Source organism: Hyaena hyaena, unplaced genomic scaffold, assembly GCF_003009895.1.
Source record: "Hyaena hyaena isolate Hyena2069 unplaced genomic scaffold, ASM300989v1 scaffold_256, whole genome shotgun sequence".
Lineage (NCBI taxonomy): Eukaryota > Metazoa > Chordata > Mammalia > Carnivora > Hyaenidae > Hyaena > Hyaena hyaena.
Window position 1 is genome coordinate 536,691 of NW_024080885.1, and position 72,089 is coordinate 608,779.

The 72,089-nt window shown below is 40.8% G+C and overlaps 3 protein-coding genes across 4 annotated transcripts in view; all 3 read right to left on the minus strand.

Moving 5' to 3' along the window:
• Window positions 1-7,979: 7,979 nt before the first annotated feature.
• Window positions 7,980-8,957, minus strand: LOC120240418 (olfactory receptor 49-like). The gene has a single exon (XM_039245150.1). It carries the CDS (start codon window positions 8,955-8,957, stop codon window positions 7,980-7,982), a length of 978 nt encoding a protein of 325 aa, XP_039101081.1.
• Window positions 8,958-21,395: 12,438 nt separating this feature from the next.
• Window positions 21,396-22,373, minus strand: LOC120240419 (olfactory receptor 49). The gene has a single exon (XM_039245151.1). It carries the CDS (start codon window positions 22,371-22,373, stop codon window positions 21,396-21,398), a length of 978 nt encoding a protein of 325 aa, XP_039101082.1.
• Window positions 22,374-70,615: 48,242 nt separating this feature from the next.
• Window positions 70,616-72,089, minus strand: part of ABHD4 (abhydrolase domain containing 4, N-acyl phospholipase B) — a 12,867-nt gene continuing 11,393 nt past the window's right edge. For both annotated transcript variants that reach the window (XM_039245208.1, XM_039245209.1), the window contains exon 7: window positions 70,616-72,089. This exon is cut by the window's right edge and continues 47 nt beyond it. In XM_039245208.1, the coding sequence (XP_039101139.1) occupies window positions 72,047-72,089 (43 nt within the window). In that variant the 3' untranslated portion in view covers window positions 70,616-72,046.

Genomic DNA, 72,089 nt, shown 5'->3' on the forward strand with positions numbered 1-72,089 from the left:
ATTCTTTTATCTGGGACTATTTTTCCATTTAAATAATTTATTTTAGAGAGGCTCTGTTGATGGCCTTTTCTCTCAGGTCTTAGGTCTGACTTAAATGTCTTTAGTTTGCTGTTGTTCATGAGAGAGTTTTGCTGAGTTGCTAGGTTGATAATTATTTTTATTTTATTTTATTTCATATATTCCACTATCTTCTGTTTTTTTATTGCTACCTTTGGTTAGCAGATAGTCTAATTATTCTTTTACAGTTGATTTAGTTTCCTCTTTTTCGTTGCTTTATTTTAAATTTTGTTTTATTTCATTTTTAAAGTGTTTATTTTTGGGGGAGGGAGAGAGCGTGAGCATGCACTTGAATGAAGGGAGGGACAGAGAAAGAAAAGAGAGAATCCCAAGCAGGCTCTGCTCGGATAGCTTCCCTTACATTTTATTTTACATTGAAGTATAGTTGGCATATATATATTAGTTTCCGGTGTACAACATAGTGATTTGATAATTATATACATCACAAAATGTTTACTATGATAAGTGTAGTTGCCGTCTGGCACTATACAAAGTTATATAATATTATTGACTATATTCCTTATGCTGTACTTTTCATCCCTGTGACTTATTTAATTTTTCAATGGAAGTTTGTGCCTCTTACTCCCCTTCACCTACTTCACCTATCACATCCCCTCGGGCAACCACCAGGTTCTTCTCTGTATTTATAAGTTTGTTTCTGTTTCTTGTTTGTTTTGTTTGAAGATTTCACATATAAGTGTGGGACGCCGGAGTGGCTCAGGCGGTTAAACGTTCGACTCTTGATTTTGGCTCAGGTCATGATTTCATGGTTGTGGGATTGTGTCAGGCTCTGAGCTGGGTGTGAAGCCTGCTTAGGGCTCTCTCTCCCTCTCTCTGGCCCTCCCCTGCTCTCACTCTCTCTCTCAAAAATAAATAAATAAATAAATAGATAGATAGATAAGATTTCATATAGAAGTGAAATCATATAGTATTCATCTTTTTCTGACTTTTTCTACTTAGTATTATACACTCTAAATCTATTCATACTGATGTGAATGGCAAGATCTCATTCTTTTTAGGGCTGAATATTATTCTACTGTGTATACATACCATATTTTAAAAATAGATGGACACTTGGGCTGCTTTCATAATCTTGACTATTGTATATCATGCTGCAGTAAGCATAAGGGTGCATATATCTTCCTGAATTAGTCTTTTTGGACTTATTGGGTTGTATGTATCGTGTTTCTATTTTTAATTTTTTGAGGAATCTCCACCGTGTTTTCCATAGTGGCTGCACCAACTTATATTCCCAACACAGTGCCTGAGGAATACCTTTTCTCCACCCCCATGCCAACATTTGTTATTTCTTGTCTTTTTGATACTACCCGTTCTGACTGGAGTGATGTGATATATCACTGTGGTTTTGATGTACGTTTCCCTGATGATAAGTGATGTTGAACACCTTTTCCTGTGTCTTTTGGCCATCTGTATGGCTAATTTGGAAAAATGTTTATTCAGGTTCTCTGTCTATTTTTTAATTGGCTTATTTTGGGTCTTTTTGGCATTGAGTTGTAGGAGTTTTTATGTATATTAACCCCTTATCACAAATTTCAATATATCCTTTGCAAATATCTTCTCCCATTTGGTAGGTTGCCTTCTTGTTTTGTTGATGGTTTCCTTTGCTGTGAAAATGCTTTTTGGTTTGATGCAGTTCCAATGGTTTATTTTTGTTTTTGTTTCCCTTGCCTGGGGAAACATCCAGAAAAATATTGTTAAGACTGATGTTCAAGAGTTTACCACCTATGTTCTTTTGGGAGTTTTGTGGTTTCAGTTCTTACTTTGAGGTCTTTAATCCATTTGCTTATTTTTACGTATGGTATAAGAAAGTGGTCCAAATTCATTTTGCAAATAACTGTCCAGTTTTCCCAATACCATTTATTGAAGATACTATCTTTTCCCCATTGTATATTCTTGCCTCCTTTGTCCTAGATTGACTATATAAACATGGGTTTATTTCTGGGCTCTCTATTATGTACTATTGATCTATGTGTCTGTTTTTGTGCCAGTACCATATTGTTTTGATCACTATAGTTGAAATCCGATATTATGATACCTCCAGCTTTGTTGTTCTTTCTTAAGATTTCTTGGGCTATTCAGGGTCTTTTGAGGTTCCATACAAATTTTAGGATTATTTGTTCTAGTTCTGTGAAAAATGCCATTGATATTTCTATAGGAATTGAACTGACTCTGTAGATTACCTTGGGTAAAATAGACATTTTAAGCCATGCCTGGGTTGCTCAATTGGTTGGACATCTGACTTCGGCTCAGGTCATGATCATGCTGCTTGTGAGTTTGAGCCCTGTGTCAGGCTCTGTGACGGCACAGAGCCTGGAGCCTGCTTTGGATTTTGTGTCTCCCCTTCTCTCTGCCCCTCCCCTGCTCTCTCTCTCTCTTTCTCTCTCTCTCTTTCAAAAAAAAAAAGACATTTTAACAATATAAAATCTTCTGATCCATGAGCACAGTATATCTTTCTCTTTATTTGTGTCATATTTAATTTCTTTTATCAATGTCTTATGGTTTTCAAATTATAAATCTTTCTCCTCCTTGGTTAAATTCACCCCTAAGTACTTTATTTTTTTTAAGTGTTTATTTGTTTATTTTGAGAGAAAGAGAGGAGGAAAGGGGCAGAGAGAGAGGGAGAGAGAGAATTCCAATCAGACTCCATACTGTCAGTGCAGAGCCTGACATGGGGCTCAATTCACAAATGGTGAGATCATGACCACGCCAAAACCAAGAGTCTATGCTTAACCAACTGAGCCGCCCAGGCACCCTGGTACTTTATTATTTTTTTCTGATGTAATTTTAAGTGGGATTGTCTTCTTAATTTCTCTTTCTGCTATTTCATTATTAGCGTATAAAATTTCTGTATATTGATTAGTCTATATTAGTGTATAAAAGTGTATATTAGTGTATAAAAGATTTCTATATGTTGATTTTGTGTCATGCAACTTTACTGAATTCATTTATTAGCTTTAATAGTTTTTTTGTTGGAGTCTTTAGGGCTTTCTATATTTAATACCATGTCATCTACAAATAGTGACAGTTTTACTTCTTCCTTATCAGTTTGGATGGCTTTTGTTTCTTTTTCTTGTCTGATTGCTGTGGGTAGGACTTTTCAATACTATGTTGAATAAAAGTGGTGAGAGTGGGCTTTATTGTCCTGTTTCTGATCTTATAGGTAAAGCTTTTAGATTTGCACTATTGGCTATGATGCTAGCTGAAACCTTGTCAAAAATGATCTTCTTTATATGAAGGTACATTTCCTCTATACCCAGCTGAATTACGAGGAAGGAGATTAAATCCTCAATCAAAAACTTCCCAACCAAAAAACCCCCCCAAAAAGTAGGACCAGATGAATTCTGGTGAATTCTACCAAACTTTTAAAGAAGAATTAATATCAGTCCTTTTCAAAAAAGTGAAAAAGGAAATACCAGCAAACTTTACAAAGTCAGTATGATCCTGATTATCAAAGCCACTACAAGGACACTACAGGAAAATTACAGGCCAATATGCCTGATGAATGTATTTGCAAAAATCCTTAAAAAAAAGTTAGCAAACCAAAGGTGCCTGGGTGGCTCATTTGGTTAAGCATCCAACTTAAGCTCAGGTCGTGGTCTCATGGTTCATGGGTTTGAGCCCTACATGGGATTCTGCAGTGACAGCGTGGAGGTTGCTTGCCATTCTCTCTCCCTCTCTCTCTCTGTCCCTGTCCCACTCTCTCTCTCAAAAAATATTAAGTAAACTTAAAAAGTTAGCAAACCCAATTTAATAGTACATTAAAAGGCTCAGACACCATGCTCAAATGGGATTTATTCTAGGGATCAAAAATGGTTTAACTTCTGCAAATTTGTAAGTGTGATACACCACATTAAAAAACTAAAGTATAAAAGTTGATCATCTCAATAGATAGAGGGAAAAAAAGCATTTGACAAAATTCAGCATCTTTTCATGATAAAAAAAATATGCATGCTTTTTATTTCTTCTTCTTAACTAATAGCATTGGCTAAGATCCTCCAGTTTAGTGCTGGATAAAAGTTGTAAAAGCCTTGTTCTTAATGTTAGGAAGAAAGTATTTAGTCTTTCACCACTTAGTAAAATGTTTACTGTAGGTTTTTCATAAACACCACTTATCAGACTGAGAAAATTCTCTTCTGGTTTGCTAGGAGGTTTACAAAAAATCATGTCTGAGTGTCAAATTTTATCAAATTTTTTTCTGTATATAATAAGATGATCATGTGGTTTCCCTCTTTTATTCTGTTAATATTGTAAATTATATGACTGATATTTGGATGTTGAGCCAATCTTATATTTGCAGGATAATCTTTACCTGGATAAAGATGTATTGTCTTTTTGATGTATTATTGGAAATAATCTGCCAAAGTTTTGCTAAGGGTTTTTTCATTTATATTCCTGAGGGCTACTTGTAATTTTCTTTTTTAAAAATATCATTGTCTTATTTTGGTATCAAACCAAATTGGTTTTTTATTTGTTTTCTTTTGTTATTTTAGAGAGAGAAAGAGAGAGAGCATTAGCAGAGGAGAGGGGCAGAGGTAGATATAGAGAAAATCCTAAGCAGGCTCCATGCTCAATGCAGAGCTCAATGCAGGGCTGTAACCCATGACCCTGGGATCATGATCTGAGCCAAAGTCAAGAGTTGGATGCTCAACTGACTGAGCCACCCAAGCGTCCCCTCAAAATCAGTTTGATACCAAATGAGGTTAGTGCTGACTTCATAGGTTAATTTGGGTATGTTTCTTCCTCTTCTGTTTTCTGCCAAAGTTTGTGTAGCATTGGTATTATAAATAGTAGAATTAACCAGGGAAGCCCTTTGGGCCTGAACTTTCCTATTTTTGAGGGGTAAGGAAGGTTTAAATTTCAAATGCAATTTCTTTAAAGACATAAGACTATTATCTATTTTATATTTGTTGGGCTTTAGTAGTTTGTGCCCTTTCATTTAAGCTGTCATGGAATTTTTCATAATGTTCACTCATTACCTTTTAATGTCTATAGAATCCATAGAGGTGTCTGCTCTCTTACTCATTATTCTCTTACTGGTAATGTGTCTTCTCTTTTTTCCTACATTCTCCTTGCTTCAAGTCCAGCATAGAGAGTTTCTCTTCCATCAGTTCCCCTAAATATCTCTGAATTGAGACTTATTTGGTCTCACTGGCCTAATTTTAGTAATGTAGCCATCGCTGAGCTGATAATCATGGCCATGCTCTGACTGATTGGGGATGAAGTCAGCATCCTCTTGGCTACATAGACTGAGAATGAGAAGGGGCTTTCCTGAAAAAAAGTCTGAGTCCTTTAACTTTACCGAACTATAGAAATGATCCCTGAAAGTATAGTCTTTCCTTTAACTTTAAGAATGAAGAATGGTTGCCAGGCAGGTAGAAGGTACAAATGACCATGCCATCATTTATGGCTTTTTATTCTGAAGAAGTCTAAAATTTTATATAAACAAATTTATAAATTTATCTTTTTTTTTTAATTAATGTTTTATTTATTTCTAGGAGAGAGAGAGACAGCGTGAGCAGGGGAGGGTCAGAGAGGGAGGGAGTCACAGACCGAAACAGGCTCCAGGCTCTGAGCTGGCAGTCAGCACAGAGCCCGACGCGGGGCTCGAACCCATGAACCGCGAGATCGTGACCTGAGCGAAAGTCGGACGCTTGACCGACTAAGCCACCCAGGCGCCCCAAGAGCTGGGTATTTAAACATGAATGTGTTTTATCCCTTCCTGGTTCTTGACAAGCTGCATACACAGTGAGGTTTGCCTTTTCCCAGTCCTTGGACCCTGCTGGCATCCAGTTCTACCTAAATGCGCAAACAAAAATCCATTAATATTACAAAGCAAATGATATTGAGATATAGATATAAAAGTTTATAAGAACACAAGCTCACCACACAATGGCGTACGTCAAGTGTNGCGAGATCATGACCTAAGCGAAAGTCGGACGCTTAACCGACTAAGCCACCCAGGCGCCCCTAATAAGACAATTTTTACCTAAAGCTTCTTTTTTTAGCGTTTTCAAGGTTCATATTTATTTAATTCATTTTGAATTCAATGTAGTTTAAGATATAAGGTGAGGATCTAACATAGCTTTTTCTTCAAGATACTAGATGGTCCCTTAATTTACCTTCATTTACTCAACATACTCCTTCAGTAAAATATAACACCTGGTACTTAACATGGTACTTGTTCCATACCAAGCCCTGGGCTAAGCATCCTAGCATTCTAACATACATCAATGCGTTAATGTTTATAAGGGTTCTATGAAGTAGATACTAGTATTATCTATATATATGACTGAGCTACAAAGAAGTATTCCTTACTGAAAATTCAATGGCTAATAGATACCTGGCATCTGAACCTAGGTGGTAGACTTCCAGTATCTTTTGTGGTAGATTTCCAGTCTCTGTTCTCTCCTGCCCCTTAAAATGACTGACGTCCACAGTGTGCCTTATAGTTAATTGCTTTTCAGCTAGTAGACTTTTGTAGTACCCGTGCCTATTTTTCTTCCCTCCAGTTGGCTTGTACAAAGAATCAGTTGTTTGTCGACAAACCGCAATCTGATAATTGGATTTGTTATTATAATTATGTATTTTAGCTAAATAAAGATAAAGCCATGAAATATGAGCATAAAAACAAAGTTATCTATGAAAACCAAGTTGATTCCTTTCAGGAGATCCCATAAAGCCAGAAAATGGAAAAGCTTGGTTGATTGGGATGTGGGAACGAACTGTGAAGATTGGCAAACAAACGAAACGCAAAAACTCTGCAATTCTGCTCTGTTTCCCAAGCATCTTTGAAATTTTTGTATTATTGAAACAAACCTTGAAAATTACAGGATACCTAATGAATGTGGTTTAAACAAGAAAGACTACAACAATTGACACACTCATTCTCATAAAAAAAGGATATCTATAGATTAGTGGATACATAATTGTTTATAGCTTTAATTTCGACTAAGTGCTTAGAATGTATGTCACCTTTAAAAATTTTTTAATGTTTCTTTATTTTTGAGAGAGAGAGAGAAAAAGCACATGCCCACACATGAATGGGGGAAGAGTAGAGAGAAGGAGACAGGATTGGAAGTAGACTCCACGTTGACAGCAGAGAATCCTATTTGGGGCTCAAACTCACAGAACTGTGAGATTGTAACCTGAGCCAAAGTCAGACACCTAACTGCTTAACTGACTGAGCCACCCAGTCACCCCAAGTGTGTATCACTTTTAAATTGTTCTTCTGCTTTAACTTCCCCCTTGGCCTCAGATAACCCACCAAGTATTAGTCCTAATCTCTCTGAAAGGAACTTTTTTACCTGGATAGCCAATAGTCTTGGCATCATTTATTCTTTGAACTTCTTTTCTTTACTGATTAGAAAATGTACTTAATCATCTACTAGATCCTTATGTATACTGCATTATCTTTCCAGATTATCTATCCAGTTCCATTGTTCTATTTGTTAGTTCTTGACTTAGTGTTTTAACATCTGATACTTTCTTTAGCTTAATATTTCTTGGAGATTACACCTCATTAATATTTCCATATATGTCTCATTTCTGAAGTTTATTATCAATATATTCTTGTTGAGGGTCTTCTTATCAATTATGAAAGGTTCTAGTGAAGAATGTATTCTATCCTTCGTTTTAACTTAAAAAAGAGGCAAGAGTAACACACTCAGATACAGCATGCAATCAGAAGCATGAACACATACCAGCAGAACAGTGGTGTACTGAGTTTTCTGTACCCTCTGAGAAGATAGCATGACCTAATAATACATGTAAGAATCCACTGTAGATTAGAGCACATGCTAAAAATTGTCAGGAAGGAGATAGTTCATGGAGATCATGACAGAACTGCATTTGTAGAGGCTCAGGCAAGGAACAAACTTTCACCTGTCAGGCCCAGCTTATCTTTATGTGAGAAGCTTGTTCAATTGCTTGCTAAACACTTGCTTCACTTGTTTATTCCTCAGGGTGTAAATGAAGGGATTGAGCATCGGGGTCACCACAGTGTTGAGCAAGGCCACCACCTTGTTCCTGTCCTCCCCCTCATTTCCCTTGCCCGACCGGATGTACATGAAGATGCAGCTGCCATAGAAGAGAGACACAACAATGATGTGGGAGGAGCAGGTTGAGAAGGCTTTCTGCCTCTCCTTGGCTGAGGGGATGCGCAGGATGGTGTGGAGGATGCAGCCATAGCAGGTGGCCGTCACGGACAGGGTGCCCAGCAAACTGAAGTTGGCCACGATAAAACCCAGAAGCTCTATCAGACTCGTGTCTGCACATATGAGTTCCAGGAGTGGAAAGTTGTCACAGAAGAAATGATTAATGACATTGGGGCCACAAAATGGCTGCTGAAGTATGATGGAACTTGGAAAGACAATGAGAAGGAATCCTGCCATCCATGAGCAAAGAACCAGCTGCACACAGACCCTTTGGCTCATGATGGTGGCATAACGCAAGGGGTTACATATGGCCACATACCTGTCGAAGGACATCACTGCCAGTAGGAAGAACTCTGTGGTGCCCAGGAAGAAATAGAGGAAAAACTGGAGAAAGCAGCCCGGGAGAGAGATGGTCTTGTATCCAGTCAGGATGTTGGTCAGCATCTTGGGGAAGATGACCGAGGTGAACCAGATCTCCAGGACAGCAAAGTTGCGGAGGAAGTAGTACATGGGGGTGTGGAGGCGCCTGTCCACGAGGGTGATTCCCACGATGAGGAGATTCCCCAGCAGAGTGAGGAGGTAGGTCAGGAGCAGCCCCAGGAAGATGAGCATCTGCAGCTCACAGGCATCTGAGAGCCCCAGCAGGACAAACTCGGTGACCGTGGTGTGGTTGCTCATGGCTCTACTGACTCCTGCTGGGGGTGGCCAATCAGAGGTGTGCAGCATCAGGAGGTGTGATGTTCTGGGGACTCGAGGACACTTGGAACTGAAAGGAAAGAAGGATTCAGAGCTGAAGAAGTCCTTTAATTCTTTGACCTATGAGTCCTTTTCTCTCCTCAGGCTGATTGTCTAGATCTCATTAAGTTAGCATCAAGTTACACATATTTTGACCTAACTTAAATAAATTTTCTGAGAGTCTTTGGGAAAAGTTCTCCCATTTCTCTGTTTCTATTAGGAAACTCTGTATTAAACTCCTTTAATTCTTTTCTCATATTCGTCCAACTGCTACAGGCAGTCCCTTAAGTGCATTAAAATATATCCCACTGCAAATCCCGTATCCAAATGGATCACAGACCTTGACAGAAAGCATTGACGGAATACTTACCCCATAGCTTGTTACAGAAGGCAGTTAAGTTAGAAATGGTGGTTGCAGAATGCTATTAAAAGACTTCTATTACATTCGTTGTTTTGGAATGTTGGAAGAATTAAGAGCTTCTGAATTTTAAAGAATTTTAAATAAAAAATTCTTCCTTGGTTATTATGTTGTATTATAAAGCATGACCTCATTAAAAATTTAAGCTCAGTACCTAATAAAGCCTCAACGTGGCAATATTTCATTTAGATATATATTGTGCCCTTACATATTTATAATTTCACAATATTTTTGTTTATACTGAGCATTTTACCTGATATTAATAAAGTATATAAAAACGAAAAAAAAAAAAAAAAAGAAATGGTGGTTGCCCCTGAGCTCCATCATTCACCAACAAGTCTGGGACTGTTATCTACCTAACCAAAACTATTTCCTTGGTGGGAACAATAAAAGCACATTTGTAAAACGTTCTCCCAGAACTTAAATAATGCATATTCAACACTTAGCACAAGGCTAGCCACAGAGCAAGCAATCACATAATGTTAGCTATTTTAATTTCCCCGTTTGTGACTGATACTCTAGTAGGATAATCAGAGAAAATTGGAGAAAAAATACCATGACTTGGGGCAATATGTATTTAAACAAAATGTTTAAAAATTACAAAGATATTATCAGCTCTTTACGGAGAGTTTAGGAAACATAGAAAGCCATAGAAAATGGAGTAAGAAGTTTCCCATGTAGCCATTTTTATTCAGATTTTGATTTATTTCTATTGTATTTTCTCCATTCTTACCTACTGTTTATTGCTTTGCATACCATGCTCATGGATTACGTATTTTGTACTTCTTTCCTTCTGACATATTACTATGGGAGATTTTTGTCATGTTAGTGTAAACATTTTGTTAATCTATTATTTGGCTACTTGTAGAGGGAAGCATGTTATATGAAATTGATACATAATGAGGGAGAGAGCATATATTTGTAAATGAGGCATCATGCTTAATTCTTTGGGATAATATCCTAATAATGATAATAATCACAACAATGGTGATATTCAAAATTGTTCATTGGTCATTTTCAAATTTAGGGAATACATCTTTGTTTTAAATGATTGTCACTTCTATGTTTTTACATTGCTTAATATTGTCCTTAGAGATCTGGATACAGAATTAGGCAAGCTTGTCATAGGTTGTTCTTTAGAGAAACGACAGGTTAAGGCAAGCTTCTGTAGGGAAGAGGTGACTCCATCCAGACCAGAGCAGAACCTAATGTGATCAGACTGCACCAGAAAAGCGATAACATACTACATTATAGTAAAGTGACATATGTATTTTCATGGAGAAGGACTGGGTGAGAACATGGAAAAAGGAACATGGTTGCCAATAAGGATGGGAGGATCATGGGTGATTTTTGTTTCCTTTTTAATTATTGTAATGTTTGCTTATGAAATAACTTAAGTTCAAACACACAAGAGAAACAAGAACAGTGAGCAAATTTGTGTTAAGAGTTGGGCAGAACGTTTCAGGAGAGACAAAGGAGAAGCAAATGGCTGACCATGAAAACGGTGAGCAAAAGCTTTAGAGATTCTGGGACTCATAAGCTGGACCTGGGTCAGGATAGGGAGAATGATGAAAAAAAAAATCAAAGAAGTCAGCTGGGCGGGAGTCTGCTTGTGGCACCTGCAAGCATATGACAGATTTCTGGGCAGAGTATCCAGAGCAATCAGATTCCCCTTCCCCCATTCCAAACATTGCACCCATGCACGTTACCTCACTAGCTACCAGGTGAGGTGTTCTATTGTCTTCAGGGCAGTTGTGATGGGGGAGACTCCCGGTTTTCACAGGAAGCTCCTGGCTCTGCAATGTTGCCCAAGGACTATGCTTCTTGGGGGATCCACCAGGGATTCAAAATGAAGGAAGCTCCAGGGCTGTAACGTGGTCTGAAGGTCATGGACATAGGTGGGCCCTGTCTTTTTTGTACCACATGTGTCACAAACCTCCATGTTTTCCAACAACCAGTCTTCCTTAAGAAATGCTCCGTGACTCTTTTGTCACTAACATCCCCAGATAGCTCATCTCTGGGCATTGCCCAGGATTTCTGGGGTCACCAGGTTTTCAGGAAGTTTCTGTTGCTTCTGTCCCATCACAGCATCCCTGCTGGATCACTTTCCTGGCGAAATGGACGTAGAAACATAATTAATTATTCACTCATCCCTCGTAAACTAAGGCAGACACAGACATCAAATGATGAGATTCATATGACCCACCTTCAGTTGGGCTTACGAGGCTTCTAGGCAGAATGGTACATGCCCTTCCAGGGGCATGGTGCCCGTAGAGGATTCTGTGGTAGCCTATTAGTGGCAGACTACTTGTCTCTGTGGAGCTGGCATTGGGCCTGGGCTGCATGAGGTTCTGTTTGGTCTCCACGGAACTCAGAGATAACCGGGTACACAGCTCAGATTTAACCAGTCTAGTGTTTCTCATTCTTCTCTGGTAGGATGGAGCTGTGCTTCCCCTGAGATTCATTACCATTCATAGTAATAGGGACCTAGGAGGGTCCCTTGCCTCTAACTTTTTTCAACTTTGAGGTTGAGAGTTTACTTTGTTCTGGCTGAGAAACTCGAAACTCCTAATGAAGTTTAATTATAACAAAGAAGTACTGTTATTAAAACAATCAACAAATATTTGTTGAGTGCTTATTTTGTGGCAAGTACTGGTCTACACACGAGAGATGTAAGGCAGGACCTTGTGGGGACCAAGACATTAAGCAATCACACTAATAAGTAATTACTATTGTGACTAGAGTTCTGAAGGAGAGCTCATAAGATATCCTGAGCTAGATTGAAGGACAAGAGAAGTTGCTCCTGATGAAGTTCTATAAAGCTGAGACCTGTAGGTTGAGTTGGTGTGTGTGGGATGAAACATTTTAATTAATTAGTTAATCTTTCATTCAACACATTATTGAGCAATTACTATGTGCCAGGCTCTGTGCTGTGCACCGAGGATGACTACGAGTGGTGAATGAAACACACATGCTCCCAATCCCCATGGAACTTCCTCTCCATTGGGAGAATGTTGGTAAGAGGGCCTTGGGACTGTCCTTATCTTAGTCATTGACTTATTCAAGTGAAAACTACTCTGTGATCCCACCTTCTTTCTTTGGTCACCAAAGTATTGTCTAGAGTGGGTAAAACTGGCTGAAATAAGTTGGCTATAGTAAGTAGTATGATTTTAGGAGCCAATTATGTGTTCAAAAAGCCTAATCAGTGACTGGCTTTCAGCTATCTGGTTCAAATGGCTGAGTAAGTTGATTAGGGTTTCTCTTTCCTGGGAATCTGGCTATTCTTGAGGTGGTAGGCTGACTAGGGTTGGCAACCCACTCTCTAACACCTTGTTATGTCATATAAACTGCTTTTCTAGTCACCTTACTCCTGGTAAGAGTCACTGACTACACCAGTGACCAATAAGAAGGAGGTCCCAATAGTTTGACAGGTGAGGGTAAAGAGTGAACATGGCATGCACTGTTTATACCTGCTGGGATCTCCTTATAGAAATTTTATTCCTTCTCTGCTCAGACCAGAAAGGGCCTGGATTTCTGAGTCCTGTAGCTTTTGAATGGTGATCACCCATCGGTGGGTACTTACCAGGGATGCTGAGAAATTAAAACATTGACTCCCCTGTATGATAAAGATTCTTTCTTTTCTGTACTGGATCCTGAGAGGGCCAGGAGGAATATAAAAACTTGCCCATGGTTTTACCCTTAATTTGTATGTCTTTATTTCTGTGTAAAGGGCCTGCCATCTAAGAGAAAAAGAACCTGATTTACTCTCCTCCAAACTGGAAAACTAGTCTTTTTCGCAAACTAAAATTCAGAGGAAGAACATATGTTAGTAAATATGTACTAACAAGACAGTAGAAGGGCTATGGAGGCATAGAGATGGGTGTTTGAGGAAATAAAGAGGAGTGAGACCTGCCTTAGATGGATGTCCAGGAAAGGCAGGCCCAAGGAAGTATGAATGCAGCCCAGACTGGAAGGCAGAGCTGGAGTTATCTAGGTGGCTGGTTGAGAGATTTCCAGGCAAAGACAAGATGGCATTTCAAGACCACGATATGGCAAAGGGGTGGTGCTTTTGAAACGCAGCAAGGAGGCCAGTGAGTCAGGAAGACAATGATGGTGATTTGAGATTTGACTGAAGAGCTGTGCTGGGTTCCAGAGTTGCAGAGCCTTGAGGATCTCACCTGGTAAGGAGGATGGTGCATTCCAAGTGCAACTGGAAGCTATTGGAAGATTTTCAGCAGAGAAGTGACATGATCTTCTTTATGTTTTAAAAAGGCATCACTCTGGCAGATAGTAGGAAGAAGAAACTGGAACAGGCAAGAGGAACAGGAAAGTGGATCAAGGGATTTATTGCGTGCAGGAGAGATAAATAGGAACATTGGCATTACTTCTAACAAAGAGTTAATAGACTAGGAGAAAAAATAGGGGCAGGCAAATGTGATTTGAGGGTATGAGCAAAGGAAGTGTGGCCAGAGCACAAAACCTTGGAAGTGACCAGGCCTGGCCAGGCAAGCAGAGACAGAGGACAGAAAGGGGATCTTTGAGGAGGCAGTGATTGGTGGTTCGAATAGATTGCAGCTTGTAGATATTTGGGAAGTTTGTCTGCAGGTGGCAAAAATTTTTGGCCATCTGGTAGTTGAGGGAGTGTGACTGTAGTTCCTGAAGAGGTTGGGGAACAGACTGTCAGAAACTAAGTAGAAACCACGTCCTCAATGGATGGAAGAAAAGGCATGTTCTCAGGATCAGGATTGAGACACTGAATAGAAGGCCCGAGTCCAAATCCCAGCACTGGGGACAAGAGCCTTTGTTTCAGAAACAGGGCAAAAATTTAGTCACTATAAAAGGAGCACCAGGGTGAATGTAGACTACCAGAAAGTGAGGCTGAGGCCGCGTCCCACAGAACTGGTCTGAATCTTTCCCAAATCTCCTTGCCTGCAGCCAGAGGGGAGATGTCAGGATTGTCCCAGAACTTGGAGGGCAGGGTCAAATGAGGAAATGACAGGTTTTGCCGTAAGGGAAACACCACTGAGACCACAGAAGAGTTGTCACACTGGAATTCTGCCATCTACACTTTGCCTGCCTTGTCTTCTCTTAGGCATTGCTCTGCTACCTTAAACTCCATTCCGTTCAATTCAGTCAAGGTTTATTGGGCACTCACCTTGTGTTAGGTGCCACGGAGAACCCAACAACGAAGATGACATGGACCCTGCTCTATAGGAGCCCATGATGGAGTATTTTGCCTAGGTGACATTATACAGGTGGATTGCATTTTAGCCTTTTGGAGATTCCATAGATTGTTCGCTCCTAGCTACCAGAATATCGACAGAAGTAATGTGGTCTCTGTGTTGTCAGAGAAGTTTGTGATATTCTGTGGAGCATCGCATAGCATATTTACTTGGTGTCACAGATTGGTCTTACATACTTCTTGTGATAGGCAGCCTCTCAGACGGCCTGAGGGCCTGCTCCCTTCGGTATTTACATCCCTGTGTAATCTTCTCCCCTTGTGTGTGGCTAGAACTGGTGACTAGCTCCTAATGAATAGAATACAGGAAAAGAAATAAGATGTCACTTAGGAGAATGTTTCAAAGGTTCTGTGGCTTCCATCTTGCATGCCCTCTCTTGCTCTTTGGCTTGTTCTGAGAGCAGCCAGCTGCCCTGTTGGGAGCTGCCCTGTGGAGAAGCCCCTGTGTTAAGCCCTCTGATGTCTTTAGAGAAGAGCCAGCAAGGACTTGAGGCCTGTCAACAGCCACAAGAGGGGACCTGGAAACAGATCTTCTCCAAGATGGGGCATTGAGATGGTTCATTTTAGCCTACACCTTGCTTATAGCCTTGTGAGAGATCCTGAGCCAGAGGCACCCAGTTGAGTCATGTCCTGATTCCTAACTCAAACTGTGAGCTAATAAATGCTTGTTGTTTTAAGGTGCTAAATTTAGGGATAGTATGTTACCCAACAGTGGGTAATGAATACAGTTCTCTCCAGGATTCTAGCTTTTATTTTTGAGGTGTCATAGTGGGTCACTCAATGCACCATGCGCTGAGTACAGATATCCTACCTCCTGTACCTTTGGTCTTAAGCTTTCTGCTGATGATAGCTACTTCAAACTTTTCTTTGCACTCTAAGTCTTGAGCTTAGTTCACAACATTAATGATTATCATATAAACTCTTAGAGAGTAGTGTTTGTTACTCTCTGGATTTAAATATAGAGATTTCATTGTCCAAGTGGTTAGTGACAGGCTTACAAACACTAACTTCATAATTTCTTCTCAGCTCTATGACAATCTGCTTTTTGGACAGCTTTTGTGCTATAAACTAAACAGTGAGAATGAGAAACAGATGAGCGGACAATTCCAATGCCACCAGAAACTGTTATGAAGAGTTCCTTCTCTCATGGGGTGCCTGGGTGGATTGGTCAGTTGAGCCCTCAGTTCAGATCATTATCTCACAGTTTGCTAGTTGGTTAGTTCATGAGTTCGAGCCTCGCCTGCTTCAGATCTTCTGTCTCCTTCTCTCTCTGCCCCTCCCCCACTGGTGTTCTCTATCTCAACAAACAAACAATAAACATTAAAAAAAAGAGTTCCTTGTCCTCGTCAATGTGCTTGTCCCAAGTTTGCTGTGCCCACAAAAGAGTTGTCTAAGACAGGACCAACTCTGAACCTCCTAAGCCAGCTTCTCTCCTCACTGCTCTGTTTCTGTGATAACATCTTTTGAATTATGTACACTCAATACCTGGGGCTCTCCTTTAATTACATTTTTTCCTGTGATCATTTTCCCTCTTTAGTACTTAAGGTCTAGCAGGTTCTGCCTGTGCAGCATCTCTTATATATTTTTTCTTGTTCCATTGCCATGGGTACTACTCACGGTACCTTTTATTTGAAGTATTTCTGTTATCTTTTTATTTTAACTTTTTATTAAATTTCAAACATACACAAAAGTAGACAGGTGATATAATAATCTCCATATAATCATTACCTAGCTTTGACAATAACTAAGTCATGCCCATTCTTGTTTCACCTACACCACCACCCCCTAGTTTCCCCTTTCCCGTATTATTGTGAAACAAATCCCAGACATCATGTCATTTTGTCCGTAAATATTTCAATAAATATTACAGCCATAGTGCTCTTTAAAATGTAATTATAATACCATTATTACTTTTTTATTTATAGTTTTGGCTTCAGGAGTAGAATTTAGTAATTCATCACTTACATATAACAACTAGTGCTCACCGTAACAAGTGTCCTCCTTAATGCCCATCAGCCATTTACCCTAGTCCTCTGCCCACCTCCCTCCAACAACCTCAGTTTGTTCTCTTTTGTTAAGAGTGTCCTACGGTTTGTTTCCCTCTCTCTGTTTCTCTCTCTCTTTTTTTTTTTTTACCTTCCCATATGTTCATCTGTTTTTTTCCTTAAATTCTGCATATGAGTGAAATCATGGTATTTGTCTTTTTCTGACTGACTGACTTGGCTTAGCATAATATACTCTAGCTCCATCATTACTTTTAAAAATGAAAAATCATGACTCATCAAAAGGATTATTATTTTAATTTGAGTTGTCCTGACATATGGTTGAACATCTTATTGTCTTATTTACTGGCCCTTTGGGTTTGCTTTTCTGTGAAGTATCTATGCATATCTGTTGATCTTTATCTATTGGGTGGTTTGTCTTTGTATATTATGGAGAATAACCCCTTATCTGTAATATGCGTTTTCCATATAGCCCCCTTCCTGCATACCCATTCAAACCTGTTCTTCCTACAGTTATCTTTCCCTTGACCGGTGGATGGAATTCAGGATATGTATGATGAATTTTCTGGCCACTCATATTATTTTAGAAGTTCTCCATTTGCTGTAAGTCCAAAGAATGGGGTTATTAAGTTGCCCAGTTCTATGTAATTGTTAAAATTCTGAACATCACTGAAAGTTTAAAGGTACTCCTTCCTCCACTTAAGGCCTCTTTCAGGTGGGAAATCTTCAGAGGGAAAAGGTGTATGTTGTTGGCTTCATCTGCCTTAACTCTGTATGCCCACCTCCCCCTTGCCTGTGATTTCTACCCCGGCCCTCTTCCAGGCATATGAGGACGGGATGGTGGTGGTGAGTAGGGGACGGAGAACCTAGAGGAAATGGAAGGTGATATGGACAAAGACAGTAGAGGTGGTGGTAGTTAGACATGGTAGGGTGCTGTATATATTTTGAAGGCATAATCTACAGAATTTGCTGATGAATTGGCTATAAGATATAAGAGAAAGAGGGAGAGTCAAAGATAAAATCGTTTTGCTTTGATCTGGAATCTGTATTTTTCTTACTGTGGTAAAGTACATGGAACATAAAATTTACCATTTTAACCATTTTAAAGTGTATGGTTCAGTGGCATTTGCAGTGTTGCACAATCATCAGCGTTACCCCTCTCCAGACCCTTTTCATCGTCTGAAACCAAAACTCTGTCCAGTAAACAACACTCAATTTGCACCCCCACCTCTAGCCCCTAGTTACCACCATTCTACATTCTGTCTTCATGATATTGACAACTCTAGATACTTCATATAAGTAGCATCATCCAATATTTGTACTTTTGTATAGACTTATTTCACTTAGCAGAATGTCTTCGAGCTTCATCCATTTTGTAGCATGTGTAGGAATTCCCTTCCTGTTTAAGGCAGAATAATACCCCACTGTATGTTTACAGTACATTTTGTTGATCCATCCATTCATCAACAGACATTTGAGTTGTCACCATATTTTTGGTTATTATGAGGAATGCTGCTATAAACATGAATGTACAAATATCTGTTTGAGTTCCTGCTTTCAGTCTTTTTGGGTATATACCCAGAAGAATGGCTGGATTGTATAGTAGATCTTTGTTTATTTTTCAGGAAGTGCCTAATGTTTTCTACAGTGGTTGCACCATTTTCCATTCCCACCACAATGCACAAGAGCTCTAATTTGCCATTTTGTTGCCAACACTTGGTATTCTCTGTTATTAACATTAAAAAAAAGTATTAGCCGGCTAACTGGTTATGAGGCAGCAGCTCATTGTAAGTTTGACATGCAATTCCCTAATGATTAGTGATGTTGCACACATTTTCATGCATGTATTGGCCGTTTGTAGAATTGGGTTGTTTGGTTTTGTTACTGAGGACATAGTTTTTGAGTTTCTACAGGTATATAATCCCATTTTCCATCCCTTCTATACTAATTTCTCTAGTATTCTACTTCCTTTTTTAAAATATTTTTTTTATAATCTGAATTCACATTTTTAAGGTTTATTTATTTTTGAGAGAGAGAGAGTCCTGGAGGAGAAGAGAAAGAAGGGGAAAGAGAATCCAGAGTAGATTCTGAGCTGATGGCAGCTAGCCCAATGTAGGGCCCAAATTTACAAGGTGTGAGATCATGACCTGAGCCAAAGTCAGATGCTCAACCAACCTTTCTAAAGATTTTTAAAAATAGTTTCTACAGCCAACATGGGGCTTAAACTCATGATCCTGAGATCAATGGTCTTATATTCCTCCAACTGAGCTGGCCAGGAGCCTGATTTTTTATTTCTTTTTAGATTTTTGATAATTCTCTCCCCCCCTTTTTTGTGGAAATCATCCATTTCCTTCTGTTTTACAAATTTGTTGTCAAAGAGTCACACATGGTTTTTTCTTACACAGATCATTTTCTACCCTGAATTACAGTTCTTTGTGTGTTTCTATCTTCCTTATTATATTTCAAATATTTCATGCACAGCAAAGGAAACAACCCACAAAACTAATAGGCAACCAACAGGATGGGAAAAGATAGTTGCAAATGACATATCAGATAAAGGGCTAGTATCCAAAATCTATAAGGAACTCACCAAACTCCACACCCAAAAAACAAACAACCCAGTGAAGAAATGGGTAGAAGATATGAACAGACATTTCTCCAAAGAGGACATCCAGATGGCCAACAGACACATGAAACGATGCTCAGCATCCCTCCTCATCAGGGAAATACACATCAAAACCACACTGAGATACCACCTCACGCCAGTCAGAGTGGCTAAAATGAGCAAATCAGAGAACTCTAGATGCTGGCGAGGATGTGGAGAAACGAGCACCCTCCTACACTGTTGGTGGGAATGCAAACTGGTACAGCCCCTCTGGAAAACAGTGTGGAGGTTCCTCAGGAAACTAACAAAAGAACTCCCCTAAGACCCAGCAATAGCACTGATAGGAATTTACCCAAGGGATACAGAAATGCTGAGGCATAGGAGCACATGTACCCCAATGTTCATAGCAGCACTCTCCACAATAGCTAAAACATGGAAAGAACCTAAGTGTCCATCAATGGACGAATGGATCAAGAAGATGTGGTTTATCTGTACCATGGAATACTACATGGCAATGAGAAGCAATGAAATCTGGCCATGTGTAGCAACATGGATGGACCTTGAGGGTGTTATGTTGAGCGAAATAAGTCAGGCAGAGAGGGACAAGTATCATATGTTTGCACGTATAGGAGGATTAGGAGGAACTTAACTGAGGAACAAGGGGGAGAAGAAGGGGGGAAATGGTGGGGGAAGGGAGGGAGGCAAACCATGAGAGACTCTTGAATGCTGACAAAAACTGAGGACTGATGGATGTGGGGGGGAGGAGAGATGGGCATGGAGGAGGGCACTTGTGGAGATGAGCACTGGGTGTTATGTGGAAACTAATTTGACAATAAACTATTTGTAAAAAAAAAGATTTCAAATATTTCAAAGGCTTAAACTCAATTTTATATCCCAGGCCACATAGTACATTTCCTTTTTCTTTTTTTAATGTTTACTTATTTTTGAGAGAGTGAGACAGAGCACAAACAGGGGAGGGGCAGAGAGAGAAGGAGACACAGGATCTGAAGCAGGCTCCAGGCTCCGGGCTGTCAGCACAGAGCCCAACATGAGGCTTGACCCCATGAGCCATGAGATCATGATCTGAGCCAAAGCCGAATACTCAAACGACTGAGCCACATAAGTGCCCCCATAGTACATGTCTTTGAACATGACATTTGAATCATCATTGTTTTGGAATGAATAAATACAATAATGAATTTAATTACTTATTTAATATTTGTTTATGTGTTAATATATCTTTATTTTGCCAACATCAAAGTAGTGAGCTTTTAGTAACAAATTTCAATAAGTCATATAGTATATTTCATTTTATGTAATATTTAATATAACATTTGGGATATACAATTCATTATAGCATTTTGAGTAGACATGCTTTCCTTCTCAACTGGTGTGAAATTCAGAAGGAAGAGACAGAAGATAGGATGGGAAATGGAGGAAGGAACTAACATTCATTGAGGGCTTACTGTGTGCCAGTCACTATTTGAGGCATTTTGCATAGAACATCTCCTCTGTCTATCATCAGAATCCTTTGGAATGCACATTGTGTCCCCATCTACCAGATGAGAAGACTGAGGCTCAGAGAAGTAACCAACTAGTAGGTAGAAGAGGTGTTATCAATAGGAATGAGGAACTTCTATCAATCTTAATACAAACAAAGCATAAGTAGCTTGTATACAAAATAATAAGCAATTGGGCTTAGTGCTCTGATGTATTACTGTGATGGGAGCACTGGGTGAAATGAGGGCTCGCTAACAGAAAATTGTTCTCCTCTCCTCTGAGGGTGTTGGAGCAACAGACACCAAGCAACCGGTTAGGGTGCAAATACTTACTGAGTATTTAAATGGCCAATGACAATGGATTGGTGTCTGAGGCTTACGGTGAGTTACAGAGCTGGTACTTGCTCCCTAAGTGCTCTTTGTATTCTGTTGGGAAGCCAGGCAGTCACAGATGGAATGAAGAGAATAATTCAAATCTGATCATTAATAAAAAATGCCTTGAAGGTCTAGAGAGCTTGTGAGTTTATGCTGAGTTGCATAGTGACTGGCACCCCAGAAACATGGCAACAGAATTTCCTAAGTGGGAAAGTCTCCATTTCTGGTGCGGGCCTGTTTTCCATTAGCTTGTCTGGGAGTGTTAGCTTCAGCCTCTGAGTTCCACAGGTTTATAAGAAGAGCTTATTTACCTGCTCCTTAAACACCTGCTTCACCTGCTTGTTCCTCAGGGTGTAGATAAAGGGATTGAGCATCGGGGTCACCACAGTGTTGAGCAAGGCCACCACCTTGTTCCTGTCCTCCCCCTCATTTCCCTTGCCCGACCGGATGTACATGAAGATGCAGCTGCCATAGAAGAGAGACACAACAATGATGTGGGAGGAGCAGGTTGAGAAGGCTTTCTGCCTCTCCTTGGCTGAGGGGATGTGCAGGATGGTGTGGAGGATGCGGCCATAGCAGGTGGCCGTCACGGACAGGGTGCCCAGCAAACTGAAGTTGGCCACCATAAAACCCAGAAGCTCTATCAGATTCGTGTCTGCACATATGAGTTCCAGGAGTGGAAAGTTGTCACAGAAGAAATGATTAATGACATTGGGGCCACAAAATGGCTGCTGAAAAATGATGGAACTTGGAAAGACAATGAGAAGGAATCCTGCCATCCATGAGCAAAGAACCAGCTGCACACAGACCCTTTGGCTCATGATGGTGGCATAACGCAAGGGGTTACATATGGCCACATACCTGTCGAAGGACATCACTGCCAGTAGGAAGAACTCTGTGGTGCCCAGGAAGAAATAGAGGAAACTTTGTAGGAAACAGCCTGGGAGAGAGATGGTCTTGTATCCAGTCAGGATGTTGGTCAGCATCTTGGGGAAGATGACCGAGGTGAACCAGATCTCCAGGACAGCAAAGTTGCGGAGGAAGTAGTACATGGGGGTGTGGAGGCGCCTGTCCACGAGGGTGATTCCCACGATGAGGAGATTCCCCAGCAGAGTGAGGAGGTAGGTCAGGAGCAGCCCCAGGAAGATGAGCATCTGCAGCTCACAGGCATCTGAGAGCCCCAGCAGGACAAACTCGGTGACCGTGGTGTGGTTGCTCATGGCTCTACTGACTCCTGCTGGGGGTGGCCAATCAGAGGTGTGCAGCATCAGGAGGTGTGATGTTCTGGGGACCCGAGGACACTTGAAACTGAAAGGAAAGGGGGATTAGTGTTCCATATTTGTGTGAAGGAGTCCTTTATTTCTGTGAAGGATGTATCTTTCCACCGGTCGCTACTCAGACTTGTTTTGTAAGGCCCCTGGGGTTCCCATCTCATGTTTGATCCCCGGCATATCTGTGAGTTGGAGGAGAAAGTTGTGATTTTAAGGATGGACTAAGTAGGGCCCCCAAGCAAAAATTATCCTTGCTTAATACTTGAACCAAACATTTTTCTTGATGCTGAACGAATCCCATTACCTCTAACATTATAATCTGTTTTCAATACTTTTTACGTTTATATTTATTCCAATTATAAGGTCTTTTTTCCATAAATAGTTCATATTTGAGGAAAGTAATCTTTTTTGTTAAACCTAGCCATTCACTGCAACAATTTCTATCCTGAGGTAAACTGATTTAGAATGCATAGATGCTATATTGTTTTTCAAGATTGCCTGAATTTTGATACATTTGACGAGTGTTTGGATGACTAAAAAAAGAGGAGATTTATGAGAGAAAAGCACAACTCTTACAAATCAAAAAGAATAATTCAAGTAATGCATGCATAAATAAAACTTCTTAGGAGGGGGCTTGGTATTCAAGATTTAATGATGAATCCAGGTTCTTCTCTTACAACCTCTCCTTGTGGGCTCTAGTTACAATAAACTGTTTGAGATTTCTTCATACTGTTTTATGCACCTGTGCTTCTGCACATGACATTCTTATAGCTTGGAATTATCACCCTTTCAAATACTATATTTTCATTAAGTCTCTCCTCAAAAATTTCTATTGTTTTTATGAAGCCTATTCTGATTGAATGAGTCTTTCCTCTGTATCCCTTATAATTTTATTATATTTCATTTGATTTTTATTGAATTTTATTGTTTTTCATTTGTTGCTTATTGAGTCAAAAAATTTCTTGGGGCCCTGGGTGGCTCAGTTGGTTAAGCGTCCAACTCTTGATTTTGGCTCAGTTCATGATCTCACGGTTTGTGAGTTTGAGCTCCTTGAAGGAGCCTGCTTGGGATTCTCTTTCCCCTTTTCTCTGTCCCACCCCTGCTCATTCTCTCTCTCTCTCTCTCTCTCTCTCTCTCTCAAAAGAAAATATAAAATAAACTTAAAAAGTTTTCTTTACCTGACATATCCCCAAAGGCAAGGGAATCAAGAGCAAAAATGAACTATTGGGACCTCATCAAGATTAAAAGCTTCTGCATGGCAAAGGAAACAACCCGCAAAACTAATAGGCAACCAATGGAATGGGAAAAGATAGTTGCAAAAGACATATCAGATAAAAGGATAATATCCAAAATCAATAAGGAACTAACCAAACTCCACACCTGAAAAACAAACAACCCAGTGAAGAAATGGGCAGAAGATATGAACAGACACTTCTCCAAAGAGGACATCCAGGTGGCCAACAGACACATGAAATGATGCTCAGCATCCCTCCTCATCAGGGAAATACACACCAAAACCACACTGAGATACCACCTCATGCCAGTCAGAGTGGCAAAAATGAGCAAATCGGAGGACTCTAGATGCTGGAGAAGATGTGGAGAAATGGGCACCCTCCTACAGTGTTGGTGGGAATGCAAACTGGTACAGTCCCTCTGGAAAACAATGTGGAGATTCCTCAAAAAATTAACAATAGAGCTCTCCTATGACCCAGAAATAGCACTGGTAGGAATTTACCCAAGGGATACAGGGGTGCTGATGCATAGGAGCACATGTACCCCAATGTTCATAGCAGCACTGTCAACAATAGCCAAAACATCGAAAGAGCCTAAGTGTCCATCAATGGACGAATGGATCAAGAAGATGTAGCTTATCTATACAATGGAATACTACATGGCAATGAGAAAGAATGAAATCTGGCCATGTGTAGCAACATGGATGGAACTTGAGGGTGTTATGCTGAGCTAAATGTCAGGCAGAGAAGGACAGATACCATATGTTTGCACGTATAGGAGGATTAGGAGGAACTTAACGGAAGACCATGGGGAAGAAGAAGGGAAAAATAGTGGGGGAAAGGGAGAGAGGCAAACCATGAGAGACTCTTGAGTGCCGAGAACAAACTGAGGGCAGATGGGTATGGGGGGAGGGGAAGGGGGGTGATGAGCATGGAGGAGGGCACTTGTGGGGATGAGCACTGGGTGTTATATGGAAACCAACTTGACAATAAACTTTAAAAAAAAGAAAAAACTTTTCTTTATTAATTTGTTTTTATACAGCACTTAGAATGCTTCAATAAAAACTACTGAATGATTGAGTAACATTTCAAATGCCTGAGAGGTGGATGTGGTGGTTTGATACAGAAGACATTGAGGGCATGTCACTTATGTAGTACTTCCTAGGAGACAGCTTCCTTGCAGAGTCATATGCTAAGTAGTCTTAAATTGGTCCATGTGAAGAGAGTTTGCTTTTCCTCATGGAGAATGTAAGGGTCTCCCCACAAACATTCTCTAAAGGGATACTCTCCATCTTTGAGACAGTCTGGATTTTGAGCTAGTAAATAGAACTCTGGTTGGATCTGCCACAGTGCTTCCAGCAGCAAACACCCAAAAGCTCCCAAACCCTTAAAAAGGTCTCTTTCTAAAAGTCAGCATCCCCAAGGGTGCTTGGCTGGCCCAGTCAGTAGAGCATATGACTCTTGATCTTTGGGATGTGAGTTCTAGCTCCACATTGGGTGTAGAGATTACCTAAAAATAAAAATCTTAAGGGGTGCCTGGGTGGCTTAGTTAGTTAAGCATCCCACTCTTGATTTTAGTTCAGGTAGTGATCTTGTGGTTCATGAGTTTGAGCCTCACATCAGGCTCTACAAGGGGTCTGCTTGGAATTCTCTCTCTCTCTGCCTCTCCCATGTATGTTCTCTCCTTTTCTCTCTCTCTCAAAATAAATAAATAAATAAATAAATAAATGTGAAAAAAAAACCTCAGCATCCTTGGAAGTATCCTTCCTTAAACATCATCAACTATTACACTAATTATCTGGTAGAATTATAGCAAGAATTATTTGCTAGTTACTGGAATATAAGATTAGAACCCATGTTAGGTACTTGGAATGAAGGACACTAGGGTATCCTAGTAGAGAGGATGGAATGGTAAACTGTGTATATATATATATATATTTTCTTTTTTTTATAATGTTGTTTTTTGTTTGTTTGTTTGTTTGTTTGTTTGTTTGTTTTAGTAGGCCCCATGCCCAGTGTGGAGCCCAATGTGGACCTTGAACTCATGATTCTGAGATCAAGACCTGAGCTGATATCAAGAGTCAAACACTTAACCAACTGAGGCACTCAGGCACCCCAGATTTTGTCTTCTTTTCAGCATAGGCTATACTATTCAGTCATTCCATAAAGTACCACTATAGCTAACATTTGTTGACAGTTATTAACACAAAATAGTTGTTCAGCCTCTGAGGATGTAACTAGGTCTATTCACCAGGATTATTCCTAGGCTTAACATTGCTTAGATTCTTAGCGATTTGAAAAAGAAGTTTCTGAGGTTCAAAGGTAAGCCCAGGTAACCAAGAAGATTATCCAGCTCTTTCTGGAGCAGAAACAGGATCCAACATGAATGTGATACCCAGAAACACCATTAGGAGCTAATAGAATGAGCGCTTTCTAGGTGAACTCCCAGTGGGACACAATGTAAGAAAGATGAGAACAGAGACTAAGCTGAGAAAGAGTTGGATGGGAGTGGAAGCTGAGGACAAAGCTCCAGATTCATACTGAATCATAAACTTAGCACAGACAAACCATGAAAACACCTTGTGACCTGCTCAAGGATATAGCACATAGACAGTGCTGCTGTTAATCTTTTTTTTTTTTTTTTTCCCATTTCAAACCAGAGATCAACATCGGAGCGGGGTGGGGGAGTACATATATAATGAGAAGTGGCCACTTCCTGAAATCCCAGCCATTTCCCCTTTTATCCTACATGCTTAATGGCAGCCTGAGAGCCTGGACATGCCTCACCATCTACCTAGACCATTCACTGTTTGCTCTTTTTAAAAAATATTTTATTTTTAAGTAATCTCTATACTTAACATGGGGCTCATACTTACACCTCTGAGATTAAGAGTCCCATGCTGTATAGACTGAGCCAGCCAGGTGCCCTGACCATTCACTGTTTTAAGAGTAGTTGTTCAGTGTCCAGGGGGAAAGTCTGGGGATGCCCTAGAAGTTTATCCTGTTATGCTGGAATTGCATGGTCTTTGGGACAGTACTGGCACACTTAGAAGGAGGGTGAGGTCTTTTTCTAAGGAAGACCGTGAAAAGTTTCACCCAGAGTCAATACCGTCCAGAGCTTTGGGTTTTCCAAGGGCCAGTTACAAAGAGTACAAGGTGGGACAGGCAAAGTTCCTCGATATGAGTGAGCAGTGGAATGAATAAACATTTGTTTGCCTAACTTTGACTTGGATGGTGGGGCTCAAATCACACCATGTGTGTGATTGACGTGACAATATTATAAAGGAAGATAAAAATAAAGTGCCTGGAACAGGAGGGTTTGAGGAGGCCGCTGCTGCTCTGCCATCCTCTGCAGTACTAGGGTGGAGATTATCCTGCAGGTTCAGGTTAGGTGTCTAATAGCCCTCTGGGTAAGTCCCAGTCAGTCATGTCGATCACACTACTCACAGGATTGCAGAAGATACCTGGTTCTCATGGGTATTTCTTCAGGTTGCAATGTTGTCTATGGCTCTAAATACAGATCTGTGCTATTAGTCCGAGATCTTCATCTCCCATGAATGTGATGGTGTTCTCTAAGAATACTTACCTTTTTCCCAGAGCATTGAATGATCAACTTGAATGGTCATCTGTCACTTCCTAGGTAGGAGAATGGTTTCCTTGAACTTTGTCATCTTTCAGGTAACGGGATCTGATGAGAACAGAATGTTGAAATCTTCCATTTTCAGCAAGCTCATCCTGGACAAAGTCTTGGAAAAATACAGTTATCATTTGATGCATTCCTTCTTCATCCTCCTCTTGGACAAATGCTGATGATTTTGACAGGCTAACGACTCTTATTACATCTGCACTGGCCCAGTCTCTATGAGACGATATTTCTTCTGTGGACAATGGCGCTCTAGGGGAGAGTGGGTGAGCTATTCCTGGAACAAACGCATCTCTTTGTGGAGTTGACATCAGGGTTGAAAGATTTGGGTTGCATCTTTGTTTTCCTAAGGGATCTACTCTTCTCCAAAGTTTGATGGGTCTTGAGATCCCCAGATTATTAGTATAATGAGCCTTGCTCAGCCTCTTCCCAACTCCCTTGGCTGTTACTAACCACAACTGTGCAAACAAAAGTTTCTGTTGTTTGTTCAGATCAAGAATAACAGTTACTTTTACTTAAACTAATAGATCTAATTATGCCTCTGAAATTGGGGGTTCCTGTCTAATATTAGGCAGTCCTATTGTTACAAGGAGGTAAGGAACCAACAAAAGTAATATAGAACCTTGTTTAATCCTATCCTGGCTTCTACATTATTGGGCCTAGGAGATGGTGGGGATGGGGTCCTGGGGTGAGGAAGGTGGAAGGAACAACAAGGAAGGAAATGAAAAAGTTAGGATTAAATTTTTCCCCAACTTTATTGAGGTATAATTGACAAATAAAATGATGTCTATTTAAAGTTTACAATGTGATGATCTGCTATACCATACAGTATGAAATGATTCCTACAATGAGGTTAACTAACATGTCCATCACTTCACAGAGTTACCATTGTGTGTGTATGCTGATAACATTTAAGATTTTACCACTTTGCAATACAACAAGTGTATCAAATCAGCATGTTAAACTTGCACATGTACATCTTAAACTTGCACAATGTTATATGTCAATTATATTTAAATAAAAAAATCAAAACTTTTCAGTTTGGAGGAAGATGATTTATTCTCCTAGCAAATGTCAAGTGTACAATACAGTATTATTAACTATGGCCACCATGCTGTACATTAGGCTCCTGAAACTTATTCATCTTATGGTTAGAAGTTTGTACCCTTTCCTCCAACATCTCCCCATTTCCTCCACCCCTCAGTCTCTGGCAGCCACCATTCTACTCTCTGTTTCTAAGAATTTGGACTTTTTATTTGTGTGTTTGTTTAGATTCCGCATATAAGTGATACCACATAATACTTGTCTTTGTCTGGCTTATTTCAGTTAGCATAATTCTCTCCAGTTTTATAATGTTGTTGCAGATGGCAGGATTTCCTTCCTTCTTTATAGTTGAATTATATTCCATCGTGTGTGTGTGTGTGTGTGTGTGTGTGTGTATACACTACATCTTAAAAAAAGTTTTTTACATTTATTTATTTTTGAGAGACAGAGTGAGACAGAGCACGAGTGGAAGAAGGGCAGAGAGAGGAGACACAGAATCTGAAGCAGGCTCCAGGCTCTGAGCAAATGTTCAGAACAGAGCCTGATGAGGGGCTCAAACCCACGATCTGTGAGATCATGACCTGAGCCGAAGTTGGATGCTTAACCGACTGAGCCACCCAGGCACCACTAAAATTTTTTTAAATGTTTATTGATTTTTGAGAGAGGCAGAGAGACAAAGTGACTCTTAAATATGGAGAACAAACAGAGGATTACTGGAGGGGTTGTGGGAGGGGGGATGGGCTAAATGAGTAAGGGGCCTTAAGGAATCTACTCCTGAAGTCAGTGTTGCACTATACGCTAACTAACTTGGATGTAAATTTTTAAAAACCAAATTAATAAAAAAAATTTTTAAAAATTCAACCAAGTGAATTTTTCAAAGTAAAATGATTGAGGAAAGGAAAAATGTAAATGTATCATCTCCCCATCTCCCTCAATCTACTTCTGCCCATACTTGCCCTTCTCATGTATTCCTATTGATGTGAAATGGTATCATCATTGTTTTGGTCACCCAAGCCAGAATGTGGGGAGTTATCCTAGACTCTTTCCTCTCCTTCACCCTCTTACCCTAACTTTTGTCATTTTGCCCTCAGGATATCTTGTGAATGAATTTCCTCTCTTCATTCCCACTGCAACTGCCTTAGCTTGGGCTCTTTTATCTTTTATATGGATTTTATTTATTTTTTTAAAATATTTTTATTTATTTCTAGGAGAGAGAGAGACAGCGTGAGCAGGAGAGGGTCAGAGAGAGAGGGAGACACAGACTCTGAAATAAGCTCCAGGCTCTGAGCTGGCAGTCAGCACAGAGCCCGACGCGGGGCTCGAACCCACGAACCGCGAGATCATGACCTAAGCGAAAGTCGGACGCTTAACCGGCTAAGCCACCCAGGCGCCCCTTTTATATGGATTTTAATATCCTTCTCACTTTAGTTCTCCACAGTGTGTTAGAATGGTCTTTTAAAAACACCAAAAGGGATTATAATATTTTCCAGCCTAAAATCATTTGATGTCTCCAAATAATCTTCAGAGTAAAATGTCCTGGCTTCAGTGTAAGCTTCCCAGTACAGCATCCTTTTGATCTTGGGTCTACCTATTGCTTCACTTTCTTCTCCCATTCTCCTTATGTAACTTCTCCAACCAAACTGCCGCCCTTCTTGAAAGTATCCTATTCTCTTTGGCCTCTGTGCCTGTGTATATAATGCTCTTCCTACTTGAAATGCCTCCTCAACCTTGACAAAAATCAGATCCAGTTTTCCGTGGAAAAAGTTTTCTGAATAGTTTCCCCTTCCCCTTGCCCAACTACACCCAACTACATAAATATGCATCTATATTTATAAATTCTGATATTGCACAAAATGCAGTATTATCACTGTTGGATTTTTCCTCTGTATCCCCCTACCAGCTTTGTGACCCTGGACAAATCCTGATATCAGGAAGTGAATTGTATTTTTCCTTGTATATCCAGCACCCGGTGTAGTACATAGATTTTTGAAATCTTATCTCTTGTTTTTTGTGTGTATTTCCTATCTGTCCGAACACTCTTATACCTCTCATTTGGGTAAGGAGACTGGGAAGGAAATATTATTGCAGAGGGCAGAGTAAAGCCTTTTCAAGTTTAGGACTCAGGGCCTAGAAAAAAACCTGATGAGTCAGTTCACGACTTCTTATTTCCTGAGATTCTGACTGATAGGGGAAAGAGGAGACAGACCATGGAGAAAGGTTAGCTCAGAGCTGGCTGGTCTCTGGGAAGGGACATTGTACTCTGCCATCTCAACCCCAGGCTGAGTCTAAGAGGGGAGATGGAAGAACCCCATATAGGGCTGTGGGTGTGAGGGCAGACAGCACTTGCAACTTGCTTTCTGGGAAGGGTTTGGGGTAGTGGTAATACCACAAAGAGGCCGCATGAGATTTCTAGGCAGGTGGGACCTTCTAGAGCATCAAAAACTTCCGCACATTCAGAGACGTGCAGAAATAGAGTAATAAAGTCTGGTGTGCCCGAGAGAGGTACAGAGGAAGCGAGGATTGCTGCTCAATCCTCAAGGGCCTCGCGGATGGGAATGCAGAGTGATGTGCCAGCTACCTGTGGACTGGTGATGTGGAGCAGGACGGGAGGGTCCAGAGGACAGACGGCCGTATGGCTGGATGCCTCTTTGCCTCCTCCTACCCTCCTCAAAACGTAGACACAACACTGAAGTATGCTTGTGGGAGAACCCAGAACTGACTGAGATTTAATTTCCACTATCAGGTTAATGAGGCATCTAGGGAAATTAAACTGAGTTTTAAAAATTAAATTTGGTGTACACATGAGTTTGCAAACTGAGATTAATATTTGCTTTACTTGGCATCAGACAGTGTTAAAAATCAGTTAATTAAATATGCATGTGAAGTGTACAAAGGAGGAGAACTACATGTATCAAATTGCTCTGAGTAAACTTTGCAATATAAATATAATTTAGATGATTAATTCTTTCTCAATAAAAATGTGGCAGAGTCCCACTGCTCTAAGGGCTAGAGACTCTTGGTCCCTTAACTATGTGGTAGTGACAAGGTCTTTTGACTTTAGAGTCAGATAAACCTGCGGGTATATACCAGTTCTTCAGTCTGATAGTTGGTGACTCTTATTTTCTGAGCCTTATTTTCCTCATAGGTAATAGGTACTCAATACACATTCGTTTTCTTCCTTTCTCTTCTGATTTGTCCCGTAATGTCTCTGATGGTCTAACTTGTGGATCCGTCATTACCATCATTGTTATTAATAAACACTATTGGGCCAGCTGGGTGACTCAGTCGGTTGAGTGTCTGATTTTGGCTCAGGTCATGATCTCGCAGTTCATAGGTTCGAGTCCCACGGTGGGCTCTGTGCTGACAGCTCAGAGCCTGGAGGCTGCTTTGAATTCTGTGTCTCCCTCTTCTTCTGCTCCTCCTCATGCTCTAGCTCTGTCTCTCTCTCTCTCAAAAATAAACATTAAGAAAATTTAATAAATACTATTTATTATTTACTGTATTACTTAAATAATTTAATTGTTATTATTAAATATATTGACCATTTTTGTTTTAAATTTGTTTGTTGTATCTACAACTTTTTTAAAATAACAAATGCTTTTAATATATTTTAAAGTTTATTTATTTTGAGAGAGAGAGAGAGAGAGAGTGTGTGTGTGTGAGTAGGGGAAGGGCAGAGAGAGAGGGAGACACAGAATCCAAAGCAGGCTCCAGGCTCTGAGCTGTCAGCACAGAGCAGGATGCAGGGCTCGAACTCACAAACTGTGAAATTATGACGTGAGCCAAAGTCAGACGCTTAGCTAACTGAGCCACCCAGTTGCCTCAACGGACTTGATTTTTAAACAAAGTTATACATCATCATTTCTGGAATATTCTATTGATTACATGGGCCAGCCCTATTCAATAGGTAGGGGATTGCACAAGGGCATGAATACCAGAGGCAAGAATCCCTGGGGGCCCTCTGGAGACTGGCTCCCACAAGGTACCAGAATATCTTCAGGACCTCAAGGGTGAGAGGTACACTTAGTTTTACAAAAGTCCTGAAAAATGGAACTCTAGGGGCATAAAAATCTTGCCTGTCTTTCTGCCTTTTTCTCTCTGTCTCCACATTTCTCTCTCTCTCTCTTTTTCCTTTTCCCTCTCTCCCTTTGATTTCGTGGTCCATTGTCTGTGCATCTGCTTTCTTCTTTCCTATATGTGAACTGGCTTTCACTGCCTTGGCTGCATCTCAGGAAACATAGCTGCCCACAAAGACGGCCTTATTCTCTGGGTTTTCAATCCATGTAATAAAGTGAACTGCACAGAATGACTAGAATCAATGAATCCGAATTTCAAATGCTCAGGAGACAGAATCTGTTGTCTAGCTTGACTAGATGAACCAGAGGAAGAAGGTCAAGAGGAATAAAATAAAAACACCATCACAGCTTCCCAGAGAGAGGGGGATAGATATGAATTAGTAAACAGGTCTAGTCTCTGTTGCTGTGATGATAGGCAATGATAATATCTTCTTAGGTAAATAAAGCTGAACTGCATCATAATAAACACCTTCAAGGATTCAACTTTTATGAGGTTTACTTTACTATTAAGTACTTTGCTATTAGATAAGTCTTTTACAAAAGATTGTTTTAGTTTATTTATTTACTTTGAGAGAGAGCGAGAGAGAATGCGTGAGTGCAAACAGGGGAGGGGCAGAGAGAGAGAGGGAGAGAGAATCCCAAGCAGTCTCCTCAAAGCCCAGCACTGGGCTTGAACTCACAAGCCATGAGATCATGACCTGAGCCAAAATCAGGAGTCAGATGCTTACCTGACTGAGCCGTCCAAGCACCTCTAATACAAGATTTTTAAAACTCCACAAAAATTTGAGTTCACTCATTGCTCAGTTAATGTTTTGTATAAATCCTATATTTCAGACCAACTTCTATAAAATTTATTTTGTGTTTACCTCTAAAATTCTCCAAGATATTAGTCATATCTTTCATGCTTTGAGGACATTCTGAAAAAGTTGACCTCTGAAATGACAAGAGCCTACTAGAATAAATTTTAGAGAGAGAAATGTTAAGTTATCTCCTGGGAATATCTCTTATGAGGATATTTGCATACAGAAGGTTGGGGCATTTTATCTCGCTGTAATATAATAATTTATATGAAGTTTTCAACATTTTAATTAACAGATCAGTAAATGGAAGAGAGAAAACTGCACAATGACAAAATGTAGCAAAATAGATTGCTTTCACTTCAACAAAGTCACAATTTTCCTTCCACAGAGTGTTCTGCTGATGGATATGTTGAAATAAACATGTGACTTGAGAAGGATATCGTCTGCATGGTACAAACTTTATTATTCCAACATTTGGTAGCAGGATAAAATGACGGTTAAGACCTGGAGTCAAGGCACCTGGGTTGAGCCTCTAACTTCGGCTTAGGTCATGATCTTATGGTTCGTGGGTTCAGGCCCTGCGTCAGGCTCTGTGTTGACAGCTGAGAGCCTGGAGCCTGCTTCAAGTTCAATTTCTCCCTCTCTCTGCTCCTCCCTTGCTCACACTCTGTCATTCTCTCTCTCAAAATAAATAAACATTAAAATAATAATAATAATAAAATAAAAACAAGGAGGGAGATGAAACATAAGAGACTCTTAAATATGGAGGACAAACAGAGGATTACTGGAGGGGTTGTGGGAGGGGGGATGGGTTAAATGAGTAAGGGGCCTTAAGGAATCTACTCCTGAAATCAGTGCTGCACTATATGCTAACTAACTTGGATGTAAATTTAAAAAAATTTTTTTATTTCATGGTTTCGAAATACAGTTGACTGTATTAGTCAAGAGGTAGAGTTCTCTTTAGGGTAAGAGGGTGTGAATTACGCAGGCCAGTGATCCACACGTTATGTTTGCCAAAGCGAAGAAGTCTTGGGGCGCCTGGGTGGCTCAGTGGGCTGTGTCCGACTTCAGCTCAGGTCATGATCTCTCAGTTCATGGCTTCAAGCCCTGCGTTGGGCTCTGTGCTGACAGCTCAGAGTCTGGAGCCTGCTTTGGATTCTGTGTCTCCCTCTCTCTCTGTCCCTCCCCTACTTGCGTTCTGTCTCTCTCTCTCAAAAATAAATAAAATTTACTTAATAAATAAATGTAATAATTTATTTTATTTATTTAACACTTTATTTAATTTAAATTTATCTAATAAAAAATTTAAAAAAGAAGACCTGGAGTCAAATCACTCTTTATGCCTCAACTTCCTCATTTGCAAAATGGGATGTTCTGGTTGCAGCTTCTGTATAGCAAGCCATCCTAAACTTAGTGGTGTAAACATGGGTCAAGGTGTCAGAAAGGGTGTGGCTGAGCAAGTCTCACTTTGAGAGTCTTTCATGCAGTTGAAGTCAGATATCAACTGGAACTGCGTTCATCTGAAGGCTTGACTGGGTTGGATGTCCAAGATGGCACACTCACATGGCTTGCAGTGAAGGCTGGCTGTTGGCTGGGAGCTCACCTAGCATTGTTGATTAGAAATTACCTACACATGGCCTCACAGGCATAGCACTATGGCCCAACTGTAGTAGGTTTTCTTAGGTTATGGCTGGTTCCCCCAGAACAAACATCCCAAAAGAGGCCGGTGGGAGTTGCAAAGCCTTTTCTGACCTAGGCCTTGGAAGATATATGACATAATTCTGCCATGCTCAATTGATCAAAGTCTGCCCTGTTTCAAAAGGAGGGTACATAGGGCCCGAACTGTTGATGGGATGATTGGCAAGGTAACATCGTAGAAAAGCATTTGGGCTGGAAGAAAGGGTTGAAGCCACATTTAGAATATAAGCTGCTGCACGTAGATAATAATAATCGCCTATTTCATTAGATTTTGTGAGTATTGAATCAAAAGAGTATGTAATATAGTACCTAATTAGCACTTAAGTACTGATTTAATTGCTTAATTTAATTAAGTGCTTAAGTACTACTGATTAACTATTTAATCAACACTTAATCAGTACTTCATATAGTGCCTGGCACACTAGAAAAACTCAATAAATGTTACCATTATTATTATCTTCAGCACTGCCCTTTGGAGAACTTTTCAGTTTGGGGCAAACGCTATTTTGATTTTCGGAATTTCTGTGGCTGTCAGATAAATCTGATTAAGATTAGACAGGTCAAGGCCAAAAACTACAAGTGATATTGGATGGAAATGTATTGTGGTTACCTTTGAAATGTCTTATTGTCACTTTAAAAATTAGGAAGTAGGGTCGCCTGGGTGACTCAGTCAGTTAAGCGTCCGACTTAACTCAGGTAATGATCTCATAGTTCGTGGGTTCGAGCCCTGCGTTAGGCTCTGTGCTGACAGCTAGCTCAGAGCCTGGAGCCTGTTTCAAATTCTATAGCTCCCTCTCTCTCTGACCCTCCCCTGCTCATGCTGTCTCTCTCTCAGAAATAACTAAAATATTAATAAATAAATAAGTAAATAAAAATTAAGAAGTATACAGCAGCCTTTACTTAGAAGTAAAATGTTCCAAATCAAGGGAAAATGCTTTGTGGCCTTCTTGCTTGCTTTGAGATAATGCAAATGCCTTGGAATTGAACTTGCACTAGACCATAAGCACCTATTGCTCTTGCCTTTGTTTTTTTAATGTTAAATCTGTTGTAATGATGAAGTCGACGTAAACTTCCTTATCAAAGCTTGGTCTGTTCTTTATGATTGGAAAAGTCACAGATTTTGAGATGTTATGAAATTTAGCAGCAATAACTTTGTCTTCCCAAAGTGATTTGAAATGAGCCTCCCAGACAGTGAACATATCTCTGACAAACTCTCCTTGTGCTTTGTTGTCAGTTGTGATGATTTAGATTCTCCTCTCCTTGGCTCAGAAATTGATACCATGGCTGCACTAGGTACTGGGCAAACAATATTATTTTTATCTGCCTTTAGCTATGAAATTGTGTTCTTATCACTGTGGATTGAAGGACATCTTTGTACCTGAACACTTTGATTTGGTGGTGATGTCAAAGAGATTTTGACTCAAATAAATATTCAGTTGGGCAAAGAATTACAAAAAGAATCTTATGACCTTGTTTCAATCAGGAGAAATGTGGGATGGATTAAAGAAAAATGTATTAAAATGACATGCTTGGAGTTTTGTTCTACTACAAAGTGACTTATATCTTTCATAGGAAATTTTAGAGCATCCAGGTAAAAGGGAAAATAAAAATCACCTGCATTCTTATCACTTGGAAGCAATAATTATTCACATTTTAGAGTAAGTATCTTGCTCATACATACACTCGTATACACCACAAAATTTTTTAAAAAATGGATCATAATGTACATGTTAATTATCATCTGGATTTTTTTAAGTAAAAAAAACCCCTCAATATAGTGTGGGGACCTTTCCATGTCAGTAAATACATGAAATTGATTTAAATTATTTTAATCAGTCTCCAATCCATCTCTCTGTAGGTATTTAGATCGTTTCCAGTTCCCACAGTTATAAACAACATTAGGAAGAATACCTTTGTACACACATTTAAAAAATTGTTTAAAAAATTATCAAAGTAGTATATAAATTTAAAAATTCAAATATTACAGAAGGTTACAAAATAAAAAGTAAAAAATTTTCTTTCCTCATCTAATCCAGTTCACCACAAGCATCTAAAAATACTTCCTCACTGGGATTATTCCCATGGTTATGATTTTATCTTTAATTAATATTCTTTAATTAATTATATGTTTAATAATATTTCTGTCTTTAGTAATATTTCTGCCTCTTTTTTGGTTTATCATCTTTTGACAGTGTCCATGGCTATATTCTTTTTTTTTTAACTTTTTTAATATTTTTATTTATTTCTAGGAGAGAGAGAGAGAGACAGCGTGAGCAGGGGAGGGTCAGAGAGAGAGGGAGATACAGATTCCGAAACAGGCTCCAGGCTCTGAGCTGGCAGTCAGCACAGAGCCCGACACGGGGCTCGAACCCAGGAACCGCTTGATCATGACCTAAGCGAAAGTCGGACGCTTACCTGACTAAGCCACCCAGGCGTCCCATCCATGGCTATATTCTGAAGGATGAGGAACTTGTTGCTTCTACAGTACTTTCCCCGATCTCTTGGCCCCAGACAGTGGTTAGTTACATTTTTGCTCATGTAATTAAAAAAATAAAATGTAATTGAATCTCTGTTCTTATTGTCATAATATTTTTTAGCTATATTGTAATTTTATATTGCCAAGATTTATAACGTTCCTATTCTGTTCTATAAGTCCAATCAAATCTTTGTGTCTTGTCTATAGGTTAATCTCAGAAATGGAAAATTAATCAATGTCATTTATCAATTTGTTGGATGAATATTACTATAGTTTTGTGCCACCCAAGGGAGGAAATGTAATTCATGTCATTAATAGTTTGTTGCTTAAGGAAAAATCTTCTAGGGGAGCCTGGATGGCTCAGCTGGTTAAACCTCTGACTTCAGCTCAGGTCATGACCTCACAGTTCATGGGTTCGAGTCCTGCAGCAGGCTTTGTGCTGACAGCTAAGAGCCTGGAGCCTACTTCTGATTCTGTGTCTCCCCCTCTCTCTCTGTTCCTCTCCCTTCTCGCACTCTCAAAAATAAAAATACATTAAACATATTTTTTTTTAAAGTTTCAAATACTAAGATCTAATCAGGGATGGATCCAAGTTTTGTAGGTCTTGAATCTTACATAATTTGGGGGCCATCTTTAAGAGAAAAAATACAGAATTACAAATAGACACTGTTAGGGCTCGTCCCTTGGGCTTGGAAAGGTCTGAAATGAGCGAGGGGCCTTGAAGCTTATTTTCATTAGTTTCATAGTAAATCTGTTTCTGGGTCTAACACATCCCCTTCAACTTCTTTCGGCTTCTTTCACTTCTTATATGTTACAGTCTACTGCTGCTATGAGTCTGGTATCCTGGGTGTCCTCTTTCTTGGTTCCTTTTCATTTTGCCGAAATCCTTCCCCAGCATTTTATTTCACAAAAGCTCCATTGGTACTCTCCGCTCTGCGTGCTTGTGTATCTCATAGGCATTTCTTTCCCCCAAACTCAAGCTTCTGTTTGGCATGATTTGGGTTGTTCAGAAATCTAAGTTTCAAACCCATTTTCTCAACTTTGAGGATAAACAAGAAACTAATAGAAATGGTTGTTCCCTTTGAAGGCAAGTGAGTGAGGAATGGGGTGAATGGGGAAGGGTGTGAGGGATGCTCTGAACACTTTTTAATGTGGTTTCGTTCTCTTACCAAGTAAAAGTATTAGTCATTAAAAAAAATTTTTTTTTAAATATTTTTATTTATTTCTAGGAGAGAGAGAAAGACAGTGTGAGCAGGGGAGGGTCAGAGAGAGAGGGAGACACAGACTGAAACAGGCTCCAGGCTCTGAACTGGCAGTCAGCACAGAGCCCGACGCGGGGCTCGAACCCACGAACCGCGAGATCATGACCTAAGCGAAAGTCGGACGCTTAACCGACTAAGCCACCCAGGCGCCCCATTAGTCATTAAAAAAATTAATTGGGGACACCTGACTGGCTCAGTCGGTAGAGCACACAACTCTTGATCTTGGGGTTGTAAGTTTGAACCCCACCTTGGGTATAGAGATTAATTAAAAATAAAATCTTTAAGAAAAAGACCATTTTTAAAAGTTTACTTATTTCTTTTGAGAGAGAGAGAGAGCAGGGGAGGGGCAGAGAGAGAGGGAGAGAAAGGATCCCAAGCAGGAGCCATTCAGGTGCCTTTTGATATTTATATTTTTAATATTCAAGGACATTTTTGGTCTCTGATTGCTTCTTTTCCCTCACAGACTAGATACTTTTATGAGTACCACATCTACTCAATTACTCTGAGTACTGCATAAATTTTTTAAAAATTTAGTTCCTGGGGCGCCTGGGTGGCTTAGTCGGTTGAGCGTCCGACTTTCGCTTAGGTCATGATCTCGCGGTTCGTGGGTTCGAGCCCCGCGTCGGGCTCTGTGCTGACTGCCAGCTCGGAGCCTGGAGCCTGGAGCCTGTTTCAGTCTGTGACTCCCTCTCTCTCTGACCCTCCCCTGCTCACGCTGTCTCTCTCTCTCTCCTAGAAATAAATAAAAATATTTAAAAAAAAAAATTTAGTTCCTGGACCCTGGCTGGCTCAGTCAGTTGAGCATCTGACTCTGACTTTTGGCGCAGGTCATGATCTCAGGGTTCGTAAGATCGAACCCAGCACCAGTGTCTGCAGTGACAGCTTGAGGCCTGCTTGGAATTCTCTCTCTCCCTCTCTCTCTTCTCCTCCTCCACTCATGATCCCTCTCTCTCTCATGCAAAATAAACATTAAAATAAATACATACATACATATGTACATAAATACATATTTAGTTCCCTAATTATCTCAGATTTCTCCAATGTTAGTTGCTTATTTAGTCATCTGTATTCCTTTTTCTTCACACTATTGATTTTTATTTGAATAACTGATGTTATTCAAGTATCCAATTACAATTATGAATAAAGTCTTTGTTAAATAAAGGTAGCTGGTGTGGATTTTTCTCCCTAGTTGGGTAAGTATTTCCTGAAAAAGATGATCCTGTGTATGCGAGGGCCAAACTGTGGCTCTGTGTTAGTTGACTGTATTAGTCAAGAGGTAGAGTTCTCTCTAGGGTAAGAGGTTGTGAATTATGCAGGCCAGTGATCCACATGTTATGTTTGCCAAAGCAAAGAAGTCTTGGGGCACCTGGGTGGCTCAGTTGGCTAAGCATCTGACTTCAGCTCAGGTCATGATCTCACGGTTCATGGGTTGGAGCCCTGCGTTGGGCTCTGTGCTGACAGTTAGTTCAGAGCCTGGAGCCCATCTTCAGATTCTTTTTCTCCCTCTCTCTCTGACCCTCCCCTGCTCACGCTGTCTCTATCTCTCTTTCAAAAATAAATAAAACATTTTAAAAAAAGCAGTCTTTATTCTGGTGGTGATACACTTCTGCATATTTCACCCTCTGAGTGGGCTGCCTGACTGTTGTCTTACCGTTTTATTCAGCCCTTACCTAAACAGAATATTACTTTTCTGTCAGGTCTCAGTATCCTCCCTAGGAACCCCTTCTAGATCATCCATAAGTGATCCATCAGTCATCAATTCTTCAGAGAACAGCTCTCCAATTCTAGTCTAAGAGCAACCGCCGTAACTATTGTCCACTCTGTTCCTTGAGGAGGTGAAGGGAGGAACCGGCTGCTCCAACAATTCCGAGGGGCTTTTTTTTTTTACATCTCCACCTAGGATTTAGGGGACTGTGGGCAGGAAATTTCTCCTACAACAGGGTGTGTATGGGCCACAGTGAGTGACACATATAGTATAGCCAGTGGGAGTAAATATGTTTGTTTATTGACCATTTGTATTTCTTTTTTCTGTAAATTACTCATGCTTGGTCATTGCCCATTTTTATTGTGGTATTCACCTGGTTGAAAAATACTTTGTTTTAACTTGTAAGAACTCTTTATATGAGATTAGGGATCAGAAAGGAGATATGACTATAGATATAAGATAATTCAAAAGAATCATAAGAGCTTACATGGAATGCTGTGGCAAAAACATAAAGTCATGGCTTAAAAATAAATTTTTGTCCAAATATTAATGATGAGTAGTGGGCACCAAGAGATGGCAGCCTGAACAGACCAAATAAATATTAGACACTGGAAAAGTGATTAAAGATTCAACAACATAAAGGGAACAGAGCCAGATAGATTCACAGGTATATTTTGTTTGATATTTCAAAACCAGACAATTTCAATATTATTTAAACTATTCTAGGTCATAGACAAAGATAGAAATCTCCATGATTCTTTCTGTGAAGCCAACATAACTTTGACATAAAACTTAAAAATAGAAGAAAGGAATATAGAACAAGTTTGCTTTAGAATACAGGAGGAAAATTCCTAAATTAAGTACTAGTAAATAAAATCTGGTATTTGTAAAAAAGATAACAAATCATGACCTGGAAAAGTTTACTCCAGGAATACAAATGTGTTCAATATCAGGAAATCTAGCAACATAATCTATGACAATAACAAATGAGATGAAAAGTAATATGATCATATCAATAGATGCTGAAAATCATTTGATAAAATTTAGCAGCCATTCTTAATTTAAAAACTCAGTAAAAATAGGGATGGAAGCAGACTTCTTAAGTATAACAAAAACCAATTACCACACACACCAGTAAGCCTAATTGATATATGGTTTCAATTAAAATTAGGAACGAGATAAGGATGCTTGCTATGGACATTATTTGATATTATCTTGTAAGCTTTCTAGCAAATACAATCTCATAAAATGTAGAAATGGCTGGCTGAGACATTGGAAAAGGGGAGATAAACACATTTCTTCAAGCTGGTAATATGATTGTATAAAGCCCAAGAGATCTAGTAAAATATCACGAGAGTTAATAAGAAATAAACAAATGGGAAAATAATGTATTCACAATAAGAACTATTAAATGCTGTTTCAAACAAGAGACATCTTTATGAAGAAAATTATTTCATACAAAACCAGAACAAATGGAATGACATACTGTGCTCCTGGGGAGTCGTAATATTAAAGAAGTTAATTCTTTCAAAAGTAAATTAGAATTAGAATACTAGTGTGTGTGTGTGTGTCTGTGTGTGTCTGTGTGTGTATGAATAAACAACCTGATGGTTTAAATAAAAGAGTAAGTGTCTCAATATAGGCAAGGAATATTTCTTTGGTGAAACATTAAAATCTAGTGATGATGTGGTTGCCTTCCCACATATCAGAATGTACTTTGAAGCTAAATAGCAAATCAGGATGAGAGTGACATAAAAACAGCAAGTAGATTGGTGGAATAAAATGGAGGATCCAAATAGATCCCATTATGTATGAAAGTTTAATGTACGTGAAAAGTTGTATTGCAATCAAATGGGAAAATGAGGAGCTTTTTATTTTTTTTTAATTTTTTAATGTTTATTTATTTTTGAGAAAGAGGGAAAGAGACAGAGTGTAAGTGGGGGAGGGACAGAGAGAGAGGGGGACACAGAATCCGAAGCAGGCTCCAGGCTCTGAGCTGTCAGCACAGAACCCACGAACTTTGAGAAGTCATGACCTGAGTCGAAGTCAGATGCTCAACCGACTGAGCCCCACAGGCTCCCCATGAGGAGCCTTTTGATAAGTGGTGATGGCACAGTTGACTATCCACCTGGAATATGTAAACTTCCTCTGTGTAGACAAGGACTTTGTGGCTCTAAGCCAATTTCCTTCTGTATTGGTTAATTTGTTTTCAGTTGAGACTGCTGGAAATAAGACACAGTTTTATTTTCCTGTAGCTTTTTATTCTGATATAACTTCCAGTTTACAGACAAATTGTAAGGATAGGACAAAGTGTTCCCATGTATCTTTCACCCTGATTCCCTGTATGTTAACATTGTAACTTCTTTTACTTTATCTTTTTCTGTCTTGACATATTTCTCTTAACATAGGTGACTTTCATGTTTTTAATTCCAAAATACAGTTTCTTTAAACATAAATGGGATCATGATGTCCATATATCTGGCATCTGATATTTTTAATCAACAGCTTATACATGTATGTATATACATACACATGCTTTCTTAACATCACAAATGTATACTTAATTTTTTTTTAAATTTAATGTTTATTTATTTATTTTTGAGAGAGACAGAGTGTGAGTTGGGGAGGGGCAGAGAGAGAGGGAGACAGAATCCGAAGCAGGTTCCAGGCTCTGAGCTGTCAGCACAGAGCCTGACACAGGGCTCACTCAAGCTGGTGACCTGTGAGATCATGACCTGAGCCAAAGTCAGCACGTAACCAACTGAGCCACCCAGGCACCCCAAATGTATACTTATTTTTAATTAAACAGTTACTTCATGGGATGATATATAAATTTCTTCTGGCTGATAAAATTCTTGTCTTTTAATAAAGCTAAAGTTTTGCTTGACTACCACCTCCATTCCCAGACTCTAAAAGACTTTCTAGGTAAATCTATATTTATCTAATTCCTTCTTTTTAATGGTTGCAGAGTGTATCATAGGATGATGTAATGTAGTTTATCCAGTTCCATTCAAAGAACATGTAGGCTATTGCCATTTTTTTTAAAAACATGAACTATAGGGGCGCCTGGGTGGCTTAGTCGGTTAAGCGTCCGACTTTCACTTAGGTCACGATCTCGCGGTTCGTGGGTTCGGGCCCCGCGTCGGGCTCTGTGCTGACTGCCAGCTCAGAGCCTGGAGCCTGTTTCAGTCTGTGACTCCCTCTCTCTCTGACCCTCCCCTGCTCACGCTGTCTCTCTCTCTCTCTCCTAGAAATTAAAAAAAAAAAAAAAACCTTAAAAAAAAAAACATGAACTATAATGTTGCAACACACATTAGGGTACATCTTCCTTTGAGTACACGTGAAGGTATTTCTATAAGAAAGTTTGCTAAAAGTGGAACTATGGAATCAAAGTTATACACATTTCATTTTTATTCATTTTTTAAATACTTTTTTAATGTTTATTTGTTTTTGAGAGCAAGACAGAGAGACAGAGTGCAAGCAGGGGAGGGACAGAGAGAGAGGGAGACACAGAATCTGAAGCAGGATCCAGGTTCTGAGCTGTAAGCACAGAACCTACGAACCTCGAGATCATGACCTGAGCCGCAGTCAGATACTTAACTGACTGAGCTACCCAAACACCCCTGTTCTTATTCATTTTTAAAAGTAATACATATGTATGGTAAATATCCAAGCATAATTTATTTAACCAGTTTGTTATTGATGATATTGCTTTTTCCAGTCCTTTATTATAACCAATAATGTGCCACAGCACCCTTTTACATGAGCATGTAAATATGTACAAGATAATCTATAATATAAATTCCTAGAAATTAAATTGTTGATTAAAAAGTATCCAATTCTAGGGGCACCTAGGTGGATCAGTCGGACTCTTAGTCTCAGCTCAGGTCATGATCTCATGATCTGTGAATTTGAGCCCTGCATCGGGCTCTGTGATGCCTCTATCTGCCCCTTCCCCCACTTATGCACTCTCTCTCTCAAATAAAGAACCATTAAAAAAAGAGCCAACAAAACAAGGTATCTAATTCTATTTTGTATTTGGATAGATGCTACCACAGCCTATTCTCTTCTTTAAAATCTATTTTTAAGGATTTTATTTTATTTATTTTTTTAAGTTTTTAACGTTTCTTTAAGTTTATTTATATTATATAAGTCACTTCTTTATCCATTCATCAGTCGATACCATAGCATGTTCTTAAACTGTTGTATCAGTTGTACTCCGCAACAGAGTATGAAAGTAACTTTCACACAATTCTTGAGAGCACTGGATATACTCTGTTGGTGGGTACAATTCTAAATTTTGCCCTGCTAATTGGGAAAAATATATCTGCTATTTTAATATGTACTTCCTGGATTACTAGTAAGTTTGAACATATTTTCACACATTAACTGGTACTTTGTTTTTCTTTTCTTTGCATTGCTTATTCCCATTTTTTTCCCTACCAAAGTGATTAGCATGAAAAATAAATTCTCCTACCTTGTTTTTCCCCCAGACACTCAATTCTACTCTCCAGAGGCTTTCCTCAGTTTGCAATGTTTTGTGTGTACTCTAGAGATATTCAATGTCCGTATAAACATATGTATTCTTTTTTTATTTAGTAAACTGTTGAAGTGTGATTTACATTTTTTTTAATAATTTTTTTAATGTTTTATTAATTTCTAGGAGAGAGAAAGAGAGACAGCGTGAGCAGGGGAGGGTCAGAGAGAGAGGGAGTCACAGACTGAAACAGGCTCCAGGCTCCGAGCTGGCAGTCAGCACAGAGCCCGATGCGGGGCTCGAACCCACGAACCGCGAGATCATGACCTAAGCGAAAGTCGGACGCTTAACCGACTAAGCCACCCAGGCGCCCCAGAAGTGTGATTTACATTTAATAAAGTCCAGCTATTTAAGTATACAGTTTGATAAGTTTTGACAGATGTATACACCTGTGTAACCACCACCATCATCAATATATGGATATTCCCATCACTCTAGAAAGTTGTCTCGTGCCCCTTTACGTCAACCTCACGTCTTCTTCCTTTCCCTTTTCCCACCTCCACCCAACACCTGTCCATCCTTGGGCCTATGCAGCCAGTGATCTACTTTTCACCCCTATGGATAACTTTAGCCTATTCTAGACTATCATATAAATAGAATCATAGAACATGTACTCTCCTCTGTCTACTTCTTTTGCTTACAATAATGCTTTTGAGACTGTATCTGTGGTGTGTGTACCACGAGTTCATGCCTTTTTTATTGGTGAATAGTATGCCATTGCATGTATATACTACAATTTGTGCACCTACTTACCTAATGATGGAAATTTAGATTGTTCCAAGTTTTGGGCTACTATGAATAAAATGGCTATGAAGATTCGTGTTCAATGTTGTTGCTGGACATTTGTTTTGTTTCTCTTGGGTAATACCTAGGATTGGAATTGCTGGACTGTATGCTAAGTATATGTTTAACTTTATAAGAAACTGACTGGGGAGCCTGGGTGGCTCAGTCGGTTAAGCATCCAGCTTCGGCTCAGGTCATGATCTCACAGTTAGTGGGTTTGAGCCTGCATCGGGCTCTGTGCTGATAGCTAGCTCAGAGCCTGGAGCCTGTCTTGGGATTCTGTAACTCCCTCTCTCTCTGACCCTCCCCTGCTCATGCTCTCTCTCTCTCTCTCAAAAATAAATAAAACATTAAAAAAATTAAATTAAATTAAAAAATAAAAAAAAGAAACTGACAGGGTGTGTTTCCAAGTGATTCGATTGTAATGTATGATATTCCCAGTTTTCCATATCTTCATCAACCCTTGCTATTATGTCTTTTTCATTTGAGCTGTTTTAGTGAGTTGTGGTGATATCTCATTGTGGTTTTAATCTGTATTTCTTTATTGACTTATTTGCCATCTGTAACTTTTCGTATGTCAAATATCTGTCCAGATTCTTTGTCCAGTTTACAGATTGAGTTCTCTTTCTATTATTGATCTGTAAGAGCTCTTTATATATTATGAAAATTAATATTGCTCAGCCATAAAAAAGAATGGAGTCTTACCATTTACAAGGATATGGATTGAGCTAGAGAGTATTTTACTAAGTGAAGTAAGTCAGCCAGAGAAACACAAATACCATTTGATTTCACTCATATTTGGACTTTAGGAAACAAAAATGAGTAAAGGAGAAAAAAGAGAGAGAGAGAGAGGCAAACCAAGAAACAGACTCTTAACTATAGAGAACACACTGATGGTTACCAGAAGGAAGATGGGTGGGAAATGGTTTAAAATAGATGGTGGCGATTAAGAAGTGCACTTGTGATGAGCACTAGGTATTGTATGAAGGTGCTGAATCACTATTTTGTACACCTGAAACTAATATTATACTGTATGTTAACTAACTGAAATTTAATTAAAAGCTAAAAAGAAAAAAACCCAGTATGATAAATGCCATGTACCTCAAAAATGATAAATTTTTGACTCAATGTGTTTCATTTAGATGTTCTCCCCCACTGGATTCTTTTGATGCATATACCAGACATCACATAATTCCATCTACAAATATTCGATGTGTATCTCTCAAAGCTAAGAAATACTTTTCAAAAATCACAACCATATCAACCATTATGAACCTGAAATTTAACAATTTCTTAAGGTTTTCATTAATAATCATATTGATATATGATAATAATATATATATTCTAATAGAGCATAATAACCTTAATGTATTAAATAGCTTTTCATATTTCATATCTATATTTCCCTAGTTACCTTGGGAAAAATAACCAGGGAAATATGAAACTGAAAACATTTTTAACAGTTTGGCTGAAGATCCAAACATGAACCACACTTCATAACTTGTTGATGTCCCCCTGTGACTTTTAAAATCTAGATCCTTATTCTATCCCCCTCACCCTGGCCCCACTCTCTCTTTTCCTTACAATGTATTTGTTGAGTGAACCTGGACGTTTGTCCTTTATAGCATGGCCAAGGTCTCTGCCGATTGTGTGCATCCTCATGGTGCTGAGCAATGTGTTCCTCTGCCCCCTGTATTCCTTGCAGACTGTAGAGGCTTTATCAGATTCAGATTTAATTTTCTTGGCAAGAATATTTTATAATGGTTGCATTCTATTCTTTCATACCTTCTTTATTTAGTAGCTGGACAACTTCTATATGGAAAATATTTATCAAGTCTTTGGTTATCCCATCAAGATTGTTTTCAATGTTTGCAGAGAGGAGTCGATGAATTCTGGTACCCAGCTCAATAATGAAAAGCCAGTTGAGCTTCTTATAGGTTATGAAGAACCACATCTGAACTCCAAGAGGAAATCTTTAAGGAGTTCATCGGAAGACTCTATTTATTGGAAGTGATTCAGAAATACCATTCATGAACTATAATCATCTCCTTTTCTTAGCTGTGCTTCGTGACTTCTGATATTTAACTAAATCCAGTTCATGATTCTTGACAAACTTTAAGGGGTTCATTTTAAACGAGTGATGAAATAATTTAACAGTGAGAAAAATCACATGTACTTATTTATTTATTTTTACACCGAATAGCAAGAAAACAAATCCATCACTTTTGTTTGAGAACACGTTTAAATGTATTCTCATTTGAATCTTTTACCCTGGTTGATTAATCGCTGTGTTTAATTTGAAAGCTTATAAAATTAAATTTCCTATCAGCACAGAACAAGGCGTTGTGAAAAGGCATCTGCATTTGATCTTAGCCAAAAGGCCGAGAAGCGAGAAGCGATGCGGCATCTGAATTTAAAAGCGTTTTAGGTCGGAGGAGATTACTTTTACAGTGTCGTTTCATTAGAGCTGACTTTCTATGGCTAACAACTTTATTTCCGAGATTGTATTATAACTAGCAGCTATTCTGGGTGAAATGTAAATTTTGTACATGCAGGGAACTGTATCTGAGACTGTGTTACATGGGGGAGAGCAGGAGGGTGTGAGATGGCACACAGGGCATGTTCCAACACGGTTCACGGCAGATGGTGTGATTCTGGAGTCAGCGACTTCCTGATTCAGCAGCTTCCCACAGTGGAAATGGTATTCCGTCCTTTCACAGCAGGGGAACTCTGACTAAGGGTTCCTTGAAGTTCTGCTTAGACTTCATGCTTCCAACCCTTCCACGGACTTTGTGAGCCACACACACACACACAAACACCTTCTCCTTAGACCAGTTTGAGTGATTTCCATTATCTCCAATTCATTTCTCACTAATAAGATGACTGACTTTTGTATATTATTTTTGTACTCAGCCATCATACTTCAATGTATTTATGGGCTGTTACAGGTTTTCCGATAATCTTAAAAAGCTTCTAGTAAAATGCATAATTTTCATCTTTTCTTTGCTAATATCTTTGTCATTTCTCTAGAATATTTGCACCTCGTAGTGCAGGCAACAGCATTTTTGTGTTTTTCTAACTTTCATGGGAAATCTAGTCTTTCCCCACTGAGGATAATTCTAGCTTTGGAGATTAGAGATATGTAATGTTAAGAAGTTATTCATCCTTTCTCATTTTATTAAAAGCTTTCTTTAAAAAAAGAATGGAAGTTAAATGTTGTCAAAAAGTTTATTTTAACACCATGCGAGGGCACCTGGGTGGCTCAGTCAATTCAGCCTCTGACCTTGGCTCAGGCCGTGATCTCACAGTTCATGAGTTTGAGCCCCCACACTGGGCTCACTGCTGTCAGTGCATAGCCCACTTCAGATCTTCTCTCCTCCCTCTCTCTCCTTTGCATGCATGTGCGGTGCTCTCTCTGTCAAAAATAAATGAGCATTAAAAAAAAAACAAACATCCATGGGAATGACCATATTTTAAAAAATATATTTATACGATAAATTATATTAACAGAGTTTTTTTAAAAACCAGATATTCTAGGGGTGCCTGGGTGGCTCAGTCAGTTAAGCATCCAACTTCAGCTCAGGTCATGATCTCACCGTTGGTGGGTTCAAGCCCCGCATCGGACTCTGTGCTGACAGCTAGCTCAGAGCCTGGCGCTTGCTTCCGATTCTGTATTTTCTAATATGAAATCATGTTGCATCTCTTGAAAACCCCCCTTGGTCATAGTATATTATTTTTTAATGCTTTACTGGATACTCACCATTAATATTTTATGATTTTTGCATTGATATTCATGAATGAGTAGTTTTCCTTTTTTTGTGCTACTTTTGCTATTTTGCAATATATTACTTATTGATATAATGCTTGCTTTATGAAAAAATTAAAAGGTTGTCATTATTATTCTTATTATGCTTGTTCTCAGTTCTGTGAAATTATCTAGGTCTGGTTATCTGGGGAGAGTTAGATAGAGGGAACACACTCTGACGACTTTCTCACTCCTATGCTACTTCTGTGCTACTTGGTAGATTTAAGTTTTCCATCTTTCCTAGGGTCAGTTTTGATCCATTTCATACAAGTTTTCAAATATGTTTGGATAGATGTGAGCAAAACAACAACAACATACATGCATATATGAATAAATTCTGCTATAGCTGGTTATTTCTTCTTTTCCTATTTAGTGTGTTTGTGTTTTCTTCTTTAAAAAAAACTACAACAATTCGAGCACCTGGGTGGCTCAGTCAGTTGAGCGTCTGACTTCTGCTCAATTCATGATCTAAGAGCTTGGGAATTCCAGCCCCACGTCAGGATCTGTGCTGATAGCTCAGAGCCTGGAGCCTGCTTCCAAATCTGTGTCTCCCTCTCTCTCTGCCCCTCCCTTCTCATTCTCTGTCTTTCTCTCTCTCAAAAATAAATAAACATTAGACAAAATTAAAAAAACAAACAAGCAGATAGACTTGGGGCACCTGGCTGGCTCAGTTGGAAAAGCATGTGACTCTTAATCTTAGGGTCATGAGTTTGAGCCTCACATTGGGTGTAGAGATAACTTAAATAAATAAAACTTTAAAAATAAATAAATAAACTAGACTTACTAGTTAATCTATTTAGTTGCTTTTCAAAAATCCATTCGTGTATTTGCTCTTTCTAGTTATAAAAATTCATTACTTTTCTATTTTCTCTTCCTTCCTCCTAATTTCCTTAGGTTTATCTTATTCTTCTTCTGAATTTATTGATTTGCTTCCTAGCTAATTTATTTTATCATTTCTTGTTTATTAATATAAGCATCTTAGCAATGAGATTTTCCTTAGGCATTCATTTAACTATACAGAAACAGACCCCAAGTTCCCTCAGGGCTGAGAAGCAGCTACTCTTAGATTTTCCTGATCACCCAACTGAAGGGGTTTCCAGACTTCTAGGGGATTCTGGCCTCTCTAGCCTCATCAGAACATTAAATTCTCAGGTGAGAGGACCCTGACTCTTGCTGTTGGGTTCTGTGGGTGATGGGGCAAGTGAATCATCCTAAGGAAAGGACCTTGCAGTCTCTCCTCCCATTCTTTCCCTCTTGGGCTAGAGGTGTAACTATGGGTGATGAGGTTCATTTAGCTCAAGCACAGACAGTCCCAGGGGGTCTGCTGGATTAACCTTCATCTACATTCCGGAGTAACATCCTTAGGTATCCCAAGGACTTGATATAAGTTCTGAGGAGACTTTGTGACTCAGCGTGCATCTAGTACAGGCCTGCTGTATCTGGATGGTTTCCTGGTTTCTGTGGAATTTTGAAACTTGGAATCCCAAGAACTGATCCCCTGAGGGAAGTTTTCCCCTCTCTGGAGAGAAGTTGTAAGGCTTCCCCAGAAAGTCCTTACAACACTGTGATAACAAGGCCCCAGCCACTTAAATCCCTTGGCTGTTGATTGCTCTAATTTTAAAATTGGAAGTTTAAAATAAATAGATAGATAGATAGATAGATAAGTAAAATCATGTGTAGGGGCACCTGGCTGGCTCAGTCAGTGGAACATGTGACTCTTGATCTCAGGGTCATTCATGAGTTAAAGACCCACATTGGGCGCAGAAATCACTTTTAAAAAAATTGGGCTGAAATAAATCAGACAGAGAAAGACAAACACCATATGGTTTCACTCATATGTGGAATTTAAGAAACAAAACAAACAAACAAAGGAGAGGGAAAAAAGAGAGGCAAACCAAGAAACAGACTCTTAACTGTAGAGAAGAAACTGACAGTTACAGGAGGGGAGGTGGGGAGGGGGATGGGTTAAGTGGGCAATGGGCATTAGTGAGGATACTTGTGATGAGCACTGGGTGTTGTATGTAAATGCGGATCACTGAATTCTACTCCTGAAACCAATATTGCACTGTATGTTAACTAGCTGGAATTTAAATAAAAACTTGGGGGAAGAAAACCCTGGAGATTTGCCCTTTTCCCCTCCAGTTGCAAAGCATAGTAACTTTGGAAAAGTTTAATGGGTCTAGTTGAGGGAGCAAGGGAAAAATGGCAGGCAAGCCCTCTCCAAGGGCTGGGCTGGTGGGTTACAAACATGGGCATTGTGTAGCTATGGTGTGTGGGTATGGACGATGCTCTGGGAGCTGCAGGATAATTCCTCCTCTGTCCCTTTCTTAGGAGTCTCTGTCTGCCCCTTGACCACTTCATTCCCTAGGTTCATTGAGCTTGCTCTAATCATGGTGCCCTTCTTGTTCTTCAACCACACCCACTCACATCTATCTTAGGTCTTGGCCACCCCCCTCTGTGGCATCTGCTCACTGTCACCTCTTTAGATGGGCTTTTCCTGGACCACCTGGGTGGCCCACTTGGTTAAGCATGTGACTTCAGCTCAGGTCATGATCGCACAGCTCGTGGGTTCAAGACCCAACTCGGGCTCTGGGCTGACAGCTCAAAGCCTCGAGCCTGCTTCAGATTCTGTATCTCCCTCTCTCTCTGCCCCTTCCCTGGCTTGCACTCTTTCTCTTTCTCAAAAATAAATAAACATTAAAAAATTTTTTTTAGATGGGCTTTTCCTATCTGTCTTATGTACAGTAGATCTCTCCTTGTCATTCTCTGTCCCCTTATGCTGCTTATTTACTTTTATTCATGACACTACCTAAGTTCTCTCCCCGCTCCTCCCACTTTCCAGTTGTTACTCTGTCTTCAAGACCTAGTTTAAATTCATTTGTGAAACCTTCCCAGCCATGGGGAAGAACATCTTTTCCTTCCTCTGAATTCCTTTAAGTCTGACTGCTCATACATTCCTGATGTTTAGCTAGGAACAAATGGGGCAACTCAAGTAATTAACTCTGATGTCTTTTTCTTTGGCTTCTCAGATCTTTAAATGTCACCCTTCCCTTGGGTGCTTTAAATCACAAGAGACCAACCTAGATCCTGATGAACAACCTGAAAATTCAGTAGCTTTACTGGATCCCCTCCCACGTGATTCTCAGAGGATGTTCCCATTTTCTGCCAATGCCTGCCGGTTCTGCAGTTTGGCTGGTCTTCCGGCCATCCTGTGACCACCTCCTCCAACTGCTACTCTTTTCCCAGGACTCCTAACCCACGTGCAAACAAAGGCCCCTCTGTTATCTGTCCAAGTACGTTAGAGACCAGCTGTAGCAACCACCAAAACTTCACGGAAAGCTTTGGGATAACAGGAGGAAAGTCTAGTGTAAAAGAGGGATGGGTGAGGGAGGTTGGATTCAATAGAACAAGATACAAAGAACAGGAGGAGATTGTTATTATTAGAGTCCACTAGCCACAAATCTACACAGTTGTTTTTTATTATCTTTCTTTTCCACTATCCTCATCCCTCATTCTGGTGCCATGTTGCTACACAATCTACTTTCAGACACGTAATGCCCTCCCAGCACCTCTCTCTGCTCCATTCATTCCTGGGCGGAGGATCCTGACCCCTGAGGACCAGTGAGAAGCGACCATTCATTCCTGGGCGGAGGATCCTGACCCCTGAGGACCAGTGAGAAGCGAAAACCCCATTTGGGCCCAAGGACACCTTCCATTCTGTAGGCATGGATTTCTTTCCCCAGTATAAGCCATCTCAATGTCATGATGAACAGTGTAGCTCAGCGTGGTCTTAAACCATTGAGGACATTATTTAAGCTTTACTGCCATAAAGCCATTGAAATGTTTCCCCCAAACAAACCCACAAACATAGTCTAGCTCCCAAGTGAATTAGAAAATTACTGATAATTTTACAATAACTTACCCTGGCTTCTGGTTATTAGATATTTTTTTAAAATATTGTGGTTCAAGCTCATTAGAGCACTCTGGTACATTTTCCCCTTTAAATGTGTGGTTTTTTATAATGTGTTTTATATCTTATAGAAATAAGCAGAATAGTATAACATCTAGGAAGAGAATGCTGGTATCACCCAAGAGATGACCTTAGGGGATCTGTCCTTCCCCCTTTTTAAATAAAATTTTTTTAATGTTTATTTATTTTTGAAAGAGAGAGAGAGAGAGACAGAGCATGAGTGAGAGAGGGGCAGAGAGAGGGAGACACAGAATCTGAAGCAGGCTCCAGCTCTGAGCTGTCAGCACAGAGCCCAACTCAGAGCTTGAACTCACAAGCCATGAGATCATGACCTAGCCGAGGTCTGATGGCCAACTGCCTGAGCCGCCCAGGTGCCCCTGTCCCTCCCTTTTGAAGGCCTAAAGTGTCTCTGGAAGTGGGTGGGTTATGTTTGAGAGGGGTTCATACTAACAAAAATGTATTTGAATTACAAACATTTCAGAATGACATTTTATTAATCTCTGTGAGAAATAGGAGTGGGAGGCCAGAAATGCTCTGCCCAGTGCATTCACTCCCTCTGCCCTCTTTCTTGTCTGAACCACTCGCTGAGATCTCTTTGACTCTTCATAACAGAGAAGAGTGTTCTTCCATCTCCAGTCTGTGTGCATTTAGTCTGGAAAAGTCTCAGGAATCAGCCAGTACTTTAGAAAGAGATCAAAATATTCTATCCGTCAGGGAGTAGACAGTGGTCTGCCTACCGGATGAGCCCAAAGTCATCCAAAATTTCAGGGGCAGTCATCCCCTGGATAAAACTATCTATCCTTGGGCTGAGCCCCTGGGAACCACAAGACGATGGCCATGATGAGATGTACTTCCCTCTTCTGCCGCCAGGAGTCTGCCATGAGCTGGTGAGGAAGGAGGGTTAAGAATACAGCAAAAGGTTAGAGATGCCCAAGAGGTACTCTAAGTGCTTGGGTACTTGCAAAGAGCTCAGAAATGAAGGAAATGGATGGTCCCAAATCATTGGTTTCTAAGCATTTTGAGTCACAAAACCAGTTGAGAATTTCCTTTCCCCCTTTTTCCATTTCCCCTTGCAATCTACATAGACATACTAGTTTGCATTTAATTTAAGGGATTTCCCAGAACACCTTGAAGTTCATCCATGAACCTTCTGCTCTAGAATATTAATTCTTGGAGGGCAAGGACTGGGCTTGGTCTCCGATGTGTGTTCAGCGCCTGCTAAAAGTGCCTGAGATATAGGCTGTGTCAATAAATGTTTGTTGAGTGGTAAAGAACAGAAGCAAGCCTGCACTTGCCTGGCAAAGGCCAGTCTGGGCTGTGCAAATGCCAGTGACATTAGTACCTCAAGAGGCTTTTGTAGTGACTCCCTGTCCCTATTCTTGATATGAAAGCCACAGCTGATGGAGTGTGAGACTTTTGCTTCTCTACCCTCTGGTCCTGACCTAGTCTGGTTAGCTGAGATATGTAGAGTCAATGGTGGTTGCAGGAAAGAGGTGAGAAGTGAGATTTTGGACAGTGCTACCCAGTTATTGCCATAGCTTTCATATCCATTTATTCTAAATACTTCTCTGAAGCCAATCTGAAGTTATTTATGCTTGCTGCATTTATGGAGCATATTAGGATGCTCCATGGAGGAGGGTGCTTGATAGATCTTGAAATCCTTGAAGTTAAATGAACATCTGGAGTGCCTGGCTGGCTCAGTTGGTTAAGCATCTGACTCGATTTTGGCTCAGGTCACGATCTTACAACTTGTCTTTTTTTTTTTTTTTAAATGTTTATTTTTGAGACAGAGAGAGACAGAGCACAAGCTGGGGAGGGGCAGAGAGAGAGGGAGACACAGAATCTGAAATAGGCTCCAGGCTCTGAGCTAGCTGTCAGCACAGAGCCCGATGTGGGGCTCGAACCCATGGACCGCAAGATCATGTCCTGAGCCGAAGGCAGATACCTAACTAACTGAGCCACTCAGGTGCCCCCCAATCTTACAATTTGTGAGATTGAGCCCTGCATCAGGCTCTGTGCTGGCAGCTAGCTCAGAGCCTGGAGGCTGTCTTTGGATTCTGTGTCTCTCTCTCGCTCTCTGACTGCCCGCTGCTCAAAACTGTCTCTATCTCTCTCTTAAAAATAAATAAAAAAAAAAAAAAGTTAAAAAAAATAAAAAATGAGCATCAGAGTTCCAGTCCCTTTTAACCCCTAGGAGAGTCCTCAATTTATACACACACTGATCTATGCAAATAGCTATGAGGGGACAGTTTTTACCTCTATTTGCTGTAGAACTCAAGGCACTAGTGTAAGTGGGTGCTCTGAGAAATGGGTTTGGGGGCACGCCAATGGTGCCAGGCTATTGATGGATCTATCTGCTCTTCCTCCCTGTCCTGGAACCCCAACTCCTACCTGGCCAAAATATGTGGCTGGCCCAGCTTAGTGATAGACATTTTGCCTTGGTTATTTTTTTTTTTTTAATAATTGCTCAGTGACTTTTTCTGTATTCTCATTCTTCATAACCTCTTCAGATATTGGTACTCTTGACACTCCTACCATCTTGGATTTCTCCTCCCCTGTTACAAACCCTGCACAATTCTGTTTCTGCTGCTTTGCTTTCAAACTACTCCTCTTGTACCCTATAGTGACCCCTTCTTCTGCCTTTGAACTGAAAGCCCTCACCAAGGTTCCATTTTTTTCCACCTTCTCTACATAAACTTCTCCAGGGTATATGGAGGTATATGGAGGGTATATTTCAAATCCACTTGCTTGCTCGCTTACCCCTATTCACTCACAATGGAGCCTCTCTCATGCCCCTGATACACTACTATCCTTAGGGAATACCAACATTAATAAAATCTAGTTTCTGCCTTCAGGGAGTCATATAACTGAGAACCTGGTTCTTTCTGCACACATCCCAGTGCTCATTGCTTTCTAGCTAAAGATTCTAAATTATTTAAGCATTGTCAGTTTAAATCTCATATCTTCCATGAATCCTTTGCCTGCACCTCCCAACTTTTACTGATTTTTTCCCTATAAACTCATCAGGACAATTGGGTTTTATTCCGTTAATACTTTGTTAACTCAGGTGACTCTCTTGACTTGTGTTGGGCATGCATGTAGAATGGGGGAGGCTATAGCCCTAGGACCCTTCCATCTCCAAACATCTATGGTTCGATGATCATATACAATTGGAGGGAGGTGGTGGCTAATATAAAAGAGCAATTATATAGTGAAGCTAATGCTTTAAAAAGAATTTATAAGTAACGTCCTCATGCTAGTGCATCATAAATTGTTTCTTGGGTCTGGAAAATATTTGCCCTTGTCACTTATTATAGTTAGCTCATTGTCAGAACCATTAACATGCTCAAATATAGGAAAAGCCGGCGCGGTCGTGGCTTAAGCAGGATAAGGTGGCAGCCTGAAACTTTCTGGAAGGGCTAGCTTCATATAGATACTGTTGTAAGACCATTGACCTTAACAATAATTTGTGCCTTAATCTATGCATTTATGAATGTAATTCATGTTAAATAAATTTCTGTAGAGTAAGAATTCTTCTTTGGATTAAAAAAAAATCACATTCTGCTGAGAAAAGTGATATTGGTTCCTCAGTCATCATACTTTGAATTTAAAAAACAGAGGACCATTTAAGCTAGGTGACTAAAGGTGTGTGTGTGTGTGTGTGTGTGTGTATGTGTGGCAATGAAGATAGTCACAAATAGCATGATTGATTTTCTCAACTATAAGGTTGATCAAAGATGTCCAACACAAAGAAATACATGCTTTATTATTCAACTTATATGAATTTCAAAGACAAGTAAAACTAACCCATGGTGTTAGAAACAGGAGAAAGGTTACCTTTGGGATGGAGGAGGGCAGCTTGAAAGGGACATCTAGGGTGCTAGTCCCATTCTATCTCTTAATGTGGGCGGTGGTTACATGAGAGTGTTCACTTTATGGTAATTCACTGAGCTTATGCTCTGTGCGCATTTCTGTATATGTGTTATAGTTAAATAAAAAATTTTAAAGCATTCAAGTTCCACACTGTGGATTCCTAATTCCAAGGGCAAGAAAAGTATGTCTAAAGGGGGACAACCCAGTTGAGGCTGAAGCAACCGGGACAAGAGCTGGGCTCTGGAAATTAAGTGCATGAAGACTTTCCCAATGGTAGGACCCATGGGGGCACAGGGCCAGTTTGGGGCAGAGTGAAAATAATGGCTAGATTGAAGTAAATGATGTGTGTGGAGTGTGTAAGGTGGGAGCTGAGGCTGGGAGATGAAATTTGGAGAGACTAGGCATGGGGTTCTTGAGTGCCAGGCTCAGCAGCTTGGATTTTTTCTTTTGGAGAGTGGAAAATCACTGAAGATTTGGCATTTTGATAGCAATACCTTGGGGTGTTACAGAGGTGGGTATTGGGTAACATGGAATGGTAGCTGGACACAACTGTCACGATGGGGCTGGAGAGCGGGGAGACAGAGGACAGTGCACTGTGATATTCTCTGAGATATGTCCGGTGGAATTAATCTTGCGCCTACTCTAGCTCTTGCTAGTGTAGACATGTTTGGATTTGCATTCTTTCCTAAGCTGGCTTCAGGGACATTACGCTCAGATAATGGCAGTTCAGAGACAGCTTTGTAAATTGTGCTCCTAAGGACCGCCTACGATTGGATCCTTCTCAGAAAGTGCATGCTCTTACCTGAGTCAAACCTGTCCCACTTTCCCTCAGTGGAGTCTAAGCATGGGACCCACATGAGACTCTTCCATAGTATTGCCCCTTTTGGCCCTGAGATTGCAGAGTCTTGTGGGAATAGAAACCCCAGCATGACAGTGCCCAAGCCTGGGACTGCCCTGTGGGTAGGACATGCTGAGGGCTGGCCAGTCTGCCTCATTTAGGTTAATGTAAGTATTGCCAAGTCCCCTCTGGGAGGCTTGTTTTGAGTATTGCTGACCCCTCTGTAGAGTACAGATGGTGGAAGACAGGGTTGATTCCTTCATCTCAGGAATCCTTGGCAAGCCGGACTGAGCAAAATTCCCAGGTAGAGAGGTAGTTCCTCTTTGTCTTTATTCTTTGCAGTAACCGTCTGAGCCACCCAGATGCCCCTATATTTTTAAATGTAAATTTTGACATATAGCAAAGAATATATTTAACGTGTTAAAAATGCAGGTCCAGGGGCGCCTGGGTGGCTTAGCCGGTTAAGCGTCCGACTTTCGCTTAGGTCATGATCTCGCGGTTCGTGGGTTCGAGCCCCGCGTCGGGCTCTGTGCTGACTGCCAGCTCAGAGCCTGGAGCCTGTTTCAGTCTGTGACTCCCTCTCTCTCTGACCCTCCCCTGTTCACGGTGTCTCTCTCTCTCTCTCCTAGAAATAAATTTTTTAAAAAAAAATTAAAAAACGTGATTTCTTACAGAAAAAAAAATGCAGGTCCAAAATGGTGTGTCATTTAGATCCAGTCCCCAAACCAGGGCTCGGTACCTAATCTAATTGCAGTTTCTACCTCCCCCAGAAACTTAGTGTTCACCAGTCAGTCAGGAATTTTTCCCTCAGCGCCAGTGGAAGATGGAAGACGAGGTAATCTGTATGATAAGACCCCATCAGGAAAAATCCTTTTTGGCCCAGAACAATCCTTTTCTTTTGCTAATAACTTTCTTTCCCCACCTTCCTTCTATAAAAACCTTTTATTTTGTACATCTCCTCAGACTTCCTTACTTGCTGCCGAATTCATGAAGCACTCGTTAAAGACAATCAGATCCTTAAAATTTACTCAGTTGTGGGGCGCCTGGGTGGCTCAATCGCTTAAGCGACCAAATTTGGCTGAGGTCATGATCTTGCCTTCGAGCCTTGCGCCTTGCGTTGGGCTCTATGCTGACAGCTCAGAGCCTGGAGCCTTCTTTTTTTTTTTTTTTTTTTTTTTTTTTTTTTTAGTAAATATTTTAGGTGTATGAGCCATACTCTCTCTGATGTAACTCAACTCTGCTGATGTAGCAGATTTTTTTTTTTTTTTTTTTTTTTTTTTTTTTTTTGCTGTGTTCCAATAAAACTTTATTTATTGACAGTGGAATTTTAATTTCATATCATGTTAAGAGTCATGATGTATTATTCTTCTTTTGATTGTTATCCCCAACCATTTCATTCTTAGCTCACAAAGATGCAAGCTACAAAACAGACAGTAGGCTGGATTTGGGCCATGGCAGTGGTTTCCCACCCCCTGGTATATATGAAAATACACCCAAGTAGGTCCAGAAGGCACAACAAACTGCCCAAGCAGAACCAGTGGCCAGGCTCCCTCAGTGCCTGCTTACTGGTTTTCCTTTCCTCATTCAATCCTTTCTAGATTAAATTAACAGAAGAGAAGATGTGGGCTTGGCATGTGAATGGGTCTGCATGGTAACCTGCAACAGGAAGGCATGTATGGCTACTGCTTCACAATCCCATGACCAGTCACCTCAACTCTGAGTAGTACCTATGTTGCCCACTTCGTGTAGAAGGAGAAATGGCCTGAGAAGTAGTTCTTTTTTTTTTTTTTTTTTTGATCTTTCACATTTGTTTTATTTTATTTTATTTTATTTTTTTAACAAATAGTTTATTGTCAAATTAGTTTCTACATAACACTCAGTGCTCATCCCCAAAGTGCCCTCCTTCATGCCCATCCCCCCCTCCCCCCCACATCCATCAGTCCTCAGTTTTTGTCAGCATTCAAGAGTCTCTCATGGTTTGCCTCTCTCCCTTTCCCCCACCATTTCCGCCCTTCTTCTCCCCCTTGTTCCTCCGTCAAGTTCCTCCTAATCCTCCTATACGTGCAAACATATGATATTTGTCCTTCTCTGCCTGACTTATTTCGCTCAGCATAACACCCTCAAGGTCCATCCATGTTGCTACACATGGCCAGATTTCATTGTTTCTCATTGCCATGTAGTATTCCATGGTATAGATAAACCACATCTTCTTGATCCATTCGTCTGTTGATGGACACTTAGGCTCTTTCCATGTTTTAGCTATTGTGGAGAGTGCTGCTATGAACATTGGGGTACATGTGCTGCCTGGAGCCTTCTTGAGAGTCTGTGTCTCCCTCTCTCTCTGCCCCTCCCCTGCTTGCGCTCTGTCTCTCTTTTCAAAAATAAATAAACAAAAATATTTTTTTAAAAGTTACTCAGGGGGCGTATGGGTGGCTCAGTTGGTTAAGCGTCTGACTTCGGCTCAAGTCATGATCTCACGGTTTGTGGGTTTGAGCTGTGCTGACAGCTAGCTCAGAGCCTGGACCTGCTTCAGTTTCTGTGTCTCCCTCTCTCTGTCCCTCTCCTGCTCACGCTGTCTCTCTCTCTCTCTCTCTCTCAGAAATAAATAAAACATTAAAAATTTTTAAATAAATAAAAAATAAAATAAAAAGTTACTCAGTTGATAAATAAGTAAATAAAAATAAAAATAAAATTTACTCAGTCGAATATTTGTTACTTAATAAAATATGTATTGGAGTCTAAATTATAAAGCTTTATAATATACTGAATGCCAATGAACCCACTACCTGAATCCCAAACTGAGAATTACTCCAGTGGATTCCTCCCCTAGAGTACCCCCTGCCTGCCACCCCAGAAATAACCACTGTTCAGAATTTTGTGTTTATCATTCCCTTCCTGACCATTCCGGGCTGACTGCTTGCAGGGGTTGTAGCTTGGTTTCCTTGCCTGCTTGCTTCAGAGTTTGCGGGCCAGAGTTCTACTGTCATAGATGGTCTGGCTCTTGGCCATTTCTATATTCAGTGTCTAGGTTCTTATTGCATAGGAAGTTCCTATAACATTTTACAATTTAAGCTGATGGGCAATCCTCCCGAAGCCAACACCCATACCCTGTGGGTAACAGATGATCAAAGGTGAGCTCAGGTAAGCAGAATTTAGTTGGGGGTTAGCAGGCCGGGAGTGGGAGCTGTAGAAACTTAGGAGGCCTTGCATGTACCAAAGAACCTACTCCTTTTGAGTGGACTCAAGCTCCAAGATGTAGACCCTTTGGCTGTTAGGGCCTGCCCAGGGCACCCCTGGCACTAGAGGCGGCTAATGTTGCAGTGCATCTCAGAGCGGTTAAGGCTCTGAGGCCCAGTTTTTCATGAGATTAAAGAGACAGAACAGGTTTCTGGGGTCAGATTAGTGGAGAGAAGGAAGCCTAGGCCCTCTGCTTCCCTGTAGGGCACTGAGAAGGCCTTAGAATCATTTCCCCACTGTGGAAAGTTTTACCTAAAACATCTGGAGACTCATGACCTTTCATTTGTCCCTCTGTCCTAGCTCCAGAAACTCTTTAGAAAAAAAAACTGACCAAACATTTCTGGGTTTGGATTTAAAAATAGTAACACGCTTCTAAGTCCCTACTGGGAGCTTTAGCCAGCGCTTCCATTCTCAGCTCACTGAAAAGCCTTCCTTCTTTTAGGTCTGTTCATTCTTTGTGGATTTGGTGTGCCAGTCTGTCTTCCCAAGAAAGAACAAATGCCACTGAGGGCAGAACACTCGGTGTTGGTTTTTGGGTCCCTGACCCTTTTTCTCCAGTAACCTACATTAGTGTTTCTCACACTATTGTTATTTTTTAACGTTTATTTATTTGTTTTGAGAGAGAGAGCATGAGTGCATAAACAGAGAAAGGGAAGAGAGAGAGGGAGAGAGAGAATCCCAAGCAGGCTCCATGTTGTCAGTGCAGAGCCCGATGTGGATCTTGATCCCTTGGACCATGAGATCATGACTGGAGCTAAGATCAAGAGTCAGATGCTTAACTGACTGAGCCACCCAGGAACTCTGAGAGACAGTTTTTCTTCCTAAAAATTTTCCTTCAGTCAGTCTCTATTTACTTTCACTTTTGCACTCATTCCATTTCTTCCTTCCTTCCTTCCTTCCTTCCTTCCTTCCTTCCTTCCTTCCTTCCTTCCTTCCTTCCTTCCTTCCCTCCTTCCTTCCATAAACTCTGGGCCCTACATAGGGCTTGAACTCATGTCCCTGAAATCAAGAGTCTCATGCTCTATCGACTGAGACAGCCTGGTACCCTATACACTCACTTCACCTCTAAGACCCAATGGGAAGTAGGTTTTCCCCTCCCTCAGATGACAGAGCCTTAAAAATGGCCAGCCATCTAGTGCTAGAAGGCCTGGGTATTAGAGACTTGTGTTCAAGGGGGCCCCAGCAGTCCTCTCCAGTCAGTGATGTGACTTCCTTTTCCTAAGGTATCCGCACTGCCCTCATTTGCCTTGGGCTCCATTAGCCCTCCTACCTGCCCCAGGGGGCTGCCCCAGGCTGCAGCAGACAGAGCCTGGGGAGCTCCCAGGCCTCAAAGATGTATGAAGCCATCTGCTCACTTAGCAGCTGTTGGGAAAATAAATTAAAAACCAAGTCCCCTGCCACCCCAAACAGCCTCTCCACAAAGGTAGAGGAGAAAAAAACCAATTTGACTATTGAATAAACATGAAACCAGAATGTGATTTTTTTTAAGTTCATTTATTTATTTTTGAGAGAGACAGTGAGAGAGAGGGAGAGAGAGAGAATCCTAAGCAGGCTCCACGCTGTCAGCGCAGAGCCCAACCTCAAGAACCATTGTGAGATCATGACCTGAGCAAAATCAGGGGTTGGACACTTAACCTACTGAGCCACCCAGGTGTCCCGAAACTGGAATGTGATTGGAAGAGGACCTCTGCTACCTCCATTTTGACTTCAAACTTTCTAGTTGTGTTCTTATTTCCAGCCTGTCTCTTGGCTCAGGTGGAATACCCTGAGGGCAAAGCAACCCCTGATGGGAATGGAAATCACCTCCTTAAACAACAGGATGAGCCACAAAGATGCAGCCAGTGACTGACTCCAAGACAATGATTGATTTGACCTTCACTGCCCACCTGCACGTACCCACCCGCCTTCGGCTCATATTTTCCTTATATAAACCTGGAATTATTTAGCACTTTGGAGACAGTCTTTGAGATGCTAGTCCACTGTCTTCCTGGGGTTGGCCTGATGGTAATAAATCCTTGTTTTACTTTCACTCGTCTCTCTGCCTTTGGATTTCGTGGGCAGCAAGTGGCCAAACATGGTCTGTTTGGGATCTCCAGGGCCAGGTGCTCTTGTACACTTGCACCCTGGCTATTTGATGAATATCCCAGGCAATCCTCTAAAGAGACTGCAAAAAGAGAAAGAAATCTCACACTTATATAGCCCAATAGGTTCAACGAATTGCACATTTTGTCTCAAGATAAAGAATGAGTACGGAGCCTGGGTTGGTTAGGCTTCCAGCTTCAGCTCAGCTCATGATCTCATGGTTTGTGGGTTTGAGCCCTGCATCAGACTCTGTGCTGACAGTTTAGAGCCTGGAGCCTGCTTCGGATTCTGTGTCTCCCTCTCTCTCTGCCCCTCCTCCGCTCATGCTCGTTTCTCCCCAAAATAAATAAACATTAAAAAAAAAAAGGAGATAAAGAATGAGTCCTCAAGAGAACTTGACAGCTCCATTTGTCACATGTAGTTCATCCTAAATTCACTTGGTGATTGGGATGACCATCTGTTAGCTAATTGGCTTTAATAACAGGAGGTAGTTTAGGAGTGATGGAGATGGGGTGCTGACGTTCTTGAAGATTACATTTCAAGGAGATGGTTTCCAGGTCATTAAGAAAGACATCATGGGGTGCCTGGGTGGCTTAGTCGGTTAAGCGTCCGACTTTCGCTTAGGTCATGATCTCGCGGTTCGTGGGTTCGAGCCCCGCGTCGGGCTCTGTGCTGACTGCCAGCTCAGAGCCTGGAGCCTGTTTCAGTCTGTGACTCCCTCTCTCTCTGACCCTCCCCTGCTCACGCTGTCTCTCTCTCTCTCTCCTAGAAATAAAAAAAAAAAAAAAAAAAACATTAAAAAATATTTAAAAAAAAAAGAAAGACATCATGGGTGGAGTGCCTGAGTGGCTCAGTTGGTTGGACAGCTGACTCTTGATTTCAGCTCGGAGCATAGTCTCCTGGTTTGTGGGTTTGAGCCTCACATCAGGCCCTGTGCTCACTGTGTGGAGCATGCTTTGGATCCCCTGTCTCCCTCCTTCTGGTCTTCTCCAGCTTGTGCTCTCTCTCTCTCAAAAATAAATAAATGTTAAAATTTTTTTAAAAAAAGGCATCATAGGTTACAAAGCTGGCCAGAGGCTCCTTTAGATTTTTTAAAGATTTATAGTATATATTTTAAAGAGACAGAGAAAGAACTTCTATGTTTTTTTAAAGTTAATGTCTAAGACAAGGAAGAGGGAAGAAGTCCCTTTGTTGATTTTCAGCAGCGAAAATTAAGGCTTTTACTTTTTTTTTTTTTTTTCATTTGTCTTTACATAAGCTGCCTGGGGAGCCCAGTCCACATTGCTCTCTACTTCCACATGTTCTGTCAACTCTAGGTATGTATTTGTGCTAGACATTGTGTAAAATAAGGCAAGTAGAACTGCTTCCTGCCTCAGGGAGCTCATCCCTGAAACTGACGTCATGAATGTAAGTCAAAATTAGGATCACCTTTGACTGGAGAGCTTTTTTGTCTTTGATTGTAACAGTACATGCTGGTTGCCAAATTTCAGCCAGTAGAAAAGTGTATAAAGTAAAACACGAGAGTCTCACCAGCCAATTCTGCTCTGTACCAGCAAAAATTGTTAAACGTATTTTATGTTTATAGGACGTACTCATATTTATTCACACACAAGTAGCTTTTATTTTACAAAAATGGAATGGTATTACATGAACTGTCTACAACTTGATATTTTAAAGTATCTTCGCATGTCAGTACCTATAAAACTACATAATATAATTTTTTTCATAATATAATTTTAGATGTCACTTTTATAGCCAATGGACACTGAGATTCATAAATGGTGCTAACATTTATTGGCATAAATTCCGACTATTAGGTCTCATGGCTCCTAATATATACCCATTTTATATATTTTATTTTATTAAAAAAAATTTTAGGGGCGCCTGGGTGGCTCAGTCAGTTAAGCGTCCAACTTTGGCTCAGGTCATGATCTCATGGTTCGTGGGTTCGAGCCCCGCATAGGGCTCTGTGCTGACAGCTGGCTCAGAGCCTGCAGCCTGCTTCAGATTCTGTATCTCCCTCTCTGTCTGACCCTTCCCTGTTCATGCTGTTTCTCTCTCTCTTTAAAATTTTTTTTAAATGTGGTAACAATTTCCTCTTCCACCAACATTATATAAAAATGCCCATTTTCTTCACCATTGGCACTACAAGATATTGTCAATCATAAATTTTTTGACATATTCATGTAAAAATAGTATCTCATTATTATTTGTATTTACTATTTTACTAGTGAGGTTGAATATCTTTTCATGTGTTAATTGGCTATCTGTATATCTTTTGTGAATTGTTTTTTCATATTTTTTGTCCTGTACACAAAGATAAAACATTTATTTTTCTGCTGGCTACCTTTCCCTTTTCTGATTGCTTGGTTTAAACTCTTTTGGGGCTTATCAAAAACCTTAATATTTTGCATACTCTTCAATTCTACAATTTTTTACCTAGGAAGAAAATCACTAGTCGAACAGGCAGAAAATGAATGTGCAAGGCGCTTACCACATTATTCATAATCTAACAATATTCAGAAGGAACTCTAAAATCCAACAATAGAGAAATGTATCAATACATTATGGCAAATCTACACAAAGGAATACAATGAAAACAATGATATATTTCTTAATGTCTATACTTATTGATGTAGAAAGATTTATAACAATGAAGAAAACATTTAACAAAGCACTTTGTCAGTATGCTTTTATCCTGGTAAATATATATTTATATATAATAATGTGTATATGTATGTAGAATATATATACACACATATATATAAACACATAAATGCATATATTTCCCAAAATGTTTGATGTGGTTATTTCTGGGTGGTATAATTATGGCTGGATTTTTAAAAGACTTTTCTTTCTCCACAACGAAAATGTTTTGTTCACATAAAAAAAAAAAAAAATGTAGCACCCCTGAGCAGCTCAGTTGGTTGAGGCTCTGGCTCTTGGTTTCAGCTCAGGTCATGATCTCACAGTTGTCTGAGTTCGAGCCCTGTGTCAGGCTCTGCGCTGACCGTGTGGAGACTATTTGGAATTTTCCCTCTCTCTCTGCCCCTCTCCTGCTAGTGCTCTATCTCTCTCAAAATAAAAAAATAAATTTTTTAAAAAAAAGAAAAGAAAAATGTTCTAAGAGTTGAACCTGCACTCAGATCAGAGAACAATGGGGCTTACTTACCTCACATTGCATTAGGGTTTTTGACGGCTTCATCTTTTAGTGCTTCAAACCGAGCTTTCAGCCCACTAAAACCCTGTTGGTTTAATGTTTTCACATGAACTGTCCTTGCTTTACTTGTTTGATTAATTTTTTAATGTAAGAGACATGACCTTCATCTCTGCCCACAGTTTGATCATATCAGAACAGAGTGTGCAGCTGTTTCCTGATTGGTGAAGTCCTCCTTCCTCCCTCAGCAGGATCCTCTGGGAGAAAACTACTAGAACTTCACATTTGACAACTCACTGTCCCTTTTTGAGCTCCTTAGGTAATTTTCCTTGGATCATTTTAAGATCTGACTTCTTGAAATCTGTAAAAATGACATCTGGCCATCTTTCTCCAGCATTGTAGCAAGTGAAATTGTTAGTAGGGCAAAAAGTTACTAGGTGCTTTGCTTCCAGCAGAAGGAGCTGATGTACAGGCACAGCCATATCCTGCCTGTGATCACTTACAGTCTGACTTAAAAAAGCATCACCCATGTCCTCTGTTTATTTTAACATCTATGCTGAACTCCCACCAGGTTCTATTTCCTGTTCATTTCTTCTTTTATCCGCATCCAAATGCTTCTTTTCAGAAGGTTTGTGATTTCCTTTTTGACATATACACTCACTGTTGAAAACTGTAATTAGACCTACTTCCCCTGAGCAGTGTTATCTTTCCAGGGTCAGCCACCAGTCATGAGCGCCATATAATCTATTTATCTTCTTGTGATAAAATTCAAGTTCCTTTCCCAGTCTGGTCTTCTATAATATAGCATTTCCCAGACTTTAGGGTTTTACTAAAGTTAATTAAAATTTCAGGGGGAAAAAATCTCCCAAATTAATGTGTTGGGCAACAGGAAATGACATTTCCTCCTACCCCCACACAATCTTAGAATATCATCATCTTTTCACAGGAGAACAATAATTTAATCCTGAAAAGGTTAGAAAGGACATAATTTCAGAATTTAAAAATATTGAAAAAAATGTTCTTTCATTATAGACCTGAAATCCTCTGTCATGGGCCAGCTCCAGTCCACAGACCCATGTAGGAAACCGCAGCTATAATATATGGTTTGCAGTTCTATTTGGAAAACTTTCCCTTTCCCCAACAATTTTAGGAAGTACACGATGCCCGGTTTTTGTGTTAGTTACCTTGACATTTATCGGAGGCCCATAAATCTTCTGTCATAAGTCACAAATCGTCCCCCAATCCGGATCTCTGACGCTACATTGGTTGTCAGGTGTTCGGCTTTGTGCTCTTTCTTTTCCAAAGTCACCTCTCAAGTTGAGAAGATGAAAATATCGCCTGCAGCCACAAGTCCTTCAGAGTCCTTTTTAGTAACTAGCATGTCCCAGGTGTCTTTTGCTTGTATAATTTATTCTCATATGGATCAATTAATATACAGTGTTGCCAGATTTCGACAAAGTCTTCCCCTGGCTTCAGAATACACTGGAGGAAGGAACTTAATCATTAGCAAGGCCAAGTCTGTGGTGGGCTCCTCCTACCCCCTTATAGAGTTACCAACTAAGAAAATGAGTCTTATCTTCCTGAATTAAGGGGAGGTCTTCATACATCTGTTGGCATCAATGAATCTTCCTTGGCAATCTGTCTAAGAATGCATGATTCCCAGGAAAGTGTCAGGTTAGGATTGTCTTTTATCTTTATCCTATTGAAGAATGATATTTAGTAGGATAAGGACAAAAAGACTTTTCTAGCACACATGCACACACAGACACGTGTGCCTGCATGAATCCATGTGTGTGGGCCTGGGAGTATAAACAGGGCACTCTGGGTGACCTTCCTCTGACTCTTCTTACATGTGGTACTGAGGAATGTGTCTGCATTGTGTTAGGTTTGAGAAAATCAGATCAGCATGTTATGCAGGTTCCCAAAGAGAAGTGGTCTGGAACAAGCAGATGACACCCAGGGCCATAGGCCGTACTTCTCCACATAGGACCTTCTGGGTCAAGTGTCAGAGACACAGATTCCCTTAGATAAATGTCTACAGATAGGAGGTATCATCATCGCCAAGGTAATGTGTTTAAATGCAGATGTCGTGCTTAGACTGAACCAAACTCTGGCAGAGACAGTCCAGAAATCTGTACTAAAAAAAATACTGCAGGGGCGCCTGGGTGGCTCAGTCAGGTTGGGCATCTGACTCTTCATCAGGTCATGATCTTTTGGTGGGTGAGTTCGAGCCCTGCATCGGGCTCTACAGTGACAGTGCAGAGCCTGCTTGGGATTCTCTCTCCCCCCTCTCTCTTTGCCCCTCTCCTGCTTGCTCTCTCTCTTAAAATAAATAAACTTAAAAAAAAAATACTGTGGATTGTGTTGCTATGTGAGGTTTGGTGACTAATGCCTCACTGTCTCAGTTCTCCAAGGGGGTGGTAGCATCACTCAGTGTTGACATCAAGTCCCTTTGATTTTGTCTCCTAAGCACTTCTTGCAGCTTCCTCCTTCCATGTGTCCACTAGCCGCTGGCCAGGTCCAAGCCACCAGCAGTTCTGGCCTGGACCACTGCAGTAGTCTCAGGTTCCCAGGCAGGGACACGCCCTCTCCAATCTGTACTCCACAGAGCAGCCAGGGTGGCTGGTTCAAGTCACAAATCAGATTCTATCACAGTCCCCTCTCCACGATGACCCCTACTCCAGTTCTTTCTTTCTACCGCTTTTCAGATGAACTCGACATTCTTCTGGATGCCTACTTACCACCCCAGCCTCACCTCAAGCATCATCCCTGCTAACAGGCCTTTGCTGTCTCCACAGACGCTCCTTCCCCCTATACTGCCCTTCCTTCAGACTCAGCACTGGCCCTCCCCCCTGCAGGGAGGCCTTCCCAACCTCTCAAGGGTGGCCCTTTTCAGTGGCAATTTTGTATTGATTTACATAATAATTTAATTGTGTCTCTCTGAGTACAGCATGATGTGCCCTGAAAACAGGGACCATGGTTCTTCACCATGTAACCCTAGTGCCTGGCATACAGTAAGCTCCAAACACCCACCCCTCCTCCACAGAGCAGCAACTGGCCATCACAGTCCTCAGTCACAAAGATACAGCGTTCTGGGATGGATCAGAGCTTTGTAATTATACCCAGGAATTCTGTTCATTTATTTATCATTCATTCATTTCTCATGACAAGTGTAGGATTCTTTGCTGTTTGGAGCTGAGGAATTCAGAGCCTGGCTGGAGTCCACCAGCCCACAGCAGGCATGATTGGTAGTGATTTGAGCCCATTTTTGAGCACTGGGCATACCTCACTTCTCTGGGCTCATTCAGAACTAACATTTATTGAACATGAACTAGGTGCCAGATGTGCTCCTTGTCCTTAAGTAGCTTCTGGTGTAGGATGAAAAGGCAGACAGTAAACAAGTGACAAGTTCATGAGTCTTACAGAGAGGCAGTTGGGTACACTATGAGACAGAGAAAAGGGAGTCCAGGTCTACACTGGGGGATCAGGGGGAAATTTCCCTGCATAAGGAATATTTGAGCTGAGATTTGGAGGATGAGTAGGAGGTAGGAACAGTCCAAGTACAGGGGTGAACTTTGGAAGACAGGGCTATTTTGTTTTTAATTAGTGGGGTCAGGGGAGGGAGAAAGGCTGAGGGAGAGAGGGATTCCTAAGCAGGATCCATGCTCAGTGCAGAGCATGATGTGGGGCTCAACCCATGACCCCTGGGATCCTGACCTGAGCTGAAATCAAGAGTTAGGTGCTCAACTGACTGAGCCACCCAGGCATCCCAAAGACAGGGCTATTTAATGGGCAGTGGGGAAGCACCCAGTTCTCCTCCTGTGACTTGGGGCTTGGCCCGTCCACACTCCTCATCCATCCTCTGAGGGGTTTGGCTGACGCGGTCCATGCTGACCTGGGTGAACAATACATTAAACAGGAGACGGGTGGCATGTAAGCAGGTACTTCTCAGGCCCCCTTCTCTGCCTCAGGCACCACCCTAGCACTCCTACCAGAACAATATCAAACATCACTGCCACCATTTTTTACTTATTTCTTTATTAATATAGAAAAGGAGCCCAAGGCAGCCGGACCAGTAGTACAAAGCACCAGGAGTTAATACTATTCTGGTGAAGGGGTTGGCTTTACAAAATAGAAGGAGCAGACAGGAGCCGCCCTGGTTCCGGGGCCAGGCCCAGCCCGCTGCCCAGAACCTCAGAGCAGCACCCGGAACCAGCCCCTGGGAGACAGCTGACAGGTAGGGCAGGGGCGGCATGGGCGGGTGACTGTGGGGACAGATGGCGGGGATGGAGGGCCAGGCAGTGAGAACCATCCTGTGGCTGACAAGGACAGGAAACTGCTGGCTGGAGGCTCCCCACTGGACTGTGGTCAGGGGCTCACAGTGGGCCTCTGCCCCAGGGACAGTAGAAAAGCCCCGGGGATACTAGGCGGACTAGGGCCAGATACAGCCCTGGGGTTGAAGGGCCTTTCCCTATCTCTAAACCAGGGGCCACCTTTGCGCTATACTACAGGTAGGGCTTCAGGGCCCAAGGCACAGAGGGAGGCCAAGAGGCCTCCCAATGGGGAGGATGAGGGGGCAAGGAAAGGAAGCGCTGGAGTGTCCCCAGCTTAGGCAGCTGGGGCTGAGACAAAGGGCAGGCCAGTGGCACCCCTGCACAATGGGGCTGGAATGTGGGACAGGGATGGGCCAATGACCAGGACCAGACTCACAGCACTCATGCCTGCCTTAGACTTAAGCAAAATAGAGTCTGCAATGAGTCCTGGGTGTCAGCAGACCTGGGCTCTGGCCTTAGCTCTCCTGGAGCAGAGCTCTACCACCATGGGCCAGCCATGTCCTGCCCTAGCCTGCTCCTCATCCACTAATGAGGGCTTTGAATAGGACTTCTTAGGTCCCGGGGGCGGGGGGCACTCGGCAGTTCAAGGGAGCTCTGGGACCTATTCTTGGTAGTTGAGAAGTTAGTAGTTAGTTAGCTCCCAACCAGACTGAACAAAACAGGCATGGAATGGAGGCTAGGGGGTGATGGAGGAAGATACTTTTGCTTGGAACCTACCCCCATAAACACTCCAGAGCTGGGAAAGGCTGCTGGGAGCCTCTCCTTCGCCCAGGGGATGAGGCCGCCTTCCCTTTGGCTCAGGGAGGGAGCGTGGCTCATGCGATCCCTTCACAACCACCATCTGGGGGACACTTGGCATGGAGAGAATGGGTGGCACTATGCAACCCTTTATGTTCTTCCCCGGGGAGGGGAGCTCAAGGCCTCGTGTGGCTTCTGTCTCCAACCCTCAGTGTGGGCTCAGGAGTGTGCTTTTTTCATTGTGGTCCTGTGCTGGGGACAGCCCAAGACTGCCTGGCTGGCACATGTTAGTTGGTGAGGAAAGGACACAGGGGCGAGTAAGCGGACAGGGAGGCAAGAGCGACTCTCTGGCTTTCTCCTCTTCCTCTATGGACAGCAGTTCAGTCAACAGAGTCACAGATCTCTTCCACCACAGCATTGAAG

Excerpts from the sequence above, each read along its gene's own strand:
- LOC120240419 (XM_039245151.1), bottom strand. The coding sequence starts at position 22,373 with ATGCTGCACACCTCTGATTGGCCACCCCCAGCAGGAGTCAGTAGAGCC.
- LOC120240418 (XM_039245150.1), bottom strand. The coding sequence starts at position 8,957 with ATGCTGCACACCTCTGATTGGCCACCCCCAGCAGGAGTCAGTAGAGCC.